Here is a 72,089-nt window from a genome sequence, read left to right on the forward strand (position 1 = left end):
CACAAACAGGCAGAGTAATAAAGGACAACTATCGTCCAAAATTCTGTTGAGGGAAGGCAACGAGGCCTACTTGAAAGTGAGGCAGAAAGCAGGAAACAGATTTCAAGAGGTAGGTAGGAATCGCCTGTAAAGCACAGGAAGAGGGGCACAACTTCGACAATGATTCACTTGGCTGAAATGGGCGTATGTGTTTTCTCCTGAAAATATTCAGGAGAAAACACATACGCCCTTTTTGGCCAAGCAAGCAAGCGGGCAATGCAAATGTTCACCAGACAGAAGTATTGCTTCCCACCGGTCCAAAAGGAAATTCACAAAATGTGTAAAAACCAGAAAGGCAAGACAGGCCCTGGAGAACTGGGAGCCTTGTTATGCTGATGGGCGGGATGTAAATTGCCAACTGCCTCACTGGAGGAGTGCATTGTGTTCCCTAAAACAAGTAAACAACAGAGCTACAGAGCCAAGGCCACTTCCACTCTAGGGAATATACCTTGGGAAAACTGAAAATCAATGAGACAGAGCCAGCCCCAAATTTAGGGCTGCACTGCTTAAAAGAACCTCAACTTGTGTACAGCTTAAATATCCCAGGAAATATAAAAATGGTTCAAAAAATTGTGGTACTTATGTACAATGCAATATCCCTCAGGAATGAAATCAATGTCATAAGACCAGTAGCAGCAAAGTGAGTGGTTCAGGTACGATGATTCTAAGTGAAATAAGTCACACAGAAAAAGAAACTTAGCATAAGATATCACTTATGAAGATCCTGTAAACATGGCTACACATGAACTGAGTTAGGAAAGAGAACAGAGTCTCACATTTAGAAAACACTCTTATGCCTGCTTAAGGGGGAAGGAGAGGTGGGGGGATGCATAAAACCAGAGTTTGATATAAGCACAGGTACGGTTCCAAAAACCAACTATGGAATAGAAAAGACCTACACCTTCCTCAGTGAAAGGGACTCAAAACCCCATATTTCCCGCAGAGGAATAGATCTGACTAGTAAGAATCTTAAAACCTATGTATTGATAGGTCTCCGTTAGGGAAACAAGTGTGTCTAGACTGGCATAAACATGGCAGCAGAATCAGCTCAAACCCACTATAAAAATGAATTTCAAAAACAAAACAAAAAAAAAGGGAAATTCTTTACAATTCCTTCAGGGTCTCTGATGAAACGTGGAATGACCCTATGTACAATGACAGCTGGATGTGGCATAAGGCTGGACACTTGGGACTGAGAGGATTGTTGAAATTGGGTGAGAAATTGCAGACACTATAAAGCAATAACGCATGGCCCCCATTCCATGTTTCCCAACTCTCCAGGTTAAAGGGAATATTACTACAGCTCTAACATGTACGGGAAACCTAGAGAATGGACACACTGTGAATACGAAAGGTTTCTAAAACTCAAAGAATATTCCCTCTCCTTTTTTTCCGATTTGACTTTCCAACTGCTTTACTATCAATCTCCCAACTTGGAGAGACAGTCCCTTTAACCTCCTGGTTCGCACAGGTTGCCAATTTGGCAGAGGATGGAAGGGAAGAGGGAGAACCAATGAGAGAGTAGCTGTTATGCATTTGGACAGGCACATGTCACCCTAATTTCCCGGCAGGAAGAAAAATTAAACAAAGTCTCAGCCACCCACCGGGAACCAGTATATCTCCTGAACCTAAATTTTGGACTTGCGTTCTGCTCACAAAAAACGAGTTGAAAAATGGAGCTCAGGGGCACAGCAATTCACAAACAGGCAGAGTAATAAAGGACAACTATCGTCCAAAAATCTGTTGAGGGAAGGCAACGAGGCCGACTTGAAAGCGAGGCAGAATAGCAGGAAACAGATTTCAAGAGGTACGTAGGAATCACCTGTAAAGAACAGGAAGAGGGGCACAACTTCGACAATGATGCACTTGGCCAAAAATGGCATATGCGTTTTCTCCTGAATATATAAAGGAGAAAACGTATATGCATGTCCTTTTTGGCCAAGCAAGCAACTGGGCAATGCAAATCTGCACTACAAAGAAGTATCACTTCCCACAGGTCAAAAGAAACAACCACAATATGTGTAAAAACAAGAAAGGTCAGAGAGGCCCTGGAGAACAGGCAGCCTTGTTATAATGATGGGCGGGATGTAAATTGCCAACTGCCTCACTGGAGGAGTGCATTGTGTTCCCTAAAACAAGTAAACAACAGAGCTACAGAGCCAAGGCCACTTCCAGTCTAGGGAATATTCCTTGGGTAAACTGAAAATCAATAAGATAGAGCCACCCCCAAATTTAGGGGTGCACTGCTTACAAGAACCTCAACTTGGGTACACCTTAAATATCCCAGGAAATATAAAAATGGTTTAAAAATTTTTGGTACTTACATACGATGGAATATCGCTCAGCCATGAAATCAATGTCATAAGACCAGTAGCAACAAAGTGAGTGGATTCAGGTACGATGATTCTAAGTGAAATAAGTCACACAGAAAAAGAAACTTAGCATAAGATATCACTTATGAAGATCCTGTAAACATGGCTATACATGATCTGAGTTAGGAAAGAGAACAGAGTCTCACATTTAGAAAACACTCTTATGCCTGCTTAAGGGGGAAGGAGAGGTGGGGTTATGCATAAAATCAGAGTTTGATATAAGCACAGGTACCGTTCCAAAAACCAACTATGTAATAGACAAGACCCACACCTTCCTCAGTGAAAGGGACTCAAAACCCCATATTTCCCGCAGAGGAATAGATCTGACTAGTATGAATCTTAAAACCTATGTATTGATATGTCTCCGTAAGGGAATCAAGGTGTCTAGACTGGCATAAACATGGCAGCGAGAATCAGCTCAAACCCACTATAAAAAGGAATTTCAAAAACAAAGCAAAAAACAGGGAAATTCTTTACAATTCCTTCAGGGTCTCTGATGAAACCTGGAATGACCCTATCTACAATGACAGCTGGATGTGGCATAAGGCTGGACACTTGGTACTGAGAGGATTGGTGACATTGGGTGAGCAAATGCAGACCGTTTAAAGCAATAATGCAAGCCCCCTATGCCATGGGTCCCAACTCTCCAGGTTGAAGGGAATATTACTACAGCTATAACATGGAAGGGAAACCTAGAGAATGGACACACTGTGAATACAATAGGTTTCTAAAACTCAACGAATAGGCCCTCTCGTGCTGCTCCGGTTTGACTTTCCAACTGCTTTACTATCAATCTCCCAACTTGGAGATACAGCCCCTTTAACCTCCTGGTTTGCACAGGTTGCCAATTTGGCAGAGGATGGAAGGGAAGAGGGAGAACCAATGAGAGAGTATCTGTTAGGCATTGGACTGGCACATGTCACTCTAACTTCCCGGCAGGAAGAAGAATTAAGCAAAGTCTCAGCCACCCATCGGGAACCACTATAGGTTTTGAACCAAAATTTTGGACTTGCGTTCAGCTCACAAAAAACGAGTTGAAAAATGGAGCTCAGGGGCACAGCAATTCACAAACTGGCAGAGTCATAAAGGACAACTTTCGTTCACAAATCTGTTGAGGGAAGGCAATGAGGCCGACTTGAAAGCGAGGCAGAATACCAGGAAAGAGATTTCAAGAGGTACATAGGAATCACCTTTAAAGCACAAGAAGAGGGGCACAACTTCGACAATGATGCACTTGGTCAAAAAGGGCGTATGTGTTTTCTCCTGAATATATTCAGGAGAAAACGCATACACCCTTTTTCGCCAAGCAAGCAAGTGGGCAATGCAAATCTGCACTACAAAGAAGTATCACTTCCCACCGCTCAAAGGGAAATCGACAAAATGGGTAAAAACCAGAAAGGCCAGACAGGCCTTGGAGAACAGGGAGCATTGTTATGCTGATGGGCAGGATGTAAATTGCCAACTGCCTCACAGGAGAAGTGCATTGAGTTCCCTAAAAAAAACTAGTAAACAACAGAGCTACAGAGACAAGGGCACTTCCAGTGTCGGGAATATACCTTGGGAAAACTGAAAATCAATGAGACAGAGCCACCCCCAAATTTAGGGCTGCACTGCTTACAAGAACCTCAACTTGGGTACACCTTAAATATACCAGGAAATATAAAAATGGTTCAAAAATTGTGGTACTTATGTACGATGGAATATCCCTCAGCCATGAAATTAATGTCATAAGACCAGTAGCAGCAAAGTGAGTGGATTCAGGTACGATGATTCTAAGTTTAATAAGTCACACAGAAAACGAAACTTATCATAAGATATCACTTATGAAGATCCTGTAAATATGGCTACACATGAACTGAGTTAGGAAAGAGAACAGAGTCTCACATTTAGAAAACAATCTTATGCCTGCTTAAGGGGTAAGGAGAGGTGGGGTGATGCATAAAACCAGAGTTTGATAAAAGCACAAGTACCGTTCCAAAAACCAACTATGGAATACACAATACCTACACCTTCCTCAGTGAAAGGGACTCAAAACCCCATATTTCCTGCAAAGGAATATATCTGACCAGTAAGAATCTTAAAACCTATGTATTGATATGTCTCCATAAAGGAATGAAGTGTGTCTAGACTGGCATAAACATGGCAGCGTAAATCAGCTCAAACCCACTATAAAAAGGAATTTCAAAAACAAAACAAAAAAACAGGGAAATTCTTTACAATTCCTTCAGGGTATCTGATGAAACCGGGAATGACCCTATCTACAATGGCAGCTGGATGTGGCATAAGGCTGGACACTTGGGACTGAGAGGATTGTTGAGATTAGGTGAGCAAATGCATACCCTTTAAAGCAATAATGCAAGGCCCCCATGCCATGGTTTCCAACTCTCCATTTTGAAGGGAATATTACTACAGCTATAACATGTACGGGAAACCTAGAGAATGGACACACTGTGAATACGAAAGGTTTCTAAAACTCAACGAATAGTCCCTCTCGTGGTGCTCCGGTTTGACTTTCCAACTGCTTTACTATCAATCTCCCAACTTGGAGAGACAGGCCCTTTAACCTCCTGGTTCGCACAGGTTGCCAATTTGGCAGAGGATGGAAGGGAAGAGGGAGAACCAATGAGAGAGTAGCTGTTAGGCATTTGGACGGGCACATGTCACTCTAATTTCCAGGCAGGAAGAAGAATTAAACAAAGTCTCAGCCACCCACCGGGAACCAGTATACGTCCTGAACCAAAATTTTGGACTTGCATTCAGCTAACAAAAAACTAGTTGAAAAAAGGAGCTCAGGGACACAGCAATACACAAACTGGCAGAGTAATAAAGGACAACTATCGTCCAAAAATCTGTTGCGGAAAGGCAAAGAGGCCGACTTGAAAGCGAGGCAGAATAGCAGGAAAGAGATTTCAAGAGGTAAGTAGGAATGGCCTGTAAACCACAGGAAGAGGGCACAACTTCGACAATGATGCACTTGGCCAAAAAGGGCGTATGCGTTTTCCCGTGAATATATTCAGGAGAAAACGCATACGCTCTTTTTGGCCAAACAAGCAAGCAGACAATGCAAATCTGCACTACAAAGAAGTATCACTTCCCACCGGTCCAAAGGGACATCCACAAAATGTGTAAAAACCAGAAAGGCAATACAGGCCCTGGAGAACAGGGAGCATTGTTATGAAGATGGGCCGGATGTAAATTGCCAACTGTCTCACTGGAGGAGTTCATTGTGTTCCCTAAAACAAGTATACCACAGAGCTACAGAGCCAAGGGCACTTCCAGTCTAGGGAATATACCTCGGGAAAACTGAAAATCAATAAGACAGAGCCACCCCAAATTTACGGCTACACTGCTTACAAGAACCTCAAGTTGGGTACACCTTAAATATCCCAGGAAATTAAAAAATGGTTCAAAAAATTGTGGTAATTACGTACGATGGAATATCCCTCAGCCATGAAATCAATGTCATAAGACCAGTACCAGCAAAGTGAGTGGATTCAGGTACGATGATTCTAAGTGAAATAAGTCACACAGAAAAAGAAACTTAGCATAAGATATCATTTATGAAGTTCCTGTAAATATGGCTACACATGAACTGAGTTAGGAAAGAGAACAGAGTCTCATATTTAGAAAACACACTTGTGCCTGCTTAAGGGGGAAGGAGAGGTGGCGTGATGCATAAAACCAGAGTTTGATATAAGCTCAGGTACCGTTCCAAAAACCAAATGTGGAATAGACAAAACCTACACCTTCCTCAGTGAAAGGGACGCAAAACCCCATATTTCCCGCAGAGGAATAGATCTGACTAGTAAGAATCTTAAAACCTATGTATTGATATGTCTTCGTAAGGGAATCAAGTGTGTCTAGACTGGCATAAACATGGCAGCGAGAATCAGCTCAAACCCAGTATAAAAAGGAATTTCAAAAACAAACCAAAAAAAACAGGGAAATTCTTTACAATTCCTTCAGGTTCTCTGATGAAACCTGGAATGACCCTATCTACAATGACAGCTGGATGTGGCATAAGGCTGGAAGCTTGGGACTGAGATGATTGGTGAGATTGGGTGAGCAAATGCAGACCCTTTAAAGTAACAATGCATGGCACCCATTCCATGGGTCCTAACTCTCTAGGTTGAACGGAGTATTACTACAGCTATAACATGTACGGGAAACCTAGAGAATGTACACACTGTGAATACGAAAGGTTTCTAAAACTCAACAAATAGTCACTCTCTTGGTACTCTGGTTTGACTTTCCAACTGCTTTACTATCCATCTCCCAACTTGGAGAGACAGCCCCTTTTACCTCCTGGTTCGCACAGGTTGCCAATTTCGCAGAGGATGGAAGGGAATAGGGAGAACCAATGAGATAGTAGCTGTTAGGCATTTGGACGGGCACCTGTCACTCTAATTTCCCGGCAGGAAGATGAATTAACCAAAGTATCAGACACCCATCGGGAACAAGTATAGGTCCTGAACTGAAATTTTGGAATTGCGTTCAGCTCACAGAAAACGAGTTGAAAAATGGAGCTAAGGGGCACAGCAATTCACAAACTGGCAGAATAATAAAGGAGAACTATCGACCAAAAATTTGTTGATGGAAGGCAACGAGGCCAACTTGAAAGCGAGGCAGAATAGCAGGAAACAGATTTCAAGAGGTACGTAGGAATGGCCTGTAAAGCACAGGAAGAGGGGCACAACTTCGACAATGATGCACTTGGCCAAAAAGGGCTCATGCGTTTACTCGTGAATATATTCAGGAGAAAACGCATACGCCCTTTTTGGCCAAGCAAGCAAGCGGGCAATGCAAATCTGCACTACAAAGAAATATCACTTCCCACCGGTCCAAAGGGACATCCACAAAATGTGTAAAAACCAGAAAGGCAAGACAGGCCCTGAAGAACAGGTAGCCTTGTTACGATGATGGGTGGGATATAAATTGCCAAATGCCTCACTGGAGGAGTGCATTGTGTTCCCTAAAACAAGTAAACAACAGAGCTACAGAGGCAAGGTCAATTCCAGTCTAGGGAATATACCTGGGGAAAACTGAAAATCAATAAGACAGAGCCACCCCCAAATTTAGGGCTGCACTGCTGACAAGAACCTCAGCTTGGGTACACCTTAAATATCCCAGGAATTATAAAAATGGTTCAAAAAATTGTGGTACTTACGTACGATGGAATATCCCTCAGCCATGAAATCAAAGTCATAAGACCAGTAGCAACAAAGTGAGTGGATTCAGGTACGATGATTCTAAGTGAAATAAGTCACACAGGAAAAGAAACTTATCATAAGATATCACTTATGAAGATCCTGTAAACATGGCTACACATGAACTGAGTTAGGAAAGAGAAGAGTCTCACATTTAGAAAACACTCTTATGCCTGCTTAAGGGGGAAGGAGAGGTGGGGTGATGCATAAAACCAGAGTTTGATATAAGCACAGTTACTGTTCCAAAAATCAACTATGGAATAGACAAGACCTACACCTTCCTCAGTGAAAGGGACTCAAAACACCATATTTCCCGCAGAGGAATAGATCTGATAGTAAGAATCTTAAAACCTATGTATTGATATGTCTCCATAAGGGAATAAAGTGTGCCCAGACTGGCATAAACATGGCAGCGAGAATCAGCTCAAACCCACTATAAAAAGGAATTTCAAAAAAAAAAAAAAAACAGGGAAATTCTTTACAATTCCTTCAGGGTCTCTGATGAAACCTGTAATGACCCTATTTACAATGACAGCTGGATGTGGCATAAGGCTGGACACTTGGGACTGAGAGTATTGATGGGGTTGGGTGAGCAAATACAGACCATTTAAAGCAATAATGCATGGCCCACATTCCTTGGGTCCCAACTCTCCTGGTTGAAGGGAATATTACTACAGCTATAACATGTACGGGAAACCTAGAGAATGGACACACTGCGAATACGAAAGGTTTCTAAAACTCAACGAATAGTCCCTCTCCTGGTGCTCCGGTTTGACATTCCAACTGCTTTACTATCAATCTCCCAACGTGGAGAGACAACCCCTTTAACCTCATGGTTCACACAGGTTGTCAATTTTGCAGAGGATGTAAGGGATTAGGGAGAACCCATGAGAGAGTAGCTGTTAGGCATTTGGACGGGCACATGTCACTCTAATTTCCCGGCAGGAAGAAGAATTAACCAAAGTCTCAGCCACCCATCGGGAACCAGTATAGGTCCTCAACCAAAATTTTGGACTTGTGTTCAGCTCACAGAAAACGAGTTGAAAAATGGAGCTCAGGGGCATAGCAATTCACAAACTGGCAGAGTAATAAAGGACAACTATCGTCCAAAAATCTGTTGATGGAAGGCAATGAGGCCGACGTGAAAACGATGCAGAATAGCAGGAAACAGATTTCAAGAGGTACGTAGGAATCGCCTGTAAAGCACAGGAAGAGGGGCACAACTTCGACAATGATGCACTTGGCCAAAAAGGGCGTATGCGTTTTCTCCTGAATATATTCAGGAGAAAACGCATACGCCCTTTTTGGCCAAGCAAGCAAGCAGGCAATGCAAATCTGCACTACAAAGAAGTATCCCTTCCCACCGGTCCAAAGGGACATCCACAAAATGTGTAAAAACCAGAAAGGCAAGACAGGCCCTGGAGAATAAGTTGCCTTGTTATGCTGATGTGCGGGATGTAAATTGCCAACTGCCTCACTGGAGGAGTGCACTGTGTTCCATAAAACAAGTTAACAACAGAGCTACAGAGCCAAGGGCACTTCCAGTCTAGGGAATATACCTTGGGAAACCTGAATATCAATAAGATAGAGCCAGCCCCAAATTTAGTGCTGCACTGCTTACAAGAACCTCAACTTGGGTACACCTTAAATATCCCAGGAAATATTAAAATGGATCAAAAAATTGTGGTACTTACGTACGATGGAATACCCCTCAGCCATGAAGTCAATGTCATAAGACCAGTAGCAGCAAAGAGATTGGATTCAGGTACGATGATTCTAAGTGAAATATGTCACACACAAAAAGAAACTTATCATAAGATATAACTTATGAAGATCCTGTAAACATGGCTACACATGAACTGAGTTGGGAAAGAGAACAGAGTCTCACATTTAGAAAACACTCTTATGCCTGCTTAAGGGGGAAGGAGTGGTGGGGTGATGCATAAAACCAGAGTTTGATATAAGCACAGGTACCGTTCCAAAAACCAACTATGGAATAGACAAGACCTACACCTTCCTCAGTGAAAGGGACTCAAAACCCCATATTTCCCACAGAGGAATAGATCTGACTAGTAAGAAACTTAAAACCTATGTATTGATATGTCTCCATAAGGGAATCAAGTGTGCCTAGACTGGCATAAACATGGCAGTGAGAATCATCTCAAACCCACTATAAAAAAAGAATTTCAAAAACAAACAAAAAAAACAGGGAAATTCTTTACAATTCGTTCAGGGTCTCTGACGAAACCTGGAATGACCGTATCGACAATGACAGCTGGATGTGGCATAAGTTTGGACACTTCGGACTGAGAGGATTGATGAGGTTGGGTTAGCAAATGCAGACCCTTTAAAGCAATAATGCATGGCCCCCATTCCATGGGTCCCAACTCTCCAGGTTGAAGGGAATATTACTACAGCTATAACATGTACGGGAAACCTAGAGAATGGACACACTGTGAATACGAAAGGTTTCTAAAACTCAACGAATAGTCCCTCTCCTGGTGCTCCGGTTTAACTTTCCCACAGCTTTACTATCAATCTCCCAACATGGAGAGACAATCCCTTTAAACTCCTGGTTCGCACAGGTGGCCAATTTGGCGAAGGATGGAAGGGAAGAGGGAGAACCAATGAGAGAGTAGCTGTTAGGCATTTGGACGGGCACATGTCACTCTAATTTCCCGGCAGGAAGAAGAATTAACCAAAGTCTCAGCCACCCATCGGGAACCAGTATAGGTCCTGAAACAAAATTTTGGACTTGCATTCAGCTCACAAAAAACGAGTTGAAAAATGGAGCTCAGGGGCACAACAATTCACAAACTGGCAGAGTAATAAAGGACCACTATCGTCCAAAAATCTGTTGATGGAAGGCAATGAGGCCGACGTGAAAGCGATGCAGAATAGCAGGAAATAGATTTCAAGAGTTACGTAGGAATTGCCTGTAAAGCACAGGAAGAGGGGCAGAACTTCAACAATGATGCACTTGGGCAAACAGGGCGTATGCATTTTCTCGTGAATATATTCAGGAGAAAACGCATACGCCCTTTTTGGCCAAGCCAGCAAGCGGGCAATGCAAATCTGCACTACAAAGATGTATCACTTCGCACCGGCCCAAAGGGACATCCAAAAAATGTGTAAAAACCAGAAAGGCAAGACAGGAGCTGGAGAACTGGGAGCCTCGTTATGCAGATGGGCGGGATGTAAATTGCCAACTGCATCTCTGGAGGAGTGCATTGTGTTCCCTAAAACAAGTAAATAAAAGAGCTACAGAGCCAAGGGCACTTCACGTCTAGGTATTATACCTTGGGAAAACTGAAAATCAATAAGACAGAGCCACCCCAAAGTTTAGGGCTGCACTGCTTACAAGAACCTCAACTTGGCTACACCTTTAATATACAAGGAAAGACAAAAATGGTTTTAAAATTTTGGTACTTATGTACGATGGAATACCCGTCAGCCATGAAATCAATGTCATAAGGCCAGTAGCAGCAAAATGAGTGGATTCAGGTATGATGATTCTAAGTGAAATAAGTCACAATGTATAAGAAACTTATACTAAGATATCATTATGAAGGTCCTGTAAACAAGGCTACACAGGAACTGAGTTAGGAAAGAGAACAGACTCTCACATTTAGAAAACACTCTTATGCCTTCTTAAGGGGGAAGCAGAGGTGGGTTGATGCGTAAAACCAGAGTTTGATAGTAGTACAGGTACTATTCCAAAAACCAAATATGGAATAGGCAAGACCTACACATTCATCAGTGAAAGGGACTCAACCTCCCATACTTCCCGCAGAGGTATATATCTGACTAGTAATAACCTTAAAACCTATGTATTGATATGTCTCCGTAAGGGAATCAAGTGTGTCTCAACTGGCTTAAACATGTCAGTGAGAATCAGCTACAACCCACTATAAAAAGGAATTTCAAACACAAAACAAAAAAACAAGGAATTTCTTTACAATTCATTCAGGGTCTCTGATGAAAACTGGAATGAACATATTTACAACGACAGCTGGATGTGGCATAAGGCTGGACATTTGGCTCTGAGAAGATTGGTGAGATTGGGTGAGCAAATGCAGACCTTTTAAAGCAAAAATGTGTGGCCACCATTCCATGGGTCCCAAATCTCCAAGTTGAAGTGAATATTACTACAGCTTTAACATATACGGGAAACGTAGAGAATGGAAACACTGTGAATACGAAAGGTTTCTAAAACCTAACTAATAATCCCTCTCCTTGTGCTGCAGTTTCCCTTTCCAACTGCTTTACTATCAATCTCCCAACTTGCAGAGACAGCCCCTTTAACCTCCTGGTTCCCACAGGTTGGCAATTTGGCAGAGAATTGAAGGGAAGAGGGAGAACCAATGAGAGATTAGCTGTTAGGCATTTGGACTGGCACATGTCACTCTAATTGCACGGGAGGAAGAATTAACCAAGACTCATCCCCCTGCCGGGAAACGGTATAGGTCCTGCAACGAAATTTTGGACTTGCGGTCAGCTTACAAATAACGAGTTGAAAAATGGAGCTCAGGGGCACAGCAATTCACAAACTGGCAGAGTAATAAAGGAAAACTCTCATCCAAAAATCTGTTGATGGAAGGCAACGAGGCCGACCTGAAAGCGAGACAGCATAGCAGGAAACAGATTTCAAGAGGTACTTTGGAATCGCCTGTAAAGCACAGGAAGAGGGACACAACATTAACAATGATGCACTTGGCCAGAAAGGGTGTATGTGTTTTCTCCTGAATATATTTAGGAGAAAACGCATACACCCTTTTTGGCCAAGCAATGAAGCGGGCAATGCAAATCTGCACTACAACGAAGTATCACTTCCCACCGGTCAAAAGGGACATCCACAAAATGTGTGAAAACCAGAAAGGCAAGACAGGCCCTTGAGAACAGGGAGCATTGTTATGCTGATGGGCGGGATGTAAATTGCCAACTGCCTCTCTGGAAGAGTGCATTGTGTTCCCTAAAACAAGTAAACAACAGAGCTACAGAGCCAAGGGCACTTCCAGTCTAGGGAATATACTTTGGGAAAACTGAAAATCAATAAGCCTGAGCCACCACAATATTTAGGGCTGCACTGCTTACAAGAACCTCATCTTGGGTACACCTTAAATATCCTAGGAAAGACAAAAATGGTTCAAGAAATTGTGGTACTTACATACGATGGAATATCCCACAGCCATGAAATCAATGTCATAAGGCCAGTAGCAGCAAAATGAGTGGATTCAGGTACGATGATTCTAATTGAAATAATTCACACAGAAAAAGAAACTTATCATAAGATATCACTTATAAAGGTCCTGTAAACATGGCTACATATGAACTGAGTTAGGAAAGATAACAATGTAACTAATCTTATCATAACATATCACTCATATCGGGAATGTACACATGACTACACATGAACTGAATTACAAACACAACAGTGTCACACATTTAGAAAACATCTCCAGCCTCCTTAAGGGGAAACCCGAGGTGGGGTGATGCATAAAACCACAGTTTTAAATTAGCACAGATACCATTATATAAACCATGTATGTAATACACAACACCTACCTCTGGCACAGTGAACTGGACCCAACACCCCTTATTCATTGCAGAGGAATATGTCTGACTCTAAGTATTTTAAAACATATGTATTCTCATGTCTCCATAAAGGAATCCTGTCTATGTATAACCGCATGAACACAGCACTGAAATTCAGTTAAACACACTTATAAAAATAAATTTCAAAAGCAAATTGCAAAAACAGTGAAACAGTGAGAAAGTTTTAAAAATTACTTTCAGGGCCTGTGATGCAACCTGGATTGACCATCTTTACACCCACAGCTGGATGAGACGTAAGACTGGACACTTGGGGCTGACAAGATTGCTGAGGTTGTGTGAGCAAAAGAACACCACTTAGAGCAATACTGTGTGCCACCCATTCTAGTGGTCCCAACTCTCCATTTTTAAGGCAATCTTCCTACAGTTAAAACATGCATGGGAAAACCAGTGGATGGTACACTGTGTAATTGGGAACGTTTTCTAAAAGGTACCTCATTTTTCCTTTTGTCGTGCTCGGCTTCACCATTCCATCTGAATTACTAAAAATATCCCCACTTGGAGTGTCAGCACCTTTACCCTCCTGTTATGCACAGTTTGCAAACTGTGCAGAGGATGAACAGGAAGAGGGGGAATAAATGAGAGATTAGCTGTAGGTGTTTGCATGGGCACATGTCACTCTAGTTTCCCATCAGGAAGAAGAATTAACCAAAGGCTCAGCCTGAAGCCCTGGAACCAGACTAGGGCCTAAAGCCATCCTGCAGTATTGCAGCCAGCTCACAAATAGGCGAGTTGAAAAATGGAAATCAGGGGCACAGCAATTCACAAACTTGCAGAGTTATAAAGGACAACTATCATCCATATATATATTGAGGTAAGACAGTGAAGATGATTTGAATGCAAGGCAGAATTGAAAGAAACAGATTTCAAGAGGTAGATTGGAGTCGTCTTTAAAGCACATGAAAAGCGAAAGAACTTCGACAATGTTGCCCTTAGCTGAAAAGGGAGTATGTGTATTTTCTTGAATATATTCGGGAAAAAATGCATATGCCCTTTTTGGCTAAGCAAGCCATCAGGCATTGCAATTCCACACTACAGAGAAGTATGCCTTACCTCCAATCAAAAGGGCCATCCGCGGGCCTCCCTGGTGGCGCAAGTGGTTGAGAGTCCGCCTGCCGATGCAGGGGATACGGGTTCGTGCCCCGGTCTGGGAGGATCCCATATGCCGCGGAGCGGCTGGGCCCGTGAGCCATGGCCGCTGAGCCTACGCGTCCGGAGTCTGTGCGTCCGGAGCCTGTGCTCCGCGACGGGGGAGGCCACAACAGTGAGAGGCCCGCATACCGCAAAAAAAAAAAAAAAAAAAAAAAGGGCCATCCGCAAATAGTGTAAAAACCACAAATGCAGGACAGGCCATGGAGAAAAGGGAGCCTGGTTACGCCGATGGACAGGATGTAAATTGCCAACAGCCCCTCTGGAGAACTGTATGTTGTTTTCCAAAACAGAGCTACAGAGCATAGCACACTTCCACTCATGGGCGTGTATTTTGGGAAAACTAAAAATCCACAACACACAGCCAGCCCAAAGTTTAGGGCTGCTCTGTTTACAAGAACCTCGACTTCGGTACACTTTAAATATCCCAGGAAAGGAAAACAAAATGGATTTAGATGTTGTGGTACTTATATACAATGGAATGTCACTCAGACATAAAATCAATGTCATAAGGCCAATAGCAGCTTAATGAGTGGCTTTAGGTATGATGATGCTAAGTGAAATGAGCCACAAAGAGAAAGAAACTTATTGTTATATATCACTTATAGAGGGAATGTAAACATGGCTACACATGAACTGAATTTCAAAAGAGAACAGAGTTATACATTTAGAAAACACACTTATGCCTCCTTAAGGGGAAAGGTGACGTGGGGTGATGTGTAAAAGCAGAGTTTGAAATTAGCACAGATCCCATTCCATATACCAAATATATAATAGATAAGACCTACTCCTTTCTCAATGAACTGGACACAAAACACCCTATTCACTGAAGAGGAATACATCTGACTGGTAATAACCTTGAAACCTATGTATTTATATGTCTCCATAATGGAATCAAGTGTATGTAGACTGGCATAAACACAGATCAATGGAACAGGACAGAAAGCCCAGAGATAAACCTACATACCTATGGCTATCTCATCTATGACAAAGGAGCTAAGGATATACAATGGAGAAAAGACAGTCTCTTCAGTAATTGGTGCTGGGAAAACTGGACCCCTACACATATAAGAATGAAATTAGAACACTCCATAACACCATACACAAAAATAAACTCTAAGTTGATTAGAGATCTAAATATAAGACCAGACATTATAAAACACTTAGAGGAAACCATAGGCAGAACACTCTATGACATAAATCACAGCAAGTTCCTTTTTGACCCACCTCCTAGAGAAATGGAAATAAAAACAGAAATCAACAAATGGGACCTAATGAAACTTAAAAGCTTTTACACAGTACAGGAAAACATAAACAAGATGCAAAAACAACCCTCAGAATGGGAGAAAATATTTTCAAATGAAGCAATTGACAAAGGATTAATCTCCAAACTTTACAAGCACCACATGTAGCTCAATATCACAAAAACAAACAACCCAATCCAAAAAAGGGCAGAAGACCTAAATAGACATTTCTCCAAAGAAGATATACAGATTACCAAGAAACACATGAAAGGATGCTGAACATCATTAATCATTAGAGAAATGCAAATCAAAACTACCATGAGGTATCACCTCACAGCAGTCAGAGTGGCAATCATCAAAAAAATCTACAAAACAATAAATGCTGGAGAGGCCTTTATTGGAGAAAAGGGAACAAATTTGCACTGTGGGTGGGAATTTAAATTGATATGGGCACTAGGGAGAACTGTACGGAGGTTCCTTTAAATAACTAACAATAGAAGTACCATACGACACAACAATCCAACTACTGGGCATTTGCCTTGCGAAAACCATAATTCAAAGAGTTATGTACAAAAATGTTCATTGCAGCTCTATTTGCATTAGCCAGGACATGGAAGCAACGTAAGTGTCCATCGACAGATGAATGGATAAAGAAGATCTGGCACATATATACAATGGAATATTACTCAGCCATAAAAAGAAGCAAAACTGAGTTATTTGTACTGAGTTGGATGGACTTAGAATCTGTCCTACACAGTGAAGTAAGTCAGAAAGGGAAAAACAAATACTGTATGTTAACAGAGATATACGGAATCTAATGAAGAAAAAAAAAAGATTTTGAAGAACCTAGTGGCAGGACAGGATTAAGGACACAGACATAGAGAAAGGACTTGAGGACACCGGAAGGGGGATGGGTAAGCTGGGACGAAGTGAGAGAGTGGCATGGACATAAATACATTACCAAATGTAACACCGATAGCTACTGGGAAGCAGCCACATACAACAGGGAGATCAGCTCGGTGCTTTGTGACCACATAAAGGGGTGGGATATGGAGTGTGGGAGGGAGATGCAAGAGGGAGGGGATCTGGTGATATCTGTATATGTATAGCTGATTCACTTTGTTATAAAGCAGAAACGAACACTCCATTGTAAAGCAATTATACTCCAATAAACGTGTAAAAGGAAAAAAAAAAAAGAAAGCCCAAGGATAAACCTACACACCTATGGTCAACTAATCTATGACAAAGGAGGCAAGACTATACAATGGAGATAAGACAGTCTCTTCAATCATTGGTGCTGGGAAATATGGACAGCTACATGTAAAAGAATGAAGTTAGAACACTCCCCAACACCATACATAAAAATATATTCAAAATGGATTAGAGACCTTAATGTAAGACCGGACAGTATAAAACTCTGAGAGGAAAACTTACGAAGGATACTCTGAGATAAATCACAGCAAGATCTTTTTTGATCCACCTCCTATAGTAATGAAATAAAAAAGAAAACTAAACAGATGGGACCTAATGAAACGTAAAAGCTTTTGCAAAGCAAAGGAAACTTCAAACAAGACAAAAAGACAACCCTCAGAATGGCAGAAAATATTTGCAAACGAATCAATGGACAAATGATTAATCTCCAATATATATAAACAGCTCATGCAGCTCAATATTAATAAACCAAACAACCCGATACAAAAATGGAAGATCTAAATAGACATTTCTTCCAAGAAGACATAGAGATGGCCAGTACGCACATGAAAATCTGCTCAACATCACTAATTATTAGAGAAATGGAAATCGAAAGTACAATGAGGTATCACGTCACATCATCAGAAAATCTACAAACAACAAATGCTGGAGAGGGTGTGGAGAAAAGGAACCTTCTTCCACTATTGTTGGGAATGTAAATCGATACAGTCTCTATGGAGAACAGTATGGAGGTTCCTTAAAAAACTAAAAATAGAATTACCATATAATCCAGCAATCCCACTACTGGGCATATACCCAGAGAAAACCATAAATCAAAAAGACACATTCAACACAGTGTTCATTGCAGCACTATTTACAATAGCCAGGTAATGAAAGCAACCTAAGTGCCCACAGACAGACGAATGGATAAAGATGTGGTACTTATATACAATGGAATATTACACAGCCATACATAGGAATGAAATTGGGTCATTTGTAGAGACCTTGATGGATCTAGAGACTGTCATACGGAGTGAAGTAAGTCAGAAAGAGAAAAACAAATATTGTATATTAATGCATATATGTGGAACCTAGAAAAATGATACAGATGAACCGGTTTGCAGGGCAGAGATAGAGACACAGATGTAGAGAACAAACATATGGACACCAAGGGGGGAACACCATGTGAGGGTGGTGGTGGGATGAATTGGGAGACTGGGATTCACATGTGCACACTTATATGTATAAAATAGATATCCAATAAGAACCTGCTGTATAAAAGAAATACATAATTTTTTAAAAATTAAAAATATATAAATAACATTTAATAAAATAAAACAGAATAAAAGTTTTCCCTTCACATAGATGTCTTTATATTAATGCATTATTTCCATGTTTATATCTCCAAATTTAAAAAAAGAGGAATAAATAAAATCTACCTTGAACAAAAAAGAAAAAAAAAAAAAACAGAACCCACCAGTTATACAGAGGAAAATCGTATCAGGGCACTAGCTCCAGTGGTAAAAAATTCTTAAGTTGGTCAGAGGTGGGAAATCGTCTCCCATGCAGTCAGCAGCGCTCCCCCCCACAAGGAGCATCCTCATTGCAAAGCTGGGGAACTGTGTCGAGGCGTCTGTGAGTAAATGTGAGCTGAGCCCGAGTCCTGCTGCAGCTGAACTCTTCCCACCCTTTCCAGGTAAAACACCTGAATATGTACAAGCACTTGCAAGCCTAGAGGAAGGGCTGTGGAGCCACACCAGCGACAGCACGTAGGCCGACTTGGTGCCTGCTGGCCAGTTAGGATGGTCCTGGCCCCAGATGCTCTTCTGGAAGCTTTCCATTTCCCTGCCTGAGATTCCTCTCCTGCCACGGCCCCCACTGTTTTTTACTTCCTCACCTCTGCCTGGGGAGAAAGTCCAGCGGCAGGTATGGGTGACACATCCTCTTCTTTAGCAGGTGGCAGCCTGGCAACTCCTGCTTAAAGTCCAGCAGAGCCCCACTCACACTGGGCCACCCACAAAGCCACGGCCCCTCACTCCCTCCCACCACCCCAGCCCCGACACTGCTGACGGGGCAGAGAATATGGCGTCAGGCACAGCTACAGGGGCTCTTAATGACTGGAGAGGTGTTTATATTGACCTCAACCCAGGCACACCTGGAGAGGGCTGGCAGGCAGTGTCAGGCTGCCAAATCAGCCAATCCTCACCCCTCAGGGGCTCACAGTTGCAGAAACTGAATTTTGCTAAACGGGCCAGGCCCAAGGAACAGGTGTGGGCCCTTGAGAGTCAGGCTAGACAAGGGGCTGCAGCTGCGGCTTGTTTTCTTATCATTTTATCTGGTCCATGAGTGGAAAACAACTTCAAGAAGACCCTATCCTTATGAGAGGAACCCAGGAGTCAGGGAGAGGAGTGATGGTGGGTGGAGACAGAGGCCTGGTGCCCTGGCTGCACTGGAAGTGTCTGGAAGACCAGGCAGAGAGAGGCTGCACAGAGTGATAACCAGGGTCACAGACCTGTCAGAGCTGCTGTTTGTTAGTTCAAGTCCTGCTCTGAGGTGTTCTGTGTCAGCTGTGAGCGACAGGTGAGCTGGGGATTCTCTGCAAGGTGGGCTATGTGCACAGTTCCTGTATGTCCAGCCCTGCTGGGGTACCTGCCCAGGGGAGCTCTGTATCCTGGTAAGGGCCTGACTATGAGAGCCCAATGGGCTGCTGGGTAGCTGCACAGGTGAGCTCCATACCCTGGGAGGGACTTGACCACGAGAGCCCCGTAGGCTGTGGGGTGGGGGGTGCAGCCCAGGTGAGCTCCATATCCTGGGATTGGCCTGACGACAAGAGCCCCATGGGCTGCTGGAGACCTGGTAAAGGATATCAGGACAGTCAGTGAAGCCACCGAGGATATACATCCAGTAGCTCCTATTTCCTACACCCTGCTGCTCATTCTACCATCCAGCAGGCCATGGCATTCTGTATTAGACTTCAATGATGCCTTCTTCTGTATTCCATTCATCTCAGAGTCACAAGAATTTTCGGCTTGTGAGTGGCAGGAAACAACATGCAACACAAGCAATAATGCTGGGCCGTCCTGCCCCAATGGTTCAAAAATCCCCACACCATCATTGGGGAAATGTCCTCTAAAGACCTAAACGTTCTACCTCTGTAAAAGGGAACCCTCTTTCAATATGCAGATGACATTCTGATCCCCAGGCCTACTAAAGACGCCTCTGAACTACCTAGCCAAGAAAGGATAAAAGGTGTCCAAGAAAAAGGCTCAAATATCCCAGGCTAAGGTGACATGTCTGGGCTTCATTCTCACAGATATTCGGAGAAACGCATCCCAGGATAGGGAAGAAGCCATTTGCAGCCTTACCTCTTCTAAAACTAGAAGACAGCTTAGGGGTTCCTGCAGAGGCCAAGGTTTTCTGCATCTGGATCCCTAACTACAGTCTAATAGCTGGGCCTCTACATGAAACACTGACACAGAAAGATGATGATCCTTTTGTACAGAATCCAGAAGCAGCCTTTCAAGAATGGAAAGAGCAGTCAATTCAGACCCTTGCCAAGGAACTCCCTAATTTAGCTAAACCTTTTGACCTTTACATACCCGGTCAAAGGTTAATCGTCCTTGGAGCCTTAGTGCAAAAACTGGGACCACTTGAAATGGAGCAACACAAGAATGCCCTTCAGGTATGATAAACTATGGTCACCAAGGGCTTTGCCCACCGACTCATCAGGCCAGGATACTGGGTTATCTAAAAAGCTGGAAATCAGCAGCCCGCAAGGCCAGCTCCCTCCTAAGGGAAAAGGACCCCACGTGGTGATCCTAACCACCCATCATGCCCTGAAGTTGCAGGGGTCACTCTTTGGGCACACTGACCTCGAGTGAGGAGGCCCTCCAACTCCAACCTCCAGAGAGACAAACGGGAGCAACGGGCCACCAAGATGACTCGTGTGACCATCACTTGACATGGAGTTTCTCTCAGAAAACAACAAGGCTGTGCCCCGAAAGAGCAGACTACTGCTTGCAGGACTTCCTGCACCCAGAGGGGAGCTAATAAGCTTGGCGGGGGAAACGTATATCACGCTTTCACCATAGAAAACCCTACAGACACCGCGGTGATGGTGGCCAATATGACCGGCTGGACTGCTGGCTACTTCTAAAGGCCGTTGACTCAGTGGACGTCATGGTCCTGGATCACAACTGACCCTGGACTGTCTGGGAGTTGCGCGGCCAGGGTTCTGACACATGGTGCTGTTTGTACATTAATTCAGGGACCTAATTAAAGAAAGCACAGACTACTGGTCAGAGCATCTAGGCTGGCAAAAACGGTCAGCCTAAGGTCGCCAAACAAATGTGGGGTGGGGTGAAACCTGCCACTGCTGCATCTCTGCTCATCTCTTTCCTGGACCATTAAAGGTCATTAGAATCTGTAACATTTCCAGTGCTGGTGCTCAGGCAGACGAGAAGTTGGGCAGGAGGCCTTGGGACAATCAACCTCACCTGGCGGCTGGTGGGGAGATGTTTTGCCCCTCCCCCCATGTATCAGGGCTCCCACCACAGCATGAAGCACTTACAAAAGAGGGGTCTGCACAGTCAACACCCCAAGAATGAGGAACGGAACAAAAAGCAGAGGAAGTGTTCGTCTCCGGCAACATTCATTAAAAATTCCTGGGAGATAAAAAGAGAATCTGGGCAATAAAATAAAGTCTAACCTGTTTTTTCTTTGTGCTTTGTCTAATTTCACGTGCTCCTAGGGTTCCGCATGCAGAGGTCCCACACCTGGCACTTCAGACCCGATTTCCTAGTGCAGAATGGCTGGGTCGACACCTCAGCTAGCGGGTTCCCATGCAGACTCCATGGCATAGAGCCTGAGCTGCAGCCAACCCAGCCCTCGAGAGCTCCATCCCCTCCCACCCAAGGATGCTGCCGGGATCCCTACACAGCATCCCATCCCACAGCCCTTGGGGGAGTGCACGCTCTCACCCCTCCATTCTGTTTTAAAAATAATGTTTCCTTTGCTTCTGAACCAAACTCAGTCTTGATCTGTTGGTTCCAATGACACTGGGCATGGGGACTCCTGTTGGGGTCCACTCTGGAGGATCAGTAACAGAAATTGAGAACATTGTAACTTCAATGAACAGATGTGTGAGCCAAACTGTAGTTTACATAGAGCAGTGTATAATGCTAGGGTAAAATAAGATGTTTCTAAGACTTACCTTTGATATTTCCATCACTTTACTATAAGCAAGTTCAGTGAAGACGTCTGTCTTATTTGTCAGGTCAACATTAGAGAAATGAAGTGATTGATTTCCATGGATGTACATCGAATACTCTTGGCTGAAGCTTCAATTTGTTTTGAATGCTTTTCCATTGAAAAGGATACCTCTCTTTCAGCTCCCCCGTTTCTGAGAAGTATAAAATCTTATAATTTATTATTACCAAAGGGGAAAGGTAGGAGAAGGGATATATTAACAGTTTGGGATTAACACATACACACTGCTATGTATAAAATAGATCATCAACAAGGAACTACTGTATAGCACAGGGAACTACACAGAATATTTTGCAATAACCTATAAGGGGAAATAATCTGAAAAAGAATCGATATTTTTATTGACATCATCTATCAATGACAGATAAAATGTAACCTAAGCAAGGCCGATGGTGAACACTTCTGACCCTGAAGATTTCAATCATCTAAAGTTTGGGCTCTGCCTATTTCCCAAGGCCCTTAATGGACATACGTGTAGCCGTAGCTTAAAAATTCCCCAATTTGGGGTTCGGGGAGACACTGATTTGGAAAAATCCCTGGTGTTCTCCTTACATGCACGGGACCCTTCCTACAGCTAAAACATGCCTGTCACACCTAGAGGATGGTACACCGTTTGATCGGAAAGAGTTTGGAAAAGGCACCTCATCTCCTCATCGCCTGGTGCTCGGGTTCACCCCTCCAGCATCTTTCCTAACAATCTCCTCACTTGGGGATATCAGCACCGTCAACATCCTGTTGCACACAGTTTGGAATTTGTCCAGAGGATGAAGCGGAAGGATGAGAAAAAATTAGAGGCAAGTCTTAGTTGTTCGGACAGGCACATGCCACTCTAATTTCCAATCCGGAAGACAAATTCATCAAAGGCTAGAATTGCCCACGGAAACAGAATAGGGCTAGAGGAAATCCTGCTGTTTTGTGTCCAGTTTCCAAAAACACAAGTTGAATAATGGAACTCAGGGGCACTAAAATTCATGAAACTGCAGAGTTGAAAATATCTATTGTCGAAAAATATCTTGAGGTAAGTCACAGAAAAGGACTTGTAAGCAAGGGAGAGTGGCAGGAAACAGATTTGAAGAGGTAGAAAGGACTCCCCATTAAAGCACAAGAAAAGGGGCTGAACATCGCCAATGATGCAGTTTGCCCAAAAGGGCGTATGCATTTTTTTTCTGAATATATTCAAGTAAAGGCCATACACACTTTTTATCCAACCAAACAGGTGGGCACTGGAAATCAATACTACAAAATGTATCACTTCACATCAGTCAGAAGGGCCATCCACATAAAGTGTAAACACCAGAAATGCAGGACAGGTTGAGGAGAAAAGGAAGCCCTGTGAGGCTGATAGTGGAAATGTAATTTGCCAACGGCTACTCTGGAGAAGTGTATTGTGTTTGCTAAAACATCTAAAAGATGAGCTACAGAGCATAGGGCACTTGCACTCATGGGCGTATACTTTGGGAAAAACAAAAATGGACAGAAAACAGGCACGCCAACATTTACCACCTCTCTGTTAAAAAGGGCCTCCACTTGGATATAACCTAAATGTCCCTGGAAGGATAAAATGGATAAAAGAGATGGGGTACTTATGTAGAGTGGAATATTACTCATCCAGAAATCCATGAAATAAGGCCAGTTGTAACAACTCTGGAGGAGTTACATACGATCATTCTAAGTGACATATGTCAGAAAGAAAAAGACACATATCATAAGATGTCACTTAAAGGTGGAATCAAAAATGGCTACACATGAAATAAACTACAAAACAGAAACATAGTCAAATATGTAGAAAATAGACATAAGGCTGCTAAATGGGAAAGGTGGGGAATGGTGAGGTATTATCCAGGAGGTTGAAATAAGCAAAGATACCATTCCAAGTACCGAATTGAATAACTGACAAGGCCTACACAGTACCTCAAAGAACTGCACTCAGCCCACTCAAGTCAGTGGACAATAATACATATGACTCGTAAGCATCTGAAAAATAATTTATTGTTGTCTCTCAGTACATGAATCAAGTGGATGTACAGCAGCAAAAAACAGAGCTTTGAAAATCAGCTGTAACCTATATAAAAATTAATTTTAAAATATTTATAAAAACAGTGAGACAGACAAAAATTCTTACAACAGTTGTTGAAGGGCTACAATGTAACAGGGATTGAACACATGTAGACCCACAGCAGGATGATATATAAGGCTGGAAGCTATACAGGCTAAGAGATGTTAGAGAGGCTGTGTGAGGAAATGCAGACCTTTTAAATTAATACTGCCTGGTACCCATTCCATGGGTCCCAAATCGGCAGGTTCAAGGGAATCTTCTGACAGCAAAAACATGCCTGGGAAACCGAGATGAATGTACACCGTGTGCTCAGGAAAGGTGTCTAAAATGCACCTCATTTTTGATCTCCTGGTGCTGGGGTTCGCCATTCCAGTCACATTACTAACAATCTCCCCACTTGGAGAATAAGCATCTTTAACCTCCTGTTTCACACAGTTTGCAATTTGTGCAGAGGATAAATGGGAAGGGGGGAACCAATGAGAGATTAGCTGTAGGAGTTTTGACAGGCACATGTCACTCTAATTTCCCATTAGGAAGAAGAATTAACCAAAGGCTCAGCCTGCCTCCTCAGAACCAGAATAGGGCCAGAAGCAATCCAAAGGTTTGGCGGCCAGCTCACAAAAACAACGAGTTGCAAAATGGAGCTCAGGGGCAGACAATTCAAAGACGTGCAAAGATATAAATGATAACCAACGTCCAAAAATATATTCAGGTAAGGCAACGAAGAGGATCTGAATGAGAGGCAGAATTGCAGGAAACAGATTTCAAAAGGTAGATTGTACTCACATTTAAAGCATATGGAAAGCAGCAGAATTTCTCAAATGATGCAGTTGGGCAAAAGGGTGTATGCGTTTTTTTCGTGAATATCTTTAGGAAAAAAACGCATACAGTGTTTTTGGCCAACCAAGCAAGCGGTAAATGCAAATCCGCACAACAAAGAAGTCTCAATGTCCACTGATCAGAAAGGCCATCCGAAAAATGTGTACAAACCAGAAATGCTGGAGAGGTCATGGAGAACAGGGAGCCTAGTCACGCTGATGGGTGGGGTATAAATATCCAAGAGCCACTCTGAAGAAGTGTATGCTGTTTCCTAAAACATTTAAATACAAAGCCCCGGAGGAAAGGGGACTTCAACTCATGGGCATATAACTTGGGAAGACTAAATATTGACAAGACACAGGCACCCCAAAATTTAGGGCTGCTCTGCATACAAGAACCTCAACTTCGGTACACCTTAAATATCCCAGGAAAAAGAGAAATGCATAAATAACTTGTGGTAATTTTGTACAATGGAATATCACTCAGACGTGAAATCAATGTCATAAGGCCAGTAGCAGCATAAAGAGTGGATTTAGGTATGATGATTCTAAGTGAAATTAGTCACACAGAAAAAGAATCTTATCATAAGATATCACTTACAGAGGGAATGTCAACATCACAACACATGAACTGAATTAAGAAAGAGAACAGAGTCTCACATTTAGAAAACACTCTTATGCCTGTTTAATGGGAAAGGAGAGGTGGGGTGATGCATAAAACCAGAGTTTGATATTAGCACAGGTACCATTCCATAAACCAAATACAGAATAGACGAGACCTACCCCTTCCTCAGTGAACGGGACTCAAAACCCCTATTCCCTGCAGAGGAATATATCTGACTAGTAAGAATCTTAAAACCTATGTATTGATATGTCTCCGTAAGGGAATCAAGTGTGTCTAGACCGGCATAAATACGTCAGTGAAAATCAGCTCAACCCCATTATAAAAATGAATTTCAAAAACACACACACAAAAAAAGCGAAATTCTTACACAATTCCTTCAGGGGTTCTGATGAAACCGGGAATGACCCTCTCTGCAAAGACAGCTGGATGAGACATAAGGCTGGACACTTGGGACTGAGAGGACTGGAGATTGGGAGAGAAAATGCAGACCCTTTAAAGTAGTAATGCATGCCACCATTCCATGGATCCCAAATCTCCAGGTAGAAGGGAATATCACTACAGTTATAACGTGTATGGGAAACCTAGAGCATGGACACCCTGTGATGGCGAAAGGTTTCTAAAAGTCTCCTAATTTTTCCACTCCTTGTGCTCCAGTTTGGCATTGCAACTGCTTTACTATCAATCTCCCAACTTAGGACAGCCAGCCCCTATAACCTCCTGGTTCGCACAGTTTGCTAATTGTGCAAAGGATGAAAGGGAAGAGGGAGAACAAATCAGAGAGTAGACGTAGGCATTTCGACGGGCACATGTCACTCTAAATTCCCGTCAGGAAGAAGAATTAACCAAAGCCTCAGCCACCCACAGGGAACAGTATAGCCAGCCCTGGTACAAGTATAGGTCCTGAAGCAAAATTGTGGATTTGCGGTCAGCTCCCAAAAATGGGATTTGAAAATTGGAGCTCACGGGCACAGCAATTCACAAAACTACAGAGTTATAAAGGACTACTCTCTTCCAAAAATCTGTTTAGGGAAGGCAACGAAGCTGACTTGAAAATGAGGCAGAATTGCACAAAACATATTTCAAGAGGTAAATTGGAATCGCCTTTAAAGCACAGGAAAATAATCACAACTTTGACAATGATGCACTTGGCCAAAAAGGGCGTATGCCTTTTCTCCTGAATATATTCAGGAGAAAACGCATACGCCCTTTTTGGTCAATCTAGCAAGAGTGCAATGCAAATCCACACTACAAAGAATTGTCACTTCCCACGGGTCAAAAGGGACATCTGAAAATCTGTAAAAACCAGAACGGCAAGAGGGAGATGACAAGGGCATGAAGCAATGTGATCCCAAGGGTCATGAATGATTGTGATGACAAGCGCATGGAACATTTTGAAGAAAAGATTACGTAGCATATTGCTGACAAAGGCATGGAGCATTGTGATGACAAGGTTCATGGAGCACTGTGATGACAAGTGTCATGGAGCATTGTGATTACAGGGGTCATGGAGCATTGGGATGACAAGGGCATGGAGGATTTTGATGACAAGAGTCCCGGATCATTTTGTTGTCAGGGTTCATGGATCGTTGTGATGACAGGGGTCATGGAGCATTGAGATCACAGGGGTCATGGAGCATTGTGATGAGAAGGTCAAGGAGCATTGGGCTGAAAATGTTCATGGAGTATTGTGATGACAGGGATCCTGGAGGATTGTGATGACAAGGTACTGGAGCATTGTGATGAGAAGACCATGGAAACTTGTGATGACAAGTCTCATGGAATATTCTGATGAAAAGGAGCATGGAGCATTGTGATTACAGGAGTCGTGGAGCATTCTGATGACAAGGGCATCGAGCATTGGGATGAGATGGCCATGGAGCGTTCTGATGACATGCATCATGGAGCTTTGTGATTACAAGGGCATGGAACATTGTGATGAAAAAGGCATGGAACCTTGTCATGACAGGGTTCAAGGAGCATACTGACGACAAGTGTCAAGGAGCATTGTGATGACAAGTGTATTGAGCATTGTGATGACAAAGGTCATGGAGCATTGTGATGAGAAGACCATGGATAATTGTGATGACGAGTGTCATGGGGTGTTGTGATGATAAGTGTTATGGAACATCGTGATCATAATGGTTTGGAGCATTATGATGACAGAGGTCATGGAGAATTCTGATTTCATTGTGATGACAATAGCATGAAGCATTATGATGATGGGCATGGTGCATTGTGATGACAGGGTTCATGGATCATTGAAATGAAAAGGGGCATGGAGCATTGTGATTACAGGGGTCTTGGAGCATTGTGATGAGAATCGTCATGGAACCTTGTGATGACAAGTCCATGGAACATCGTGATGGCAGGGGTCATGGAGCATTGTTATGATAGGGCTAATGGAGCTTTGTGATGGCAAGGGCATGGAACATTGTGATGAGAAGGCCATGGAGCATTCTGATGACATGCATCATGGAGCTTTGTGATGACAAGGTCATGGAGCAATGTGATGAGAGCGTTCATGGAGAATTGTGATGACAATGACATGGAGCATTGTGATGAAAAGTTCATGGAGCATTGTGGTGACAAATTTCACAGAGCCTTGTGATGATGAGGGCATTGACCATTGTGATGACACAGGTCATGAAGCCTTGTGATGATGGGACACACGGAGCATTTTGATGAATGGTGTCATGTAGCATTGTGATGACAGGGGCATGGAGCATTGGTCTGACAAGTTTCATGGATAATTGTGTTTACAGTGGGCATAGCACTTTGTGATGACAAGGGCATGGAGCATTGTGATGACAAGGTCATGGAGTATTGTGAAGACAGGTGTCAGGGAGCATTGTGATAGCATATTTCATGTTCCATTGTGATGACAATTGCATGGAGCATTGTGATGCCAAGTGTTATGGAGGATTGTGATGACAAAGGTAATGGTGCATTGTGATGATAAGGGCTTGGAGCATTGTGATGACAAGGGTCATGGAGCATTGTGATGACAAGGGCATGGAGCATTGTGATGACAACGGCCATTGAGAATTTTGATGAAAAAGTAGTGAAGCTTTGTGATGACAAAGGCATGGAGATTGCTATGACACTGGTCATGGGGCATTACAATGACAAGTGCATGGAGAATTGTGATGACAATAGCATGTAACATTGTGATGAGAAATGTCATGGAGCATTGTGATGAAAAGGACCTGGAAAATTGTGATGACAAGGGACATGGAGCATTGAGATGACCAGGGCATGGAGCATTGTGATGGCAAGAACGTGGAGCACTGTGATGAGAAGACCATGGATAATTCTGGGGACGAACATCATGGAGCACTGTAATGACAAGGGGCATGGCACATTGTGATGATATGTCTCATAGAGCATTGTGATGACAGGGGTCATGGATCATTGTGATGACAAGGGTCATGGAGTATTCTGATGACAACCTTGAGGAGTATTGTGATGACAAAGCATTTAACACTGTGATGGGAAGTGTCATGGAACATAGTGATGCCAAGAACGTGGAGAATTGTGATGATAGGGAACATGGAGCATTGTGATGACCAGGGCATGGAGCATTGTGATGGCAAGACCGTGGAGCATTGTGATGAGAAGACCATGGATAATTGTGATGACGAGCATCATGGAGCGCTATAATGACAAGGGGTATGGAGCATTGTGATGAGAGTGGCCATGGAGCATTGAGATGACAAGTGTCATGGAGCATGTAGATGACAAGGGCGTGGAGCATTGTGATGAGAAGACCATGGATAATTGTGAATGACGAGCGTCATGGAGCACTGTAATGACAAGGGGTATGGAGCATTGTGATGACAGTGCATATAGAGCATTGTGATGACAAGTGTCACGGAGCATTCTGATGACAAGCTTATGGATTATTGTGATGACAATGGCATGGAGCATTGTGATGAAAAGGGCATGGAGCATTGTGATGACAGGGGTCATGGAGCATTGTGATGTCAGTGGACATGGAACGTTTTGATGAATAGGGTCATGGAGCATTTTGATGACAGGGGTTATGGAACAATGTGATGTCAAGGGTCATCGAACATTGTGATGATAAGTGCATGTAGCATTGTGATGACAGGAGTCATAGAACATTGTGATGACAGGGCTGAGGGAGTATTGTGATGAATAGTGATGAAACATTTTGATATCAGTTGGAGAGAGCATTTTGTTGAGAAGTGCATGGAGCATTGTGATGACAAGGTTTATGGAGCATTGTGATGACAAGATTGTGGAGCACTTGATGACAAGGGCATGGCAAATTGTGATGATATGTGTCATGGAGCATTGTGCTGACAAGCACATGGAGCATTGTAATAACAACGGTCTTGGAGCATTGTGCTGAGAAAGGCATACAGTATTGTGATGACAAGGGTCAAAGAGCATTGTGATGAAAAGTTCATGGAGCATTATGGTTAAAAAGGTCACAGAGACTGTTGATGACGAGGGCATGGACCACTGTGATGACAAAGGTCATGAAGCACTGTGATGACTGGAGTCACGGAGCATTGTGATGACAGGGGTCATGGAGCATTGTGATGACAAGGGCATGGAGCATTGTGATGACAAGGGCATGGATCATTGGTCTAATATGTTTCATGGATTATTGCAATGACAGTTGGAATGGCGCATTGTGATGACAAGGGGATGGAGCATTGTGAAGACCAGGTCATACAGTATTGGAAGACAGGTGTCAGGGAGCATTGTGAGGACATATGTAATGACCCATTGTGATTACAATGGCATGGAGCATTGTGATGCAAGTGTCATGGAGGATTCTGATGACAAATGTAATGGAACATTGTGATGACAATGGCTTGGAGCATTGTGATGAAAAGGGTCAGGGAGCATAGTGCTGGTAAGTGCATGGAGAATTGTGATGACAAGGGTCATGGAGCATTCTGATGACAAGCTTGTGGAGTATTTGGATGACAATGGCATGGAGCATTGTGATGAAAACTGCATGTGGCATTGTGATGAAAAAGGCATGGAGCCTTTTTTTGACAGGGTTCATGGAGCATTCTGATGACAAGTGTCAGGGAGCATTGTGATGACAAGTGTATTGTGAATTGTTATGACAAAGGTCATGGAGCATTGTGATGAAAAGGGCATGGAGTATTTTGATGACAGGCATCATGGAGCGTTGTCATGACAAGTGTTATGGAACATTGTGATCACAAGTGTTTGGAGCATTGTGATGAAACCGGTCATGAATCATTTTGATTTCAAGGATCATGGAGCACTGTGATGACAAGGGCATGAAACAATGTTATCCCAAGGTTCATGGAGGATTTTGAAGACAATGGTAATGGAGTATTGTGATGACAAGCACATAGAACATTGTAATGACAATGTCATGTAGCATTTTGCTGACAAAGGCATGGAGCATTGTGATGACAGGTGTCATGGACCACTGTGATGACATGCGTCACACAGCATTGTGAATACAGGGGTCATGGAGCATTGGGATGACAAGGGCATGGATCATTGTGATGACAAGTGTCATGGAACATTGGGCTGAAAATGTTCATGGAGTATTGTGATGACAGGTGTCATGGAGCATTGTGATGACAAGAGTCCCCGAATACTGTGTTGTCAGGGGTAATGGAGTGTTGTGATGACAGTGGTCCTGGAGCATTGTGATGATATTGATCATGGAGCATTGTGATGAGAAGGTCATGGTGCATTAGGCTGAAAATGATCATGGAGTACTGTGATGACAGGGGTCATGGAACATTGTGATGACAAGGTAATGGAGCATGGTGATGACAAAGTCCTGGAGCACTGTGATGAGAAGACCATGGAGACTTGTGATGACAAGTCTCATGGAGTATTCTGATGAAAAGGGGCATGGAGCATTGTGATGACAGGTGTCTTTGAGCATTGTTATGACAAGGGCATGGAGCATTTTGAAGAGCAGGACATGGAGCATTCTGATGAATGTGTCAGGGAGCACTGTGATGAGAATTTTATGGAACAATGTGATTATAGGTGTCTTGGAGCATTTTGATGTAAAGGGCATGGATCATTGTGATGAAAAACGCATGGACCCTTGTCATGACAGTGTTCAAGGAGCATACTGACAACAAGCGTCAGGGAGCATTGTGATGACAAGTGTATTGAGCATGGTGATGACAAAGGTTATGGAGCATAGTGATGAGAAGACCATGGATAATTGTGATTATGAGCGTCATGGGGTGTTGTGATGATAAGTGTTATGGAATATTGTGATCACAACGATGTGGAGCATTGTGATGACAGAGGTTATGTAGCATTTTGATTTCATTTTGATGACAATTGCCTTAAGCATTATGATTATGGGCATGATGCATTGTGATGACAGGGTTCAAGGAGCATTGAGATGAAAAGGGGCATGTAGCATTGTGATTACAGCGGTCATTAAGCAATTTGAAAACAAGGGCATGGAGCATTTTGATGAGAAGGCCATGGAACATTCTGATGATATGTGTCATGGAGGTTTGTGATGACAAGGCCATGGAGCATTGTGATTACAGGGGTCTTCGAGCATTGTGATGACAAGTGTCATGGAGCATTGTGATGACAAGGCCGTGGAACATTGTGATGGCAGTGGTCATGGAGCATTGTTATGACAGGGGTAATGCAGCATTGTGATGAGAAGGACATGGAGCATTGTGATTACAAAGTTTATGGAACATTGCCATGACAAATTTTTGGACCGTTGTTATGAAAAGCGCGTGGCACATTGAGATGACAAGTGTCATGGAGCATTTTTCTGACAAAGGCATGGAGCACTGTGATGACAGGAGTCACGGAGCATTGTGATGGAAAGTTCATGGAGCATTGTGGTTACAAAGGTCACAGAGCCTTCTGATGACGCAGGCATGGACCATGGTGATGACAAATATAATGAAGCATTGTGATGACTGGAGTTAAGGAGCATTGTGATGACAGGGGTAATGGAGCATTGTGCAGACAAGGGCATGGAGCATTGTGATGTCAGGGGCATGGAACATTGGTCTGACAAGTTTCATAGATTATTGTCATGAGAGTGGACATGGTGCATTGTGATGACAAGGGCATGGATCATGGTGATGAGAAGGTCATGGAGTATTGTGAAGACAGGTGTCAGGGAGCATTGTGATGACATATGTCATGGTCCATTGCGATGACAATGGCATAGAGCATTGTGATGCCAAATGTAATGGAGGATTGTGATGACAAATTTAAAGGAGCATTGTGATGACTAGGGCTTGGAGCATTATGATGAAACGGGCCATTGAGAATTTTCATGACAAGTCGTGAAGCAACGTGATGACAAGGTCCTGGAGCATTGTGATGAGAAACCATGGAGCCTTGTGATGACAAATCTCATCGAGCATACTGATGAAAAGGGGCATGGACCATTGTGATTACAGTGGTCTTTGCACATTGTGATGACAAAGGCATGAAGCAATGTGATCCCAAGGTTCATGGAGGATTGTGATGACAATGGTAATGGAGTATTGTGATGACAAGGCCATGGAGCATTGTGTTGTCAGGGGCATGGTACATTTGTCTGACAAGCTTCATAGATTATTGTGATGAGAGTGGACATGGTGCATTGTGATGACAAGGGCATGGATCATGGTGATGAGAAGGTCATGGAGTATTGTGAAGAAAGTTGTCAGGGAGCATTTTGATGACATATGTCACGGTCCATTTCGATGACAATGGCATGGAGCATTGTGATGCCAAATGTAATGGAGGATTTTGATGACAAATATAATGGAGCATTGTGATGACTAGGGACTGGAGCATTATGATGACAAGGGCCATTGAGAATTTTCATGACAAGGTCGTGAAGCATTGTGATGACAATGTTCTTGAGCATTGTGATAAGAAAACCATGGAGCCTTGTGATGACAAATCTCATGGAGCATACTGATGAAAAGGGGCATGTACCACTGAGATTATAGGGGACTTGGAAGACTGTGCTGACAAGGGAATGGAGATTTGTGAGGAGAAGGCCAAGGAGCATTCTAATGACATGCGTCATTTAGCTTTGTGATGAAAAGGGCATGGAACATTGTGATTACAGGGGTCTTGGAGCACTGTGATGAAAAGGGCATGGATCATTGTGATGAAAAATACATGGAGCCTTCTCATGACAGGATTCAAGGAGCATACAGATAACAAGTGTCAGTGAGCATTTTGATGACGAGGGTATTGAGCATTGTGATGACAAAGTTCATGGAGCATTGTGATGAGAAGACCACAGATAATTGTGATGACGAGTATCATGGGGCATTGTGATGACAAGTGTTATGGAATATTGTGATCACAAGGGTTTGGAGCATTCTTATGACAGAGTTCATGGAGCATTTTGATTTCATAGTGATGACAATAGCATGAAGCATTATGATGATGGGCATGGTGCATTGTGATGACAGGGTTCATGGATCATTGAGATGAAAAGGGGCATGGAGCATTGTGATTACAGGGGTCTTGGAGCATTGTGATGAGATGGGTCATGGAGCCTTGTGATAACAAGGCCATGGAACATCGTGATGGCAGGGGTCATGGAGCATTGTTATGACAGGGGTAATGGAGCATTGTGATGGCAAGGGCATAGAGCATTATGATGAGAAGCGATGGAGCATTCTGATGACATGTGTTATGGAGCTTTGTGATGACAAGGGCATGGAGCAATGTGATGAGAGCGTTCATGGAGCACTGTGATGACAATGACATGGAGCATTGTGATGCCAAGGTTAATGGATCTTTGTGATGACAAAGATCATGGAGCATTTTGATGACAAGGGCGTTGTGCATTGTGATGAGAAGGGCCGGGAGCAGTGTGATGACAGGGTCATTGAGCAATTTGATGAAAAGTGTCATGGAACATTTTGATGACATGTGTTATGGAACATTGTGATGTCAGGAGTCATAGAGCATTTTGATGAAAAGGGTCATGGAGCATTTTGATGACAGGGGTATTGGAATAATGTGATGTCAGAGGTCATCGAACATTGTGATGATAAGTGCAAGTAGCATTGTGATGACAGGAGTCATGGAACATTGTGATGACAGGGGTGAGGGTGTATAGTGACGAATAGTGATGTAACTTTGTAATATCAGGGGTGAGAGATCATTTTGATGAGAAGTGCATGGAGCACTGTGATGAGAAGTTTTATGGAGAATTATGATGACGAGATTGTGGAGCACTGTGATGACAAGCGTATGGTGCATTGTGATGACATGTGTCATGGAGCATTGTCCTGACAAGCACATGGAGCATTGTGATGACAAGAGTCAGGGAGCATTGTGCTGACAAGTGCATGGAGAATTGTGATGACAAGCGTCATGGAGCATTCTGATGAAAAGCTTGTGGAGTATTTTGATGACAATGGCATGGAGCATTGTGATGAAAACGGCATAAAGAATAGTGATGAAAAAGGCATCATGGAGCGTTGTGATGACAAGTGTTATGGAACATTGTGATCACAAGGTTTTGGAGCACTGTGATGACAGAGGTCATGAATCATTTTGATTTCAAGGAGCATGGAGGATTGTGATGACAAAGGGAATGAAGCAAAGAGATCCCAATGTTCATGGAGGATTTTGATGACAATGGTAATGGAGTACTGTGATGACAAGCGCATAGAGCATTGTAATGACAAGGTCATGTAGTATTTTGCTGACAAAAGCATGGAGCATTGTGATGACAGGTGACATGGAGCACTGTGATGACAAGCGTCACGGAGCATTGTGAATACAGGGTTCATGGAGCATTGTGATGACAAGGGCATGGATCATTGTGATAACAAGTGTCATGGAGCATGGGGCTGAAAACGTTCATGGAGTATTGTGATGACAGGGGTCATGGAGCATTGTGATGATAGAGGTCATGGATAATTTTGATTTCATTGTGCTGACAATAGCCTGAAGCATTATGATGATGGGCATGGTGCATTGTGATGACAGGGTTCATGGAGCATTGAGATGAAAAGGGGCATGGAGCATTGTGATTACAAGGGTCTTGAAGCATTGTGATGACAAGGGCATGGAACATTTTGATGAGAAGCCCATGGAACATTCTGATGACATGCGTCATGGAGCTTTGTGATGACAAGGGCATGGAGCATTGTGATTTCCGGGGTCTTGAGCATTGTGATGAGAAGTATCATGGAACCTTGTGATGACTAGGCCGTGGAACATAGTGATGGTAGGGGTCATGGTGCATTGTTATGACAGGGGTAAAGGAGCATTGTGATGAGAAGGGTATGGAACTTATGTTTGAAATGTTTCATGGATTATTGTGATGAGAGTGGGCATGGAGCATTGTGATGACAAGGGCACGGAACACTGTGATACATGGGTCATGCAGGACTGTAATGACAAGGGTAGGGAGCATTGTGATGACAAGTGTCATGGAGCTTTGTGATGACAAGGGCAAGGTGCAATGTGATGAGAGGGTTCATGGAGCATTGTGATGACAATGACATGGAGAATTGTGATGCAAAGGGTCTTGGAACATTGTGATGACAAAAGTAATGGAGCATTTTAATGACAAGTGCATGGTGCATTTTGATGAGAAGGGTAGGGAGCATTTTGATGACCGGGTCATGCAGCAATTTGATAAAAAGTGTAATGGAACATTTTGATGGCAGGGGTTATAAAACATTGTGATGGCAGGGGTCTTGGAGCTTTGGGATGGAAAGTGTCATGGAGCATTTTGATGACAGGGCTTATGGAACATTGTGATGGCAGGGGTCATGGAACATTGTGATGATAAGGGGATGTAGCATTGTGATGACAGTGTCATGGAACATTGTGATTACAAGGATGAGGGTGTATTGTGATGACTAGTGATGGAACATTGTGATATCTCTGGTGAGAGAGCATTTTGATGAGAAGTGCATGGACCATTGTGATTACAAGGTTTATGGAGCATTGCAATGACAAGGTTTGGAACGTTGTGATGAAATGCGCGTGGCACATTGTGATGACAATGGTCATGGAGCATTGTTTTGACAAAGACATTGAGCATTGTGATGACAAGTTTCACAGAGAATTGTGATGAAAAGTTCATTGAGCATTGTGGTTAAAATGGTCACAGAGACTGTTGATGACGAGGGCATGGACAATTGTGATGACAAAGGTCATGAAGCATTGTGATGATTGGAGTCACGGAGCATTGTGATGAAAGGTGTCATGGAGCATTGGAGTCACGGAGCATTGTGATGAAAGGTGTCATGGAGCATTGTGATGACAAGGGCATGGAGCATTGTGATGACAGGGGCATGGAGAATTGGTCTGACAAGTTTCATAGATTATTGTGATGATAGTGGACATGGTGCATTGTGATGACAAGGGCATGGAGCATTGTGATGTCAAGGGCATGGAGTATTTTTAAGACAGGTGTCAGGGAGCATTGTGATGACATATGTCATGTTCCATTGCGATGACAATGGCAGGGAGCATTGTGATGCCAAATGTAATGGAGGATTGTGATGACAAATTTAAAGGAGCATTGTGATGACTAGGGATTGGAGCATTATGATGACACGGGCCATTGAGTATTTTCATGACAAGTCGTGAAACATTGTGATTATAAGGTCCTAGAGCACTGTGATGAGAAACCATGGAGGCTTGTTATGACAAATCTCATGAAGCATACTGATGAAAAGGGGCATTGAGCATTGTGATTACAGGGGTCTTGGAACATTGTGATGTCAAGTGTCATGGAGCCTTGTGATGACACGGCCGTGGAACATTGTGATGGCAGGGGTCATGGAGCATTGTTATGACAGGGGTAATGGAGCATTGTGATGAGAAAGCCAAGGAGCATTGTGATTACAAGGTTTATGGAGCATTGCGATGACAAATTTGAGGACCGATGGGTTGAAAAGCAGGTGGCACAATGTAATGACAAGGGTCATGGAGCATTTTTCTGACAAAGGCATGGAGCATTGTGATGATAAGGGTCACGGAGAATTGTGATGAAAAGTTCATGGAGCATTGTGGTTAAAAAGGACACAGAGCCTTGTGAGGACGCGGGCATGGACCATTGTGATGACAAATACTATGAAGCATTGTGATGACTGGAGTCACGGAGCATTGTGATGACAGGGGTCATGGAGCATTGTGATGACAAGGGCATGGAGCATTGTGATGACAGGGGCATAGAGCATTGTGATAAATAGTACATGGAGTATTTTGAAGAAAGTTGTCAGGGAGCATTTTGATGACATATGTCACGGTCCATTTCAATGACAATGGCATGGAGCATTGTGATGCCAAATGTAATGGAGGATTTTGATGACAAATATAATGGAGCATTGTGATGACTAGGGACTGGAGCATTATGATGACAAGGGCCATTGAGAATTTTCATGACAAGGTCGTGAAGCATTGTGATGACAATGTTCTTGAGCATTGTGATAAGAAAACCATGGAGCCTTGTGATGACAAATCTCATGGAGCATACTGATGAAAAGGGGCATGTACCACTGAGATTATAGGGGTCTTGGAAGACTGTGCTGACAAGGGAATGGAGATTTGTGAGGAGAAGGCCAAGGAGCATTCTAATGACATGCGTCATTTAGCTTTGTGATGAAAAGGGCATGGAACATTGTGATTACAGGGGTCTTGGAGCACTGTGATGAAAAGGGCATGGATCATTGTGATGAAAAATACATGGAGCCTTCTCATGACAGGATTCAAGGAGCATACAGATAACAAGTGTCAGGGAGCATTTTGATGACGAGGGTATTGAGCATTGTGATGACAAAGTTCATGGAGCATTGTGATGAGAAGACCACGGATAATTGTGATGACGAGTATCATGGGGCATTGTGATGACAAGTTTTATGGAATATTGTGATCACAAGGGTTTGGAGCATTCTTATGACAGAGTTCATGGAGCATTTTGATTTCATAGTGATGACAATAGCATGAAGCATTATGATGATGGGCATGGTGCATTGTGATGACAGTGTTCATGGATCATTGAGATGAAAAGGGGCATGGAGCATTGTGATTACAGGGGTCTTGGAGCATTGTGATGAGATGGGTCATGGAGCCTTGTGATAACAAGGCCATGGAACATCGTGATGGCAGGGGTCATGGAGCATTGTTATGACAGGGGTAATGGAGCATTGTGATGGCAAGGGCATAGAGCATTATGATGAGAAGCGATGGAGCATTCTGATGACATGTGTTATGGAGCTTTGTGGTGACAAGGGCATGGAGCAATGTGATGAGAGCGTTCATGGAGCACTGTGATGACAATGACATGGAGCATTGTGATGCCAAGGTTAATGGATCTTTGTGATGACAAAGATCATGGAGCATTTTGATGACAAGGGCGTTGTGCATTGTGATGAGAAGGGCCGGGAGCAGTGTGATGACAGGAGTCACGGAGCATTGTGATGGAAAGTTCATGGAGCATTGTGGTTACAAAGGTCACAGAGCCTTCTGATGACGCAGGCATGGACCATGGTGATGACAAATATAATGAAGCATTGTGATGACTGGAGTTAAGGAGCATTGTGATGACAGGGGTAATGGAGCATTGTGCAGACAAGGGCATGGAGCATTGTGATGTCAGGGGCATGGAACATTGGTCTGACAAGTTTCATAGATTATTGTCATGAGAGTGGACATGGTGCATTGTGATGACAAGGGCATGGATCATGGTGATGAGAAGGTCATGGAGTATTGTGAAGACAGGTGTCAGGGAGCATTGTGATGACATATGTCATGGTCCATTGCGATGACAATGGCATAGAGCATTGTGATGCCAAATGTAATGGAGGATTGTGATGACAAATTTAAAGAAGCATTGTGATGACTAGGGCTTGGAGCATTATGATGAAACGGGCCATTGAGAATTTTCATGACAAGTCGTGAAGCAACGTGATGACAAGGTCCTGGAGCATTGTGATGAGAAACCATGGAGCCTTGTGATGACAAATCTCATCGAGCATACTGATGAAAAGGGGCATGGACCATTGTGATTACAGTGGTCTTTGCACATTGTGATGACAAAGGCATGAAGCAATGTGATCCCAAGGTTCATGGAGGATTGTGATGACAATGGTAATGGAGTATTGTGATGACAAGGCCATGGAGCATTGTGTTGTCAGGGGCATGGTACATTTGTCTGACAAGCTTCATAGATTATTGTGATGAGAGTGGACATGGTGCATTGTGATGACAAGGGCATGGATCATGGTGATGAGAAGGTCATGGAGTATTGTGAAGACAGGTGTCAGGGAGCATTGTGATGACATATGTCATGTTCCATTGCGATGACAATGGCAGGGAGCATTGTGATGCCAAATGTAATGGAGGATTGTGATGACAAATTTAAAGGAGCATTGTGATGACTAGGGATTGGAGCATTATGATGACACGGGCCATGTAGTATTTTCATGACAAGTCGTGAAACATTGTGATTATAAGGTCCTAGAGCACTGTGATGAGAAACCATGGAGGCTCGTGATGACAAATCTCATGAAGCATACTGATGAAAAGGGGCATTGAGCATTGTGATTACAGGGGTCTTGGAACATTGTGATGTCAAGTGTCATGGAGCCTTGTGATGACACGGCCGTGGAACATTGTGATGGCAGGGGTCATGGAGCATTGTTATGACAGGGGTAATGGAGCATTGTGATGAGAAAGCCAAGGAGCATTGTGATTACAAGGTTTATGGAGCATTGCGATGACAAATTTGAGGACCGATGGGATGAAAAGCAGGTGGCACAATGTAATGACAAGGGTCATGGAGCATTTTTCTGACAAAGGCATGGAGCATTGTGATGATAAGGGTCACGGAGAATTGTGATGAAAAGTTCATGGAGCATTGTGGTTAAAAAGGACACAGAGCCTTGTGAGGACGCGGGCATGGACCATTGTGATGACAAATACTATGAAGCATTGTGATGACTGGAGTCACGGAGCATTGTGATGACAGGGGTCATGGAGCATTGTGATGACAAGGGCATGGAGCATTGTGATGACAGGGGCATAGAGCATTGTGATAAATAGTACATGGAGTATTTTGAAGAAAGGTGTCAGGGAGCATTTTGATGACATATGTCACGGTCCATTTCGATGACAATGGCATGGAGCATTGTGATGCCAAATGTAATGGAGGATTTTGATGACAAATATAATGGAGCATTGTGATGACTAGGGACTGGAGCATTATGATGACAAGGGCCATTGAGAATTTTCATGACAAGGTCGTGAAGCATTGTGATGACAATGTTCTTGAGCATTGTGATAAGAAAACCATGGAGCCTTGTGATGACAAATCTCATGGAGCATACTGATGAAAAGGGGCATGTACCACTGAGATTATAGGGGTCTTGGAAGACTGTGCTGACAAGGGAATGGAGATTTGTGAGGAGAAGGCCAAGGAGCATTCTAATGACATGCGTCATTTAGCTTTGTGATGAAAAGGGCATGGAACATTGTGATTACAGGGGTCTTGGAGCACTGTGATGAAAAGGGCATGGATCATTGTGATGAAAAATACATGGAGCCTTCTCATGACAGGATTCAAGGAGCATACAGATAACAAGTGTCAGGGAGCATTTTGATGACGAGGGTATTGAGCATTGTGATGACAAAGTTCATGGAGCATTGTGATGAGAAGACCACGGATAATTGTGATGACGAGTATCATGGGGCATTGTGATGACAAGTGTTATGGAATATTGTGATCACAAGGGTTTGGAGCATTCTTATGACAGAGTTCATGGAGCATTTTGATTTCATAGTGATGACAATAGCATGAAGCATTATGATGATGGGCATGGTGCATTGTGATGACAGGGTTCATGGATCATTGAGATGAAAAGGGGCATGGAGCATTGTGATTACAGGGGTCTTGGAGCATTGTGATGAGATGGGTCATGGAGCCTTGTGATAACAAGGCCATGGAACATCGTGATGGCAGGGGTCATGGAGCATTGTTATGACAGGGGTAATGGAGCATTGTGATGGCAAGGGCATAGAGCATTATGATGAGAAGCGATGGAGCATTCTGATGACATGTGTTATGGAGCTTTGTGATGACAAGGGCATGGAGCAATGTGATGAGAGCGTTCATGGAGCACTGTGATGACAATGACATGGAGCATTGTGATGCCAAGGTTAATGGATCTTTGTGATGACAAAGATCATGGAGCATTTTGATGACAAGGGCGTTGTGCATTGTGATGAGAAGGGCCGGGAGCAGTGTGATGACAGGGTCATTGAGCAATTTGATGAAAAGTGTCATGGAACATTTTGATGACATGTGTTATGGAACATTGTGATGTCAGGAGTCATAGAGCATTTTGATGAAAAGGGTCATGGAGCATTTTGATGACAGGGGTATTGGAATAATGTGATGTCAGAGGTCATCGAACATTGTGATGATAAGTGCAAGTAGCATTGTGATGACAGGAGTCATGGAACATTGTGATGACAGGGGTGAGGGTGTATAGTGACGAATAGTGATGTAACTTTGTAATATCAGGGGTGAGAGATCATTTTGATGAGAAGTGCATGGAGCACTGTGATGAGAAGTTTTATGGAGAATTATGATGACGAGATTGTGGAGCACTGTGATGACAAGCGTATGGTGCATTGTGATGACATGTGTCATGGAGCATTGTCCTGACAAGCACATGGAGCATTGTGATGACAAGAGTCAGGGAGCATTGTGCTGACAAGTGCATGGAGAATTGTGATGACAAGCGTCATGGAGCATTCTGATGAAAAGCTTGTGGAGTATTTTGATGACAATGGCATGGAGCATTGTGATGAAAACGGCATAAAGAATAGTGATGAAAAAGGCATCATGGAGTGTTGTGATGACAAGTGTTATGGAACATTGTGATCACAAGGTTTTGGAGCACTGTGATGACAGAGGTCATGAATAATTTTGATTTCAAGGAGCATGGAGGATTGTGATGACAAAGGGAATGAAGCAAAGAGATCCCAATGTTCATGGAGGATTTTGATGACAATGGTAATGGAGTACTGTGATGACAAGCGCATAGAGCATTGTAATGACAAGGTCATGTAGTATTTTGCTGACAAAAGCATGGAGCATTGTGATGACAGGTGACATGGAGCACTGTGATGACAAGCGTCACGGAGCATTGTGAATACAGGGGTCATGGAGCATTGTGATGACAAGGGCATGGATCATTGTGATAACAAGTGTCATGGAGCATGGGGCTGAAAACGTTCATGGAGTATTGTGATGACAGGGGTCATGGAGCATTGTGATGATAGAGGTCATGGATAATTTTGATTTCATTGTGCTGACAATAGCCTGAAGCATTATGATGATGGGCATGGTGCATTGTGATGACAGGGTTCATGGAGCATTGAGATGAAAAGGGGCATGGAGCATTGTGATTACAAGGGTCTTGAAGCATTGTGATGACAAGGGCATGGAACATTTTGATGAGAAGCCCATGGAACATTCTGATGACATGCGTCATGGAGCTTTGTGATGACAAGGGCATGGAGCATTGTGATTTCCGGGGTCTTGAGCATTGTGATGAGAAGTATCATGGAACCTTGTGATGACTAGGCCGTGGAACATAGTGATGGTAGGGGTCATGGTGCATTGTTATGACAGGGGTAAAGGAGGATTGTGATGAGAAGGGTATGGAACTTATGTTTGAAATGTTTCATGGATTATTGTGATGAGAGTGGGCATGGAGCATTGTGATGACAAGGGCACGGAACACTGTGATACATGGGTCATGCAGGACTGTAATGACAAGGGTAGGGAGCATTGTGATGACAAGTGTCATGGAGCTTTGTGATGACAAGGGCAAGGTGCAATGTGATGAGAGGGTTCATGGAGCATTGTGATGACAATGACATGGAGAATTGTGATGCAAAGGGTCTTGGAACATTGTGATGACAAAAGTAATGGAGCATTTTAATGACAAGTGCATGGTGCATTTTGATGAGAAGGGTAGGGAGCATTTTGATGACCGGGTCATGCAGCAATTTGATAAAATGTGTAATGGAACATTTTGATGGCAGGGGTTATAAAACATTGTGATGGCAGGGGTCTTGGAGCTTTGGGATGGAAAGTGTCATGGAGCATTTTGATGACAGGGCTTATGGAACATTGTGATGGCAGGGGTCATGGAACATTGTGATGATAAGGGGATGTAGCATTGTGATGAGAGTGTCATGGAACATTGTGATTACAAGGATGAGGGTGTATTGTGATGACTAGTGATGGAACATTGTGATATCTCTGGTGAGAGAGCATTTTGATGAGAAGTGCATGGACCATTGTGATTACAAGGTTTATGGAGCATTGCAATGACAAGGTTTGGAACGTTGTGATGAAATGCGTGTGGCACATTGTGATGACAATGGTCATGGAGCATTGTTTTGACAAAGACATTGAGCATTGTGATGACAAGTTTCACAGAGAATTGTGATGAAAAGTTCATTGAGCATTGTGGTTAAAATGGTCACAGAGACTGTTGATGACGAGGGCATGGACAATTGTGATGACAAAGGTCATGAAGCATTGTGATGATTGGAGTCATGGAGCATTGTGATGAAAGGTGTCATGGAGCATTGGAGTCACGGAGCATTGTGATGAAAGGTGTCATGGAGCATTGTGATGACAAGGGCATGGAGCATTGTGATGACAGGGGCATGGAGAATTGGTCTGACAAGTTTCATAGATTATTGTGATGATAGTGGACATGGTGCATTGTGATGACAAGGGCATGGAGCATTGTGATGTCAAGGGCATGGAGTATTTTTAAGACAGGTGTCAGGGAGCATTGTGATGACATATGTCATGTTCCATTGCGATGACAATGGCAGGGAGCATTGTGATGCCAAATGTAATGGAGGATTGTGATGACAAATTTAAAGGAGCATTGTGATGACTAGGGATTGGAGCATTATGATGACACGGGCCATTGAGTATTTTCATGACAAGTCGTGAAACATTGTGATTATAAGGTCCTAGAGCACTGTGATGAGAAACCATGGAGGCTTGTTATGACAAATCTCATGAAGCATACTGATGAAAAGGGGCATTGAGCATTGTGATTACAGGGGTCTTGGAACATTGTGATGTCAAGTGTCATGGAGCCTTGTGATGACACGGCCGTGGAACATTGTGATGGCAGGGGTCATGGAGCATTGTTATGACAGGGGTAATGGAGCATTGTGATGAGAAAGCCAAGGAGCATTGTGATTACAAGGTTTATGGAGCATTGCGATGACAAATTTGAGGACCGATGGGTTGAAAAGCAGGTGGCACAATGTAATGACAAGGGTCATGGAGCATTTTTCTGACAAAGGCATGGAGCATTGTGATGATAAGGGTCACGGAGAATTGTGATGAAAAGTTCATGGAGCATTGTGGTTAAAAAGGACACAGAGCCTTGTGAGGACGCGGGCATGGACCATTGTGATGACAAATACTATGAAGCATTGTGATGACTGGAGTCACGGAGCATTGTGATGACAGGGGTCATGGAGCATTGTGATGACAAGGGCATGGAGCATTGTGATGACAGGGGCATAGAGCATTGTGATAAATAGTACATGGAGTATTTTGAAGAAAGTTGTCAGGGAGCATTTTGATGACATATGTCACGGTCCATTTCAATGACAATGGCATGGAGCATTGTGATGCCAAATGTAATGGAGGATTTTGATGACAAATATAATGGAGCATTGTGATGACTAGGGACTGGAGCATTATGATGACAAGGGCCATTGAGAATTTTCATGACAAGGTCGTGAAGCATTGTGATGACAATGTTCTTGAGCATTGTGATAAGAAAACCATGGAGCCTTGTGATGACAAATCTCATGGAGCATACTGATGAAAAGGGGCATGTACCACTGAGATTATAGGGGTCTTGGAAGACTGTGCTGACAAGGGAATGGAGATTTGTGAGGAGAAGGCCAAGGAGCATTCTAATGACATGCGTCATTTAGCTTTGTGATGAAAAGGGCATGGAACATTGTGATTACAGGGGTCTTGGAGCACTGTGATGAAAAGGGCATGGATCATTGTGATGAAAAATACATGGAGCCTTCTCATGACAGGATTCAAGGAGCATACAGATAACAAGTGTCAGGGAGCATTTTGATGACGAGGGTATTGAGCATTGTGATGACAAAGTTCATGGAGCATTGTGATGAGAAGACCACGGATAATTGTGATGACGAGTATCATGGGGCATTGTGATGACAAGTTTTATGGAATATTGTGATCACAAGGGTTTGGAGCATTCTTATGACAGAGTTCATGGAGCATTTTGATTTCATAGTGATGACAATAGCATGAAGCATTATGATGATGGGCATGGTGCATTGTGATGACAGTGTTCATGGATCATTGAGATGAAAAGGGGCATGGAGCATTGTGATTACAGGGGTCTTGGAGCATTGTGATGAGATGGGTCATGGAGCCTTGTGATAACAAGGCCATGGAACATCGTGATGGCAGGGGTCATGGAGCATTGTTATGACAGGGGTAATGGAGCATTGTGATGGCAAGGGCATAGAGCATTATGATGAGAAGCGATGGAGCATTCTGATGACATGTGTTATGGAGCTTTGTGATGACAAGGGCATGGAGCAATGTGATGAGAGCGTTCATGGAGCACTGTGATGACAATGACATGGAGCATTGTGATGCCAAGGTTAATGGATCTTTGTGATGACAAAGATCATGGAGCATTTTGATGACAAGGGCGTTGTGCATTGTGATGAGAAGGGCCGGGAGCAGTGTGATGACAGGAGTCACGGAGCATTGTGATGGAAAGTTCATGGAGCATTGTGGTTACAAAGGTCACAGAGCCTTCTGATGACGCAGGCATGGACCATGGTGATGACAAATATAATGAAGCATTGTGATGACTGGAGTTAAGGAGCATTGTGATGACAGGGGTAATGGAGCATTGTGCAGACAAGGGCATGGAGCATTGTGATGTCAGGGGCATGGAACATTGGTCTGACAAGTTTCATAGATTATTGTCATGAGAGTGGACATGGTGCATTGTGATGACAAGGGCATGGATCATGGTGATGAGAAGGTCATGGAGTATTGTGAAGACAGGTGTCAGGGAGCATTGTGATGACATATGTCATGGTCCATTGCGATGACAATGGCATAGAGCATTGTGATGCCAAATGTAATGGAGGATTGTGATGACAAATTTAAAGGAGCATTGTGATGACTAGGGCTTGGAGCATTATGATGAAACGGGCCATTGAGAATTTTCATGACAAGTCGTGAAGCAACGTGATGACAAGGTCCTGGAGCATTGTGATGAGAAACCATGGAGCCTTGTGATGACAAATCTCATCGAGCATACTGATGAAAAGGGGCATGGACCATTGTGATTACAGTGGTCTTTGCACATTGTGATGACAAAGGCATGAAGCAATGTGATCCCAAGGTTCATGGAGGATTGTGATGACAATGGTAATGGAGTATTGTGATGACAAGGCCATGGAGCATTGTGTTGTCAGGGGCATGGTACATTTGTCTGACAAGCTTCATAGATTATTGTGATGAGAGTGGACATGGTGCATTGTGATGACAAGGGCATGGATCATGGTGATGAGAAGGTCATGGAGTATTGTGAAGACAGGTGTCAGGGAGCATTGTGATGACATATGTCATGTTCCATTGCGATGACAATGGCAGGGAGCATTGTGATGCCAAATGTAATGGAGGATTGTGATGACAAATTTAAAGGAGCATTGTGATGACTAGGGATTGGAGCATTATGATGACACGGGCCATTGAGTATTTTCATGACAAGTCGTGAAACATTGTGATTATAAGGTCCTAGAGCACTGTGATGAGAAACCATGGAGGCTCGTGATGACAAATCTCATGAAGCATACTGATGAAAAGGGGCATTGAGCATTGTGATTACAGGGGTCTTGGAACATTGTGATGTCAAGTGTCATGGAGCCTTGTGATGACACGGCCGTGGAACATTGTGATGGCAGGGGTCATGGAGCATTGTTATGACAGGGGTAATGGAGCATTGTGATGAGAAAGCCAAGGAGCATTGTGATTACAAGGTTTATGGAGCATTGCGATGACAAATTTGAGGACCGATGGGTTGAAAAGCAGGTGGCACAATGTAATGACAAGGGTCATGGAGCATTTTTCTGACAAAGGCATGGAGCATTGTGATGATAAGGGTCACGGAGAATTGTGATGAAAAGTTCATGGAGCATTGTGGTTAAAAAGGACACAGAGCCTTGTGAGGACGCGGGCATGGACCATTGTGATGACAAATACTATGAAGCATTGTGATGACTGGAGTCACGGAGCATTGTGATGACAGGGGTCATGGAGCATTGTGATGACAAGGGCATGGAGCATTGTGATGACAGGGGCATAGAGCATTGTGATAAATAGTACATGGAGTATTTTGAAGAAAGTTGTCAGGGAGCATTTTGATGACATATGTCACGGTCCATTTCAATGACAATGGCATGGAGCATTGTGATGCCAAATGTAATGGAGGATTTTGATGACAAATATAATGGAGCATTGTGATGACTAGGGACTGGAGCATTATGATGACAAGGGCCATTGAGAATTTTCATGACAAGGTCGTGAAGCATTGTGATGACAATGTTCTTGAGCATTGTGATAAGAAAACCATGGAGCCTTGTGATGACAAATCTCATGGAGCATACTGATGAAAAGGGGCATGTACCACTGAGATTATAGGGGTCTTGGAAGACTGTGCTGACAAGGGAATGGAGATTTGTGAGGAGAAGGCCAAGGAGCATTCTAATGACATGCGTCATTTAGCTTTGTGATGAAAAGGGCATGGAACATTGTGATTACAGGGGTCTTGGAGCACTGTGATGAAAAGGGCATGGATCATTGTGATGAAAAATACATGGAGCCTTCTCATGACAGGATTCAAGGAGCATACAGATAACAAGTGTCAGGGAGCATTTTGATGACGAGGGTATTGAGCATTGTGATGACAAAGTTCATGGAGCATTGTGATGAGAAGACCACGGATAATTGTGATGACGAGTATCATGGGGCATTGTGATGACAAGTTTTATGGAATATTGTGATCACAAGGGTTTGGAGCATTCTTATGACAGAGTTCATGGAGCATTTTGATTTCATAGTGATGACAATAGCATGAAGCATTATGATGATGGGCATGGTGCATTGTGATGACAGTGTTCATGGATCATTGAGATGAAAAGGGGCATGGAGCATTGTGATTACAGGGGTCTTGGAGCATTGTGATGAGATGGGTCATGGAGCCTTGTGATAACAAGGCCATGGAACATCGTGATGGCAGGGGTCATGGAGCATTGTTATGACAGGGGTAATGGAGCATTGTGATGGCAAGGGCATAGAGCATTATGATGAGAAGCGATGGAGCATTCTGATGACATGTGTTATGGAGCTTTGTGATGACAAGGGCATGGAGCAATGTGATGAGAGCGTTCATGGAGCACTGTGATGACAATGACATGGAGCATTGTGATGCCAAGGTTAATGGATCTTTGTGATGACAAAGATCATGGAGCATTTTGATGACAAGGGCGTTGTGCATTGTGATGAGAAGGGCCGGGAGCAGTGTGATGACAGGAGTCACGGAGCATTGTGATGGAAAGTTCATGGAGCATTGTGGTTACAAAGGTCACAGAGCCTTCTGATGACGCAGGCATGGACCATGGTGATGACAAATATAATGAAGCATTGTGATGACTGGAGTTAAGGAGCATTGTGATGACAGGGGTAATGGAGCATTGTGCAGACAAGGGCATGGAGCATTGTGATGTCAGGGGCATGGAACATTGGTCTGACAAGTTTCATAGATTATTGTCATGAGAGTGGACATGGTGCATTGTGATGACAAGGGCATGGATCATGGTGATGAGAAGGTCATGGAGTATTGTGAAGACAGGTGTCAGGGAGCATTGTGATGACATATGTCATGGTCCATTGCGATGACAATGGCATAGAGCATTGTGATGCCAAATGTAATGGAGGATTGTGATGACAAATTTAAAGGAGCATTGTGATGACTAGGGCTTGGAGCATTATGATGAAACGGGCCATTGAGAATTTTCATGACAAGTCGTGAAGCAACGTGATGACAAGGTCCTGGAGCATTGTGATGAGAAACCATGGAGCCTTGTGATGACAAATCTCATCGAGCATACTGATGAAAAGGGGCATGGACCATTGTGATTACAGTGGTCTTTGCACATTGTGATGACAAAGGCATGAAGCAATGTGATCCCAAGGTTCATGGAGGATTGTGATGACAATGGTAATGGAGTATTGTGATGACAAGGCCATGGAGCATTGTGTTGTCAGGGGCATGGTACATTTGTCTGACAAGCTTCATAGATTATTGTGATGAGAGTGGACATGGTGCATTGTGATGACAAGGGCATGGATCATGGTGATGAGAAGGTCATGGAGTATTGTGAAGACAGGTGTCAGGGAGCATTGTGATGACATATGTCATGTTCCATTGCGATGACAATGGCAGGGAGCATTGTGATGCCAAATGTAATGGAGGATTGTGATGACAAATTTAAAGGAGCATTGTGATGACTAGGGATTGGAGCATTATGATGACACGGGCCATGTAGTATTTTCATGACAAGTCGTGAAACATTGTGATTATAAGGTCCTAGAGCACTGTGATGAGAAACCATGGAGGCTCGTGATGACAAATCTCATGAAGCATACTGATGAAAAGGGGCATTGAGCATTGTGATTACAGGGGTCTTGGAACATTGTGATGTCAAGTGTCATGGAGCCTTGTGATGACACGGCCGTGGAACATTGTGATGGCAGGGGTCATGGAGCATTGTTATGACAGGGGTAATGGAGCATTGTGATGAGAAAGCCAAGGAGCATTGTGATTACAAGGTTTATGGAGCATTGCGATGACAAATTTGAGGACCGATGGGATGAAAAGCAGGTGGCACAATGTAATGACAAGGGTCATGGAGCATTTTTCTGACAAAGGCATGGAGCATTGTGATGATAAGGGTCACGGAGAATTGTGATGAAAAGTTCATGGAGCATTGTGGTTAAAAAGGACACAGAGCCTTGTGAGGACGCGGGCATGGACCATTGTGATGACAAATACTATGAAGCATTGTGATGACTGGAGTCACGGAGCATTGTGATGACAGGGGTCATGGAGCATTGTGATGACAAGGGCATGGAGCATTGTGATGACAGGGGCATAGAGCATTGTGATAAATAGTACATGGAGTATTTTGAAGAAAGGTGTCAGGGAGCATTTTGATGACATATGTCACGGTCCATTTCGATGACAATGGCATGGAGCATTGTGATGCCAAATGTAATGGAGGATTTTGATGACAAATATAATGGAGCATTGTGATGACTAGGGACTGGAGCATTATGATGACAAGGGCCATTGAGAATTTTCATGACAAGGTCGTGAAGCATTGTGATGACAATGTTCTTGAGCATTGTGATAAGAAAACCATGGAGCCTTGTGATGACAAATCTCATGGAGCATACTGATGAAAAGGGGCATGTACCACTGAGATTATAGGGGTCTTGGAAGACTGTGCTGACAAGGGAATGGAGATTTGTGAGGAGAAGGCCAAGGAGCATTCTAATGACATGCGTCATTTAGCTTTGTGATGAAAAGGGCATGGAACATTGTGATTACAGGGGTCTTGGAGCACTGTGATGAAAAGGGCATGGATCATTGTGATGAAAAATACATGGAGCCTTCTCATGACAGGATTCAAGGAGCATACAGATAACAAGTGTCAGGGAGCATTTTGATGACGAGGGTATTGAGCATTGTGATGACAAAGTTCATGGAGCATTGTGATGAGAAGACCACGGATAATTGTGATGACGAGTATCATGGGGCATTGTGATGACAAGTGTTATGGAATATTGTGATCACAAGGGTTTGGAGCATTCTTATGACAGAGTTCATGGAGCATTTTGATTTCATAGTGATGACAATAGCATGAAGCATTATGATGATGGGCATGGTGCATTGTGATGACAGGGTTCATGGATCATTGAGATGAAAAGGGGCATGGAGCATTGTGATTACAGGGGTCTTGGAGCATTGTGATGAGATGGGTCATGGAGCCTTGTGATAACAAGGCCATGGAACATCGTGATGGCAGGGGTCATGGAGCATTGTTATGACAGGGGTAATGGAGCATTGTGATGGCAAGGGCATAGAGCATTATGATGAGAAGCGATGGAGCATTCTGATGACATGTGTTATGGAGCTTTGTGATGACAAGGGCATGGAGCAATGTGATGAGAGCGTTCATGGAGCACTGTGATGACAATGACATGGAGCATTGTGATGCCAAGGTTAATGGATCTTTGTGATGACAAAGATCATGGAGCATTTTGATGACAAGGGCGTTGTGCATTGTGATGAGAAGGGCCGGGAGCAGTGTGATGACAGGGTCATTGAGCAATTTGATGAAAAGTGTCATGGAACATTTTGATGACATGTGTTATGGAACATTGTGATGTCAGGAGTCATAGAGCATTTTGATGAAAAGGGTCATGGAGCATTTTGATGACAGGGGTATTGGAATAATGTGATGTCAGAGGTCATCGAACATTGTGATGATAAGTGCAAGTAGCATTGTGATGACAGGAGTCATGGAACATTGTGATGACAGGGGTGAGGGTGTATAGTGACGAATAGTGATGTAACTTTGTAATATCAGGGGTGAGAGATCATTTTGATGAGAAGTGCATGGAGCACTGTGATGAGAAGTTTTATGGAGAATTATGATGACGAGATTGTGGAGCACTGTGATGACAAGCGTATGGTGCATTGTGATGACATGTGTCATGGAGCATTGTCCTGACAAGCACATGGAGCATTGTGATGACAAGAGTCAGGGAGCATTGTGCTGACAAGTGCATGGAGAATTGTGATGACAAGCGTCATGGAGCATTCTGATGAAAAGCTTGTGGAGTATTTTGATGACAATGGCATGGAGCATTGTGATGAAAACGGCATAAAGAATAGTGATGAAAAAGGCATCATGGAGCGTTGTGATGACAAGTGTTATGGAACATTGTGATCACAAGGTTTTGGAGCACTGTGATGACAGAGGTCATGAATCATTTTGATTTCAAGGAGCATGGAGGATTGTGATGACAAAGGGAATGAAGCAAAGAGATCCCAATGTTCATGGAGGATTTTGATGACAATGGTAATGGAGTACTGTGATGACAAGCGCATAGAGCATTGTAATGACAAGGTCATGTAGTATTTTGCTGACAAAAGCATGGAACATTGTGATGACAGGTGACATGGAGCACTGTGATGACAAGCGTCACGGAGCATTGTGAATACAGGGTTCATGGAGCATTGTGATGACAAGGGCATGGATCATTGTGATAACAAGTGTCATGGAGCATGGGGCTGAAAACGTTCATGGAGTATTGTGATGACAGGGGTCATGGAGCATTGTGATGATAGAGGTCATGGATAATTTTGATTTCATTGTGCTGACAATAGCCTGAAGCATTATGATGATGGGCATGGTGCATTGTGATGACAGGGTTCATGGAGCATTGAGATGAAAAGGGGCATGGAGCATTGTGATTACAAGGGTCTTGAAGCATTGTGATGACAAGGGCATGGAGCATTTTGATGAGAAGCCCATGGAACATTCTGATGACATGCGTCATGGAGCTTTGTGATGACAAGGGCATGGAGCATTGTGATTTCCGGGGTCTTGAGCATTGTGATGAGAAGTATCATGGAACCTTGTGATGACTAGGCCGTGGAACATTGTGATGGTAGGGGTCATGGTGCATTGTTATGACAGGGGTAAAGGAGCATTGTGATGAGAAGGGTATGGAACTTATGTCTGAAATGTTTCATGGATAATTGTGATGAGAGTGGGCATGGAGCATTGTGATGACAAGGGCACGGAACACTGTGATACATGGGTCATGCAGGACTGTAATGACAAGGGCAGGGAGCATTGTGATGACAAGTGTCATGGAGCTTTGTGATGACAAGGGCAAGGTGCAATGTGATGAGAGGGTTCATGGAGCATTGTGATGACAATGACATGGAGAATTGTGATGCAAAGGGTCCTGGAACATTGTGATGACAAAAGTAATGGAGCATTTTAATGACAAGTGCATGGTGCATTTTGATGAGAAGGGCAGGGAGCATTTTGATGACCGGGTCATGCAGCAATTTGATAAAAAGTGTAATGGAACATTTTGATGGCAGGGGTTATAAAACATTGTGATGGCAGGGGTCTTGGAGCTTTGGGATGGAAAGTGTCATGGAGCATTTTGATGACAGGGCTTATGGAACATTGTGATGGCAGGGGTCATGGAACATTGTGATGATAAGGGGATGTAGCATTGTGATGACAGTGTCATGGAACATTGTGATTACAAGGATGAGGGTGTATTGTGATGACTAGTGATGGAACATTGTGATATCTCTGGTGAGAGCGCAATTTGATGAGAAGTGCATGGACCATTGTGATTACAAGGTTTATGGAGCATTGCAATGACAAGGATTGGAACGTTGTGATGAAATGCGCGTGGCACATTGTGATGACAATGGTCATGGAGCATTGTTTTGACAAAGACATGGAGCATTGTGATGACAAGTTTCACAGAGAATTGTGATGAAAAGTTCATTGAGCATTGTGGTTAAAATGGTCACAGAGACTGTTGATGACGAGGGCATGGACAATTGTGATGACAAAGGTCATGAAGCATTGTGATGATTGGAGTCACGGAGCATTGTGATGAAAGGTGTCATGGAGCATTGGAGTCAAGGAGCATTGTGATGAAAGGTGTCATGGAGCATTGTGATGACAAGGGCATGGAGCATTGTGATGACAGGGGCATGGAGAATTGGTCTGACAAGTTTCATAGATTATTGTGATGATAGTGGACATGGTGCATTGTGATGACAAGGGCATGGAGCATTGTGATGTCAAGGGCATGGAGTATTTTTAAGACAGGTGTCAGGGAGCATTGTGATGACATATTTCATAGTCCATTGCGATAAATATGGCATGGAGCATTGTGATGCCAAATGTAATGGAGGATTGTGATGACAAATATAATGGAGCATTGTGATGACTAGGGCTTGGAGCATTATGATGACAAGGGCCATTGAGAATTTTCAGGACAATGTCTTGAAGAATTGTGATGACAAGGTCCTGGAGCATTGTGATGAGAAAACCATGGAGCCTTGTGATGACAAATCTCATGGAGCATACTGATGAAAAGGGGCATGGAGCATTCTGATTACAGGGTTCTTGGAACATTGTGAAAACAAAGGCATGGAGCATTGTGATTACAAGGCATTGATCTTTGTGATGACAAGGGCATGGAATATTGTGAAGACAGGTGTCAGGGAGCATTGTGATGACATATGTAATGGTCCATTGCGATGACAATGGCATAGAGCATTGTGATGCCAAATATAATGAAGGATTGTGATGACAAATATAATGGAGAATTGTGATGACTAGGGCTTGGAGCATTATGATGACAAGGGCCATTGGGAATTTTCATGACAATGTCGTGAAGCATTGTGATGACAAGGTCCTGGAGCATTGTGATGAGAAAACCATGGAGCCTTGTGATGACAAGTCTCATGGAGCATACTGATGTAAAGGGGCATGGAGCATTGTGATTACAGGGGTCTGGGATCATTGTGATAACAAGGGCATAGAACATTGTGATGACAAGCGCACGGAGCATTGGTCTAATAAGTTTCATGGATTATTGTCATGACATTTGGAATGGCGCATTATGATGACAAGGGCATGGAGCATTGTGATGACCAGGTCATGCAGTATTGTGAAAATAGGTGTCAGGGAGCATTGTGATGACATATGTAATGGCCCATTGTGATGACAATGGCATGGAGAATTGTGATGCCAAGTGTCAGGGAGGAATCTGATGACAAAGGTAATGGAGCATTGTGAATGACAATGGCTTGGAGCATTGTGATGACAAGGGTCAGGGAGCATTGTGCGGACAAGTGCATGGAGCATTGTGATGACAAGGGTCATGGAGCTTTCTGATGACAAGCTTGTGGAGTATTTTGATGACAATGGCATGGAGCATTGGGATGAAAAGGGCATGGGGCTTTGTGATGAAAAAGGCATGGAGCCTTTTCGTGACAGGGTTCAAGGAGCATTCTGACGACAAGTGTCAGGGAGCATTGTGATGACAAGTGTATTGAGAATTGTGATGACAAAGGTCATGGAGCATTGTGATGAAAAGGGCATGGATTATTGTGATGACAGGCATCATGGAGCGTTGTGAGGACAAGTGTTATGGAACATTGTGATCACAAGTGTTTGGAGCATTGTGATGACAGAGGTCATGGATCATTTTGATTTCAAGGAGCATGGAGCTTTGTGATGACAAGGGCATGAAGCAATGTGATCCCAAAGTTAATGGAGGATTGTGATGACAATGGAAATGGAGTATTGTGATGACTAGTGCATAGAGCATTGTAATGACAAGGTCATGTAGCATTTTGCTGACAAAGGCATGAAGCATTGTGATGACAGGTGTCATGGAGCACTGTGATGACAAGCGTCATGGAGCATTGTGAATACATGGGTCATGGAACATTGGGATAACATGGGCATGGATCATTGTGATGACAAGGGTCATGGAGCATAGGGCTGAAAATGTTCATGGAGTATTGTGATGACAGGGGTCATGGAGCATTGTGATTACAGGGGTCTTGGAGCAGAGTGATGACAAGAGTCCCGGATCATTGTGTTGTCAGGTGTCATGGAGTGTTGTGATGACAGTGGTCATGGAGCATTGTGATGATATTGGTCATGGAGCATTGTGATGAGAAGGTCATAGAGAATTGGGCTGAAAATGTTCATGGAGTATTGTGATGACAGGGGTCATGGAGCATTGTCATGACAAGGGAATGGAGCATGGTGATGACAAGGTCTTGGAGCATTGTGAGGAGATGACCATGGAGACTTGTGATGACAAGTCTAATGGAGCATTCTTATGAAAAGGGGCATGGAGCATTGTGATTACGGGGGTCTTGAAGCATTGTGATGACAAGGGCATGGAGCATTGTGAGGCGAAGGCCATGGAACATTCTGATGACATGCATCATGGAGCTTTGTGATGACAAGGGCATGGAGCATTGTGATTACTTGGGTCTTGGAGCATTGTGCTGACAAGGGTCCTGGAGCCTTGTGATGACAAGGCCGTGGAACATTGTGATGGCAGGGGTCATGGAGCTTGTTATGACAGAGGTAATGGAGCATTGTGATGAGAAGTGCATTGAGCATTGGTCTGAAATACTTCATGGATTATTGTGATGAGAGTGGGCATGGCGCATTGTGATGACAAGGGCACGGTACACTGTGATACATGGGTCATGGAGGATTGTAATGACAAGGGCATGGAGCATTGTGATGAGAAGGGCATCGAGCATTGTGATGACAAGTGCCATGGAGCTTTGTGATGACAAGGGCACGGAGCAATGTGATGAGAGGGTTCATGGAGCATTGTGATGACAATGACATGGAGCATTGTGATGCCAAGGGTCATGGAGCTTTGTGATGACAAAGGTCATGGAGCATTTTGATGACAAGTGTGTGGTGCATTGTGATGAGAACGGCAGGGAGCATTGTGATGACCAGGTAATGCAGTATTGTAAAGGGAGGTGTCAGGGAGCATTGTGATGACATATGTAATGGCCCATTGTGATGACAATGGCATGGAGCATTGTGATGCAAACTTCCATTGAGGATTCTGATCACAAAGGTAATGGAGCATTGTGATGACAATGGCTTGGAGCATTGTGATGACAAGTGTCAGGGAGCATTGTGCTGACAAGTGCATGGAGAATTGTGATGACAAGGGTCATGGAGCATTCTGATGACAAGCTTGTGGAGTATTTTGATGACAATGGCATGGAGCATTGGGATGAAAAGGGCATGGGGCTTTGTGATGAAAAAGGCATGGAGCCTTTTCGTGACAGGGTTCAAGGAGCATTCTGACGACAAGTGTCAGGGAGCATTGTGATGACAAGTGTATTGAGAATTGTGATGACAAAGGTCATGGAGCATTGTGATGAAAAGGGCATGGATTATTGTGATGACAGGCATCATGGAGCGTTGTGAGGACAAGTGTTATGGAACATTGTGATCACAAGGGTTTGGAGCATTGTGATGACAGAGGTCATGGATCATTTTGATTTCAAGGAGCATGGAGCATTGTGATGACAAGGGCATGAAGCAATGTGATCCCAAAGTTCATGGAGGATTGTGATGACAATGGAAATGGAGTATTGTGATGACAAGTGCATAGAGCATTGTAATGACAAGGTCATGTAGCATTTTGCTGACAAAGGCATGGAGCATTGTGATGACAGGTGTCATGGAGCACTGTGATGACAAGCGTCATGGAGCATTGTGAATACATGGGTCATGGAACATTGGGATAACATGGGCATGGATCATTGTGATGACAAGGGTCATGGAGCATTGGGCTGAAAATGTTCATGGAGTATTGTGATGACAGGGGTCATGGAGCATTGTGATTACAGGGGTCTTGGAGCATTGTGATGACAAGAGTCCCGGATCATTGTGTTGTCAGGTGTCATGGAGTGTTGTGATGACAGTGGTCATGGAGCATTGTGATGATATTGGTCATGGAGCATTGTGATGAGAAGGTCATAGAGAATTGGGCTGAAAATATTCATGGAGTATTGTGATGACAGGGGTCATGGAGCATTGTGATGACAAGGGAATGGAGCATGGTGATGACAAGGTCTTGGAGCATTGTGAGGAGATGACCATGGAGACTTGTGATGACAAATCTAATGGAGCATTCTGATGAAAAAGGGAATGGAACATTGTGATTACTGGAGTCTTCGAGCATTGTGATGACAAGGGCATGGAGCATTGTGAGGAGAAGACCATGGAACAATCTGATGACATGCGTCATGGAGCTTTGTGATGACAAGGGCATTGAGCATTGTGATTACATGGATCTTGGAGCATTGTGATGACAAGGGTCATGGAGCCTTGTGATGACAAGGCCGTGGAATATTATGATGGCAGGTGTCATGGAGCATAGTTACGACAGAGGTAACGGAGCATTGTGATGAGAAGGGCATTGAGCATTGATCTGAAATGTTTCATGGATTACTGTGATGAGAGTGGGCATGGCGGTTTGTCATGACAAGGGCACGGTACACTGTGATACATGGGTCATGGAGGCTTGTAATGACAAGGTCATGGAGCATTGTGATAAGAATGGCATCGAGCATTGTGATGACAAGTGTCATGGAGCTTTGTGATGACAAGGACATGGAGCAATGTGATGAGAGGGTTCATGGAGCATTGTGATGACAATGACATGGAGCATTGTGATGCCAAGGGTCATGGAGCTTTGTGATGACAAAGGTCATGGAGCATTTTGATGACAAGTGTGTGGTGCATTGTGATGAGAAGGGCAGGGAGCATTTTGATGACAGGGTCATGCAGCAATTTGATGAAAAGTGTAATGGAACATTTTGATGCCAGGGGTTATAGAACATTGTGATGCCAGGGGTCATGGAGCTTTGGGATGAAAAGGGTCATGGAGCATTTTGATGACAAGGGTTATGGAACATTGTGATATCAGGGGTCATGGAACAGTGTGCTGATAAGGGGATGTAGCATTGTGATGACAGGGGTCATGGAACATTGTGATAACAGGGGTGAGGGAGGATTGTGATGACTAGTGATGGAACATTGTGATATCTCATGTGAGAGAGTATTTGGATGAGAAGTGCATGGAGCATTGTGATTACAAGGTTTAAGGAGCATAGCGATGACAAGGTTGTGGATCATTGTGGTGAAAAGAGCATGGCACAATTTGATGACAAGGGTCATGGAGCATTGTTCTGACAAAGGCATGGAGCATTGTGATGACAAGGTTCACGGAGCATTGTGATGAAAAGTTCATGGAGCATTGTGGTTACAAAGGTCACAGAGCCTTGTGATGACGCGGGCATGGATTGTTGTGATGACAAACGTTATGAAGCATTGTGATGACTGTAGTCACGGAGCATTGTGATGACAGGGGTCATGGAGCATTGTGATGACAATGGCATGGAGCATTGTGATGCCAAGTGTCATGGAGGATTCTGATGACAAAGGTAATGGAGCATTGTGGTGACAATGGTTTGGAGCATTGTGATGACAAGGATCAGGGAGCATTGTGCTGACAAGTGCATGGAGCATTGTGATGACAAGGGCATGGATCATTGTGATGAAAAGGGTCATGGAGCATTGGGCTGAAAATGTGCATGGAGTATTGTGATGACAGGGGTCATGGAGCATTGTGATGACAAGGGAATGGAGCATGTTGATGACAAGGTCTTGGAGCATTGTGATGAGATGACCATGGAGACTTGTGATGACAATCTAATGGAGCATTCTTATGAAAAGGGGCATGGAGCATTGTGATTATGGGGGTCTTGAAGCATTGTGATGACAAGGGCATGGAGCATTGTGAGGCGAAGGCCATGGAACATTCTGATGACATGCGTCATGGAGCTTTGTGATGACAAGGGCATGGAGCATTGTGATTACATGGGTCTTGGAGCATTGTGCTGACAAGGGTGCTGGAGCCTTGTGATGACAAGGCCGTTCAACATTGTGATGGCAGGTGTCATGGAGCTTGTTATGACAGAGGTAATGGAGCATTGTGATGAGAAGTGCATTGAGCATTGGTCTGAAATATTTCATGGATTATTGTGATGAGAGTGGGCATGGCGCATTGTGATGACAAGGGCACGGTACACTGTGAAACATGGGTCATGGAGGATTGTAATGACAAGGGCATGGAGCATTGTGATGAGAAGGGCATCGAGCATTGTGATGACAAGTGCCATGGAGCTTTGTGATGACAAGGGCATGGAGCAATGTGACGAGAGGGTTCATGGAGCATTGTGATGACAATGACATGGAGCATTGTGATGCCAAGGGTCATGGAGCTTTGTGATGACAAAGGTCATGGAGCATTTTGATGACAAGGGTGTGGTGCATTGTGATGAGAACGGCAGGGAGCATTGTGATGACCAGGTAATGCAGTATTGTAAAGAGAGGTGTCAGGGAGCATTGTGATGACATATGTAATGGCCCATTGTGATGACAATGGCATGGAGCATTGTGATGCAAACTTCCATTGAGGATTCTGATCACAAAGGTAATGGAGCATTGTGATGACAATGGCTTGGAGCATTGTGATGACAAGTGTCAGGGAGCATTGTGCTGACAAGTGCATGGAGAATTGTGATGACAAGGGTCATGGAGCATTCTGATGACAAGCTTGTGGAGTATTTTGATGACAATGGCATGGAGCATTGGGATGAAAAGGGCATGGGGCTTTGTGATGAAAAAGGCATGGAGCCTTTTCGTGACAGGGTTCAAGGAGCATTCTGACGACAAGTGTCAGGGAGCATTGTGATGACAAGTGTATTGAGAATTGTGATGACAAAGGTCATGGAGCATTGTGATGAAAAGGGCATGGATTATTGTGATGACAGGCATCATGGAGCGTTGTGAGGACAAGTGTTATGGAACATTGTGATCACAAGGGTTTGGAGCATTGTGATGACAGAGTTCATGGGTCATTTTGATTTCAAGGAGCATGGAGCATTGTGATGACAAGGGCATGAAGCAATGTGATCCCAAAGTTCATGGAGGATTGTGATGACAATGGAAATGGAGTATTGTGATGACAAGTGCATAGAGCATTGTAATGACAAGGTCATGTAGCATTTTGCTGACAAAGGCATGGAGCATTGTGATGACAGGTGTCATGGAGCACTGTGATGACATGCGTCATGGAGCATTGTGAATACATGGGTCATGGAACATTGGGATAACATGGGCATGGATCATTGTGATGACAAGGGTCATGGAGCATTGGGCTGAAAATGTTCATGGAGTATTGTGATGACAGGGGTCATGGAGCATTGTGATTACAGGGGTCTTGGAGCATTGTGATGACAAGAGTCCCGGATCATTGTGTTGTCAGGTGTCATGGAGTGTTGTGATGACAGTGGTCATGGAGCATTGTGATGATATTGGTCATGGAGCATTGTGATGAGAAGGTCATAGAGAATTGGGCTGAAAATGTTCATGGAGTATTGTGATGACAGGGGTCATGGAGCATTGTGATGACAAGGGAATGGAGCATGGTGATGACAAGGTCTTGGAGCATTGTGAGGAGATGACCATGGAGACTTGTGATGACCAATCTAATGGAGCATTCTGATGAAAAAGGGAATGGAACATTGTGATTACTGGAGTCTTCGAGCATTGTGATGACAAGGGCATGGAGCATTGTGAGGAGAAGACCATGGAACATTCTGATGACATGCGTCATGGAGCTTTGTGATGACAAGGGCATGGAGCATTGTGATTACATGGATCTTGGAGCATTGTGATGACAAGGGTCATGGAGCCTTGTGATGACAAGGCCCTGGAATATTGTGATGGCAGGTGTCATTGAGCATTGTTACGACAGAGGTAACGGAGCATTGTGATGAGAAGGGCATTGAGCATTGATCTGAAATGTTTCATGGATTACTGTGATGAGAGTGGGCATGGCGGTTTGTCATGACAAGGGCACGGTACACTGTGATACATGGGTCATGGAGGATTGTAATGACAAGGTCATGGAGCATTGTGATGAGAATGGCATCGAGCATTGTGATGACAAGTGTCATGGAGCTTTGTGATGACAAGGACATGGAGCAATGTGATGAGAGGGTTCATGGAGCATTGTGATGACAATGACATGGAGCATTGTGATGCCAAGGGTCATGGAGCTTTGTGATGACAAAGGTCATGGAGCATTTTGATGACAAGTGTGTGGTGCATTGTGATGAGAAGGGCAGGGAGCATTTTGAGGACAGGGTCATGCAGCAATTTGATGAAAAGTGTAATGGAACATTTTGATGCCAGGGGTTATAGAACATTGTGATGCCAGGGGTCATGGAGCTTTGGGATGAAAAGGGTCATGGAGCATTTTGATGACAAGGGTTATGGAACATTGTGATGTCAGGTGTCATGGAACATTGTGCTGATAAGGGGATGTAGCATTGTGATGACAGGGGTCATGGAACATTGTGATAACAGGCGTGAGGGAGGATTGTGATGACTAGTGATGGAACATTGTGATATCTCATGTGAGAGAGTATTTGGATGAGAAGTGCATGGAGCATTGTGATTACAAGGTTTATGGAGCATAGCGATGACAAGGTTGTGGATCATTGTGGTGAAAAGCGCATGGCACAATTTGATGACAAGGGTCATGGAGCATTGTTCTGACAAAGGCATGGAGCATTGTGATGACAAGGGTCACGGAGCATTGTGATGAAAAGTTCATGGAGCATTGTGGTTACAAAGGTCACAGAGCCTTGTGATGACGCGGGCATGGATTGTTGTGATGACAAACGTTATGAAGCATTGTGATGACTGTAGTCACGGAGCATTGTGATGACAGGGGTCATGGAGCATTGTGATGACAATGGCATGGAGCATTGTGATGCCAAGTGTCATGGAGGATTCTGATGACAAAGGTAATGGAGCATTGTGGTGACAATGGTTTGGAGCATTGTGATGACAAGGATCAGGGAGCATTGTGCTGACAAGTGCATGGAGCATTGTGATGACAAGGGCATGGATCATTGTGATGACAAGGGTCATGGAGCATTGGGCTAAAAATGTGCATGGAGTATTGTGATGACAGGGGTCATGGAGCATTGTGATGACAAGGGAATGGAGCATGTTGATGACAAGGTCTTGGAGCATTGTGATGAGATGACCATGGAGACTTGTGATGACAAGTCTAATGGAGCATTCTTATGAAAAGGGGCATGGAGCATTGTGATTACGGGGGTCTTGAAGCATTGTGATGACAAGGGCATGGAGCATTGTGAGGCGAAGGCCATGGAACATTGTGATGACATGCGTCATGGAGCTTTGTGATGACAAGGGCATGGAGCATTGTGATTACATGGGTCTTGGAGCATTGTGCTGACAAGGGTCCTGGAGCCTTGTGATGACAAGGCCGTGGAACATTGTGATTTCAGGGGTCATGGAGCTTGTTATGACAGAGGTAATGGAGCATTGTGATGAGAAGTGCATTGAGCATTGGTCTGAAATATTTCATGGATTATTGTGATGAGAGTGGGCATGGCACATTGTGATGACAAGGGCACGGTACACTGTGATACATGGGTCATGGAGGATTGTAATGACAAGGGCATGGAGCATTGTGATGAGAAGGGCATCGAGCATTGTGATGACAAGTGCCATGGAGCTTTGTGATGACAAGGGCATGGAGCAATGTGATGAGAGGGTTCATGGAGCATTGTGATGACAATGACATGGAGCATTGTGATGCCAAGGGTCATGGAGCTTTGTGATGACAAAGGTCATGGAGCATTTTGAAGACAAGTGTGTGGTGCATTGTGATGAGAATGGCAGGGAGCATTGTGATGACCAGGTAATGCATTATTGTAAAGGGAGGTGTCAGGGAGCATTGTGATGACATATGTAATTGCCCATTGTGATGACAATGGCATGGAGCATTGTGATGCAAACTTCCATTGAGGATTCTGATCACAAAGGTAATGGAGCATTGTGATGACAATGGCTTGGAGCATTGTGATGACAAGTGTCAGGGAGCATTGTGCTGACAAGTGCATGGAGAATTGTGATGACAAGGGTCATGGAGCATTCTGATGACAAGCTTGTGGAGTATTTTGATGACAATGGCATGGAGCATTGGGATGAAAATGGCATGGGGCTTTGTGATTAAAAAGGCATGGAGCCTTTTCGTGACAGGGTTCAAGGAGCATTCTGACGACAAGTGTCAGGGAGCATTGTGATGACAAGTGTATTGAGAATTGTGATGACAAAGGTCATGGAGCATTGTGATGAAAAGGGCATGGATTATTGTGATGACAGGCATCATGGAGCGTTGTGAGGACAAGTGTTATGGAACATTGTGATCACAAGGGTTTGGAGCATTGTGATGACAGAGGTCATGGATCATTTTGATTTCAAGGAGCATGGAGCATTGTGATGACAAGGGCATGAAGCAATGTGATCCCAAAGTTCATGGAGGATTGTGATGACAATGGAAATGGAGTATTGTGATGACAAGTGCATAGAGCATTGTAATGACAAGGTCATGTAGCATTTTGCTGACAAAGGCATGGAGCATTGTGATGACAGGTGTCATGGAGCACTGTGATGACATGCGTCATGGAGCATTGTGAATACATGGGTCATGGAACTTTGGGATAACATGGGCATGGATCATTGTGATGACAAGGGTCATGGAGCATTGGGCTGAAAATGTTCATGGAGTATTGTGATGACAGGGGTCATGGAGCATTGTGATTACAGGGGTCTTGGAGCATTGTGATGACAAGAGTCCCGGATCATTGTGTTGTCAGGTGTCATGGAGTGTTGTGATGACAGTGGTCATGGAGCATTGTGATGATATTGGTCATGGAGCATTGTGATGAGAAGGTCATAGAGAATTGGGCTGAAAATGTTCATGGAGTATTGTGATGACAGGGGTCATGGAGCATTGTGATGACAAGGGAATGGAGCATGGTGATGACAAGGTCTTGGAGCATTGTGAGGAGATGACCATGGAGACTTGTGATGACAAATCTAATGGAGCATTCTGATGAAAAAGGGAATGGAACATTGTGATTACTGGAGTCTTCGAGCATTGTGATGACTAGGGCATGGAGCATTGTGAGGAGAAGACCATGGAACATTCTGATGACATGCGTCATGGAGCTTTGTGATGACAAGGGCATGGAGCATTGTGATTACATGGATCTTGGAGCATTGTGATGACAAGGGTCATGGAGCCTTGTGATGACAAGGCCCTGGAATATTATGATGGCAGGTGTCATGGAGCATTGTTACGACAGAGGTAACGGAGCATTGTGATGAGAAGGGCATTGAGCATTGATCTGAAATGTTTCATGGATTACTGTGATGAGAGTGGGCATGGCGGTTTGTCATGACAAGGGCACGGTACACTGTGATACATGGGTCATGGAGGATTGTAATGACAAGGTCATGGAGCATTGTGATGAGAATGGCATCGAGCATTGTGATGACAAGTGTCATGGAGCTTTGTGATGACAAGGACATGGAGCAATGTGATGAGAGGGTTCATGGAGCAATGTGATGACAATGACATGGATCATTGTGATGCCAAGGGTCATGGAGCTTTGTGATGACAAAGGTCATGGAGCATTTTGATGACAAGTGTGTGGTGCATTGTGATGAGAAGGGCAGGGAGCATTTTGATGACAGGGTCATGCAGCAATTTGATGAAAAGTGTAATGGAACATTTTGATGCCAGGGGTTATAGAACATTGTGATGCCAGGGGTCATGGAGCTTTGGGATGAAAAGCGTCATGGAGCATTTTGATGACAAGGGTTATGGAACATTGTGATGTCAGGGGTCATGGAACATTGTGCTGATAAGGGGATGTAGCATTGTGATGACAGGGGTCATGGAACATTGTGATAACAGGGGTGAGGGAGGATTGTGATGACTAGTGATGGAACATTGTGATATCTCATGTGAGAGAGTATTTGGATGAGAAGTGCATGGAGCATTGTGATTACAAGGTTTATGGAGCATAGCGATGACAAGGTTGTGGATCATTGTGGTGAAAAGCGCATGGCACAATTTGATGACAAGGGTCATGGAGCATTGTGATGACAAGGGTCACGGAGCATTGTGATGAAAAGTTCATGGAGCATTGTGGTTACAAAGGTCACAGAGCCTTGTGATGACGCGGGCATGGATTGTTGTGATGACAAACGTTATGAAGCATTGTGATGACTGTAGTCACGGAGCATTGTGATGACAGGGGTCATGGAGCATTGTGATGACAATGGCATGGAGCATTGTGATGCCAAGTGTCATGGAGGATTCTGATGACAAAGGTAATGGAGCATTGTGGTGACAATGGTTTGGAGCATTGTGATGACAAGGATCAGGGAGCATTGTGCTGACAAGTGCATGGAGCATTGTGATGACAAGGGCATGGATCATTGTGATGACAAGGGTCATGGAGCATTGGGCTGAAAATGTGCATGGAGTATTGTGATGACAGGGGTCATGGAGCATTGTGATGACAAAGGAATGGAGCATGTTGATGACAAGGTCTTGGAGCATTGTGATGAGATGACCATGGAGACTTGTGATGACAAGTCTAATGGAGCATTCTTATGAAAAGGGGCATGGAGAATTGTGATTACGGGGGTCTTGAAGCATTGTGATGTCAAGGGCATAGAGCATTGTGAGGCGAAGGCCATGGAACATTGTGATGACATGCGTCATGGAGCTTTGTGATGACAAGTGCATGGAGCATTGTGATTACATGGGTCTTGGAGCATTGTGCTGACAAGGGTGCTGGAGCCTTGTGATGACAAGGCCGTTCAACATTGTGATGGCAGGTGTCATGGAGCTTGTTATGACAGAGGTAATGGAGCATTGTGATGAGAAGTGCATTGAGCATTGGTCTGAAATATTTCATGGATTATTGTGATGAGAGTGGGCATGGCGCATTGTGATGACAAGGGCACGGTACGCTGTGAAACATGGGTCATGGAGGATTGTAATGACAAGGGCATGGAGCATTGTGATGAGAAGGGCATCGAGCATTGTGATGACAAGTGCCATGGAGCTTTGTGATGACAAGGGCATGGAGCAATGTGATGAGAGGGTTCATGGAGCATTGTGATGACAATGACATGGAGCATTGTGATGCCAAGGGTCATGGAGCTTTGTGATGACAAAGGTCATGGAGCATTTTGATGACAAGGGTGTGGTGCATTGTGATGAGAACGGCAGGGAGCATTGTGATGACCAGGTAATGCAGTATTGTAAAGAGAGGTGTCAGGGAGCATTGTGATGACATATGTAATGGCCCATTGTGATGACAATGGCATGGAGCATTCTGATGCAAACTTCCATTGAGGATTCTGATCACAAAGGTAATGGAGCATTGTGATGACAATGGCTTGGAGCATTGTGATGACAAGTGTCAGGGAGCATTGTGCTGACAAGTGCATGGAGAATTGTGATGACAAGGGTCATGGAGCATTCTGATGACAAGCTTGTGGAGTATTTTGATGACAATGGCATGGAGCATTGGGATGAAAAGGGCATGGGGCTTTGTGATGAAAAAGGCATGAAGCCTTTTCGTGACAGGGTTCAAGGAGCATTCTGACGACAAGTGTCAGGGAGCATTGTGATGACAAGTGTATTGAGAATTGTGATGACAAAGGTCATGGAGCATTGTGATGAAAAGGGCATGGATTATTGTGATGACAGGCATCATGGAGCGTTGTGAGGACAAGTGTTATGGAACATTGTGATCACAAGGGTTTGGAGCATTGTGATGACAGAGGTCATGGATCATTTTGATTTCAAGGAGCATGGAGCATTGTGATGACAAGGGCATGAAGCAATGTGATCCCAAAGTTCATGGAGGATTGTGATGACAATGGAAATGGAGTATTGTGATGACAAGTGCATAGAGCATTGTAATGACAAGGTCATGTAGCATTTTGCTGACAAAGGCATGGAGCATTGTGATGACAGGTGTCATGGAGCACTGTGATGACAAGCGTCATGGAGCATTGTGAATACATGGGTCATGGAACATTGGGATAACATGGGCATGGATCATTGTGATGACAAGGGTCATGGAGCATTGGGCTGAAAATGTTCATGGAGTATTGTGATGACAGGGGTCATGGAGCATTGTGATTACAGGGGTCTTGGAGCATTGTGATGACAAGAGTCCCGGATCATTGTGTTGTCAGGTGTCATGGAGTGTTGTGATGACAGTGGTCATGGAGCATTGTGATGATATTGGTCATGGAGCATTGTGATGAGAAGGTCATAGAGAATTGGGCTGAAAATGTTCATGGATTATTGTGATGACAGGGGTCATGGAGCATTGTGATGACAAGGGAATGGAGCATGGTGATGACAAGGTCTTGGAGCATTGTGAGGAGATGACCATGGAAACTTGTGATGACAAATCTAATGGAGCATTCTGATGAAAAAGGGAATGGAACATTGTGATTACTGGAGTCTTCGAGCATTGTGATTACATGGATCTAGGAGCATTGTGATGACAAGGGTCATGGAGCCTTGTGATGACAAGGCCGTGGAATATTATGATGGCAGGTGTCACGGAGCATTGTTACGACAGAGGTAACGGAGCATTGTGATGAGAAGGGCATTGAGCATTGATCTGAAATGTTTCATGGATTACTGTGATGAGAGTGGGCATGGCGGTTTGTCATGACAAGGGCATGGTACACTGTGATACATGGGTCATGGAGGATTGTAATGACAAGGTCATGGAGCATTGTGATGAGAAGGGCATCGAGCATTGTGATGACAAGTGTCATGGAGCTTTGTGATGACAAGGACATGGAGCAATGTGATGAGAGGGTTCATGGAGCATTGTGATGACAATGACATGGAGCATTGTGATGCCAAGGGTCATGGAGTTTTGTGATGACAAGGCCGTGGAATATTATGATGGCAGGTGTCATGGAGCTTGTTATGACAGAGGTAATGGAGCATTGTGATGAGAAGTGCATTGAGCATTGGTCTGAAATGTTTCATGGATTATTGTGATGAGAGTGGGCATGGCGCATTGTGATGACAAGGGCACGGTACGCTGTGAAACATGGGTCATGGAGGATTGTAATGACAAGGGCATGGAGCTTTGTGATGAGAAGGGCATCGAGCATTGTGATGACAAGTGCCATGTAGCTTTGTGATGACAAGGGCATGGAGCAATGTGATGAGAGTGTTCATGGAGCATTGTGATGACAATGACATGGAGCATTGTGATGCCAAGGGTCATGGAGCTTTGTGATGACAAAGGTCATGGAGCATTTTGATGACAAGGGTGTGGTGCATTGTGATGAGAACGGCAGGGAGCATTGTGATGACCAGGTAATGCAGTATTGTAAAGAGAGGTGTCAGGGAGCATTGTGATGACATATGTAATGGCCCATTGTGATGACAATGGCATGGAGCATTCTGATGCAAACTTCCATTGAGGATTCTGATCACAAAGGTAATGGAGCATTGTGATGACAATGGCTTGGAGCATTGTGATGACAAGTGTCAGGGAGCATTGTGCTGACAAGTGCATGGAGAATTGTGATGACAAGGGTCATGGAGCATTCTGATGACAAGCTTGTGGAGTATTTTGATGACAATGGCATGGAGCATTGGGATGAAATGGGCATGGGGCTTTGTGATGAAAAAGGCATGAAGCCTTTTCGTGACAGGGTTCAAGGAGCATTCTGACGACAAGTGTCAGGGAGCATTGTGATGACAAGTGTATTGAGAATTGTGATGACAAAGGTCATGGAGCATTGTGATGAAAAGGGCATGGATTATTGTGATGACAGGCATCATGGAGCGTTGTGAGGACAAGTGTTATGGAACATTGTGATCACAAGGGTTTGGAGCATTGTGATGACAGAGGTCATGGATCATTTTGATTTCAAGGAGCATGGAGCATTGTGATGACAAGGGCATGAAGCAATGTGATCCCAAAGTTCATGGAGGATTGTGATGACAATGGAAATGGAGTATTGTGATGACAAGTGCATAGAGCATTGTAATGACAAGGTCATGTAGCATTTTGCTGACAAAGGCATGGAGCATTGTGATGACAGGTGTCATGGAGCACTGTGATGACAAGCGTCATGGAGCATTGTGAATACATGGGTCATGGAACATTGGGATAACATGGGCATGGATCATTGTGATGACAAGGGTCATGGAGCATTGGGCTGAAAATGTTCATGGAGTATTGTGATGACAGGGGTCATGGAGCATTGTGATTACAGGGGTCTTGGAGCATTGTGATGACAAGAGTCCCGGATCATTGTGTTGTCAGGTGTCATGGAGTGTTGTGATGACAGTGGTCATGGAGCATTGTGATGATATTGGTCATGGAGCATTGTGATGAGAAGGTCATAGAGAATTGGGCTGAAAATGTTCATGGATTATTGTGATGACAGGGGTCACGGAGCATTGTGATGACAAGGGAATGGAGCATGGTGATGACAAGGTCTTGGAGCATTGTGAGGAGATGACCATGGAAACTTGTGATGACAAATCTAATGGAGCATTCTGATGAAAAAGGGAATGGAACATTGTGATTACTGGAGTCTTCGAGCATTGTGATTACATGGATCTAGGAGCATTGTGATGACAAGGGTCATGGAGCCTTGTGATGACAAGGCCGTGGAATATTATGATGGCAGGTGTCACGGAGCATTGTTACGACAGAGGTAACGGAGCATTGTGATGAGAAGGGCATTGAGCATTGATCTGAAATGTTTCATGGATTACTGTGATGAGAGTGGGCATGGCGGTTTGTCATGACAAGGGCATGGTACACTGTGATACATGGGTCATGGAGGATTGTAATGACAAGGTCATGGAGCATTGTGATGAGAAGGGCATCGAGCATTGTGATGACAAGTGTCATGGAGCTTTGTGATGACAAGGACATGGAGCAATGTGATAAGAGGGTTCATGGAGCATTGTGATGACAATGACATGGAGCATTGTGATGCCAAGGGTCATGGAGCTTTGTGATGACAAAGGTCATGGAGCATTTTGATGACAAGTGTGTGGTGCATTGTGATGAGAAGGGCAGGGAGCATTTTGATGACAGGGTCATGCAGCAATTTGATGAAAAGTGTAATGGAACATTTTGATGCCAGGGGTTATAGAACATTGTGATGCCAGGGGTCATGGAGCTTTGGGATGAAAAGGGTCATGGAGCATTTTGATGACAAGGGTTATGGAACATTGTGATGTCAGGGGTCATGGAACATTGTGCTGATAAGGGGATGTAGCATTGTGATGACAGGGTTCATGGAACATTGTGATAACAGGGGTGAGGGAGGATTGTGATGACTAGTGATGGAACATTGTGATATCTCATGTGAGAGAGTATTTGGATGAGAAGTGCATGGAGCATTGTGATTACAAGGTTTATGGAGCATAGCGATGACAAGGTTGTGGATCATTGTGGTGAAAAGCACATGGCACAATTTGATGACAAGGGTCATGGAGCATTGTTCTGACAAAGGCATGGAGCATTGTGATGACAAGGGTTGCGGAGCATTGTGATGAAAATTTCATGGAGCATTGTGGTTAAAAAGGTCACAGAGCCTTGTGATGACGCGGGCATGGATTGTTGTGATGACAAACGTTATGAAGCATTGTGATGACTGTAGTCACGGAGCATTGTGATGACAGGGGTCATGGAGCATTGTGATGACAATGGCATGGAGCATTGTG

Source organism: Mesoplodon densirostris, unplaced genomic scaffold (assembly GCF_025265405.1).
Source record: "Mesoplodon densirostris isolate mMesDen1 unplaced genomic scaffold, mMesDen1 primary haplotype scaffold_37, whole genome shotgun sequence".
In the NCBI taxonomy this organism is placed as follows: domain Eukaryota; kingdom Metazoa; phylum Chordata; class Mammalia; order Artiodactyla; family Ziphiidae; genus Mesoplodon; species Mesoplodon densirostris.